The following is a 50499-nucleotide window of genomic DNA, read 5'->3' as shown; positions in this document are numbered from 1 at the left end:
ACCAGGCGCATTGCATCGAAATTCTTCTTCTCACATCAGCAACAAAAGCATTAAAACATTGAAATCAAGCAAATCCGTTCATAGGACAACCTTGCTACTCTCTTGACGAAGTCATAACCAAAGTCTACTTTTTAAAAGCTCGTCCAAGGAAATTGTGTACTTAAATTATCTGATATGAATTGATGTAGTTCTCATTTTTGGAAGTTTTGTCAAAAATATCCAGAAGTATATTTACTCAATCTTAATGTACTTTTTTTTCCTACAATTAGAATGATTTTTCCAACTAGGTTTGCTACCTAATTAGGTTTTAACAAAGCACCCATCTTGGGGTGGTTAGACCCTTGTGACGTGTCCTACTTTCATCCTTTAGACATTTAGTTTTGACATTATGCATGCTTCTCACATTTCTCCTTAGTTTATAGGTTCTACTCCCATATCGGGTTTTACCATAGCAAGATTTTGTGAGTTTCACTACCAATGCATCCTTTTGTTAATTTGAGACTCACATTCGCCCGTTGTGCCTACGACTTCATCAACTGAACTTACTTATCACTGAAGACCTAATGCGACAATTTATTTGAGTGTTTACACACTAAGGGAGAGTGTTGCTGTCCTAATTAGGTTAGGAATGTAATTGTGTAATCCTAATGAGATTCTATGATATCGTTCAGATAGTGTCATGATTTTGTTGTAATACCTAAAAGGTAAGCGATTTACAGGCACAATGGAGGTAAGATAATACATATCTCAGAATTCACCAAATTCTCTTTCTCTCCTTGCCAGCACCTGTTTCTCCCTCTCTATAAGTTCTCAGTTAAATAGGCTTACAACAACTAATAAGTAAATCAAAGAATGTGGTTCAAGATGATTAAGGGATGTGATAGAGAGGCAATTAATGCAAGAAAACTTGGAAAGTTCATTGTTGGGGGGTTTGGGCCGTGGTTTTGATTAGTCATTACTCTCTCTAGAAGATATACGAGTCAATGGATCCCATTGATAGATAGAGCCCAAGGACATTCTAGTCACCACAAGAAAACGAAATTTCCATCTACTCATCACAGCTTTCCCTCGAATCGCTTCTCTTGTAAGATCACCCAATTTCGATTCCAATCACCAGGCCAGACCACTTACAAGATCGCGGGATTTCATCGCACTCATAAGTCACGAACAAAGGCAGAGATGTCGAAGGTGGACGAACCGGTGATGGGAGTTCCAGTCTACACGGTGCAGAATCCGTACCAGGCCGGAATGATCCCGCCAAACGCCGTCTACGGCGACCCCAAGGGCGTCCCTCTCCACCAGACCTTTTACAGAGACACTCCCGCTCCCTTCAACTGCGCTTACTGTGGCGATACCGGACTCACCCAAATCAGGTAAATAACAAAATTTGATCCTTTTGGGCAATTGGGATTTTGGGTTTGATTTTGTTGTTCTTGATTATTCAAAGTTTGAAACTTGAGATATGTTTGATTGATATTTATTGGTGTTGAATGAATCGACAGATCAAAGCCGAGTATGGCATCTGTGGTGGCTTGTATGATGCCTATGATGCTTGGATGTTGCTTTCTTATGCCTTCCTGTGACTGCCTCTGGCATAAGTATCATTACTGTCCAAGTTGCCATGAGAAGGTAAGACGACTCTCTGTATTCAGGATACATTTGGGGATAATTCGGTAGCAATCACGTTTGCTAGACGTGCTTTTATTAGAAACATGTTAGATTTTTTACTCATAAGGACTTCTGCTTTTATTAGAAACACGTCGAAATTTTTATTGAATGTTCAAGTGCTTTCTGGAAAAGTTCAAGTGCTTTCTGGAAGAGTGCGGTGCTTCTTCTGAAAACACTTCTATGACCCATAAGCACTTTCAATTTTTCTACCAAACACGGTTGAAAACCCTCCTATGAGTGCTTTGTGCTGTGCACTCTCAAATTTTTTAAGTTGCTTCTTCTCATTTTTGCTTAGAAATTCGACATGGGTTGTATTGTAGGTTGCTGATTTTGAGAAGTCGGATATTTGCATTGTTGCGGATCCTCCACACTGGACAGAGCACAGCTTTGCACTGCCTGCATGATGATCTGTGTTTCACACTTTGTATGCGACTTCTTTGAACCCCGTATACCTTTAAAGATGTGTTAGTAGATAAATATAGTTTTAAGATGCTGCATTGAACTACCATTTGGCTATGGCATCTATATGGAGTTTGGAAAAATGGTGGCTTGGCTGCATAATAATGCAGTTTGACTGTAATTTTTAAATATGTGCAAGCTTTTAATAAAATGCTTTTGCTAATTTTGTACGTGCATGCTATTGTGTTGCAAATGTTTTTATGGGAGTTGTGAGTTGTTTGAGGGACATGCCTAGGTTCATCAATAAGGTTCCGAACCAGTCCTCTGAGGTCTAGTGTTTGGGATCTAGTTCTCGGCAGGGTTATGTTGCATTTCTTATTCAACCACGGCGGTGCTAATTTTTGAAATGGTTAGGAACAATAGGAATGTTTGAAAGTAGCATTCCTTGAAAAGCAATATTGTTTTTGGGATTTAGATTGCAATCATGATGAGCACTGGTTAGTTCACATTAGATGCAATTGGGATGCTGGATTATGTGAATCTTCCTGCCTCTTTCTGATGATTACAACTGCAGTATAAGCTATATTATCAAATTGTGCAGTACCTTGTGCCAAAATTTTCTCAATTATCAAAACAGATGTCTTGTTATGGCGTGAGATTGGAATGTGCATCAGTTGTGATTCAAGTTGCTATCATTGGAACATGCTTTTCATATGTTCATCGGAAAACCGCATGAGAAAAGGGATTGCACTTGCAGACTTGCAGTGTAGGTGCTTAAACCAAAGGAAATGTTTGTATTAGCTTAGGGTTTGGGCCTTGCTCCGGTATCTCAAATCTCAAATCGACAATGTCACGTGTGAAAGTAAGCCTAAAACGAAGAATGATGTGAAAGTTGAGAAGTTGGGTAGGACTAGAGAGTTTTGAGTCCCAGTTACTGAAAACCGTGGGAATTCTCTATCTTACTAATTTTCTTAACTTTTACACAAATGATATTGGAAGGGTACAAATCAAACTCAGGACTTGGAGTGCAAGAATGAATGATCTTACCTAATTGAGTTACAAGCACCTTGCATAAGTTCTTAATACTCAAAGCTTATTTTTATATTTATGGGAACTTTAACGAAAAGTTCACAGTACTGTTCACTTTAACGAAAAATCACATTTTTACACTAAAAAGTCAATCCTGGTACTATTTACTTTACATTTTATATTGTTCTTATTGTTAAAACTCAAAGTTTTCAAACTATTTTCATTAATTTTCTTTATATTTATCTCAAACCGAAAATTTTGAAATCGAAGAGTTCTTTGAGACCAGACGAACGCTAGCCCATGGGCGTTGTTGAAGGCCCTTGACATCTTATGATGGAGTTCTAATGGACTTTCATAAACTTCATGTGAATTTTTAGTCAATTTCTTCAAAATTGCAAGGGGAGAGACTGAGTTTGTTACAGCCTACAATACATCATGAAATCCTCTATATTCACCAAAACACGATTTTTTAAAATCTTTTAAAATCAAACTTTGATTGATACACATGATGAACTTGAATCCTTTAGTATTATGATTGTTTGCACCTTGAACTTGCATAAACTAGTTTGAGAGTTGAGCAAATTAAGTAGGTTTTCTGGTAGGGATTGGTTTTCTACAAGATAGGGATCCAAATTAAAATTCAATTTAATATAGGGATCCAAATTAAAATTCAATTCTAACTCTTCTTCTAAACCGTTTAGGATAATCTTGAGAATCAAATGCTCAAATCATTATGGAATTTAAACCAAATAAAATTTTAAGAATGTTAATCTAATTAAGTTTTTCATGTGCAAGTCATAATTGGAATGGTTTTACCGATTCGGTAATTAAAATTTTAATTGAAATGAGACCCTAAAATTTAGCCAAAAATTACAGCAGCCCTAGGAGGGTTGTGTCACACCTCAAACTTCAAATAACCATTTTAGGGCACATGGTATTCCGTTGCTCTCATACATTTTAAGACATTGAACACAATGGCATGTAGATATCACCACCCTTTCAAAACATTGAACACAATGTTTTCAAGTTTTTTTCTTTCCTTTGTATAGATAATTTAGACCTTTGATCATATTCAAATCCGTTCTTTCAAACTCCTCCAACCGAAGGAAACACGAAACACAACCGAAGTAGAACAAAATTCTGACGATTTCTCAAAAATTTAGTTTTATATACCACATCTAATCTATAATCTACGCAACATTGCAACATAAAGCATATATCGGATACCACATTGCTGCCGTTGACCAAAAGATCTCGAACATTAGGATCCATAAGTCACCACAAGCAAAACAAGAATTTAATTAAGCAAATTCCGTATGAAAAATACAAGGAAAGGTCGAGTTGCAGACTACAGCAACCCATGCTCTCATTCACGCGTGGCCTTAGGATTGCAACAAATCTATACGATTTGACTGACTATTACACTCAAAAAGTTAACCAATTAAAAGCATAAGGGTTCTCCTGCATTACTCGAGAAATTTTTTATTGTGACGGGAACACGAGTGATACAACATGTGTTTTTATGTAAGTGGTGGAAAATTTTATCTTTTAAGTTATTAACTTTTTAACACCCAAATCCCACAATTTGTATAATGACACATGATGTACCACCTAGTGTGCCGATCATACTGAAAAATCTGTCGCATTAGTCTTCGATAAATAAACAAAAATACTCATTAATTGTCACAACAAATATTAGGAAAACAATCAAATATGTACCTTCTTCTTCCTTGAGAGTTCTTTAAGAAGCTCTTATCCTGGTAGAAAATGGCGTGAGACCCATGGAAGAAGAGGCCCAGCATGAGAGAAAAGAACCTGTCTCGATAGCCAAGGAGACTGCCTGTATACCAGACAAGGATTCTTAAACCACTAGCAAACTAGCTAGCTAGCTTAGCTAACACTAGCTAAGCTAACCAAGCATATCTCTCACAGTACACATAAATTTTTCGGAGGCCTTTGGGAGGTTGCAGGCAAGTCATCCTTGGCTACAAAACACGGCTCTTCATCCTCATGTAGGACCTTTCTTCCCTCATCAGTTATGATATAATATAAGCATATATATCTATTCGTCTTGGTCCAATGCAAATGCTCCTGAGTGCTGAGCCCTCTATTTATAGCCAATCAGCGTCCTGCAGCAGATTCATATATCACTACATCTGTACGTAAAAGAAATAGTATTCTGCATGATTCAATCATCAAAGTTATATTGTCGTGGAATATATTCTCGTGGGGGAGGGGATTTACATGGCCCAACGTAGGCCGTCCATGTTCAATGATGGGTCTCGATATCTATCTATCCGTTGATAATTATGCACTTCCTACCCCCTAAAAATGCTCTCCCCATCAAGTCCATTCATTATCTCCAAAATAAAAAAGCACGGATCACATGTCACTCTGCCATTGCTCAGACTCCCCACTCTGCCTGCCTCTTGGCCCTTTCCAAAGGCTATCCGAGCACAGAAAATTGCTTTCATGTCATTTTGTGTCTGAAACACATTTAATACAAACGATATTTTATACTAAATGTTTTTAAACTATAATGAAGATGATTCAAATTTAAATATATTTTGGCAAAAAAAAAAAAAAGATTCAAATTTAAATATAAAAAAAAGAGTAATATGCTCTAACCAACTTGGTTATTTAATTTTATGCATGCATACTAAACTATTTCTTTTCCTTTTTAAATCTTTATTTTTTATAGTTGGAGCTTTTGAGTGAGAATGGATTTGACCTGTACTTTGAAGGGTTGGACTTAGGAGATGGACATTGAGATTTTTTTTTTGGGTCAACGATGGACATTGAGATTGTGAGGAACAAAATTTCCAAAAATATACGTGGTCCTTTTGGGTTTGTTAAGTTGATTAAAGTAGTAACATAAAATGCTGTTGGATTGAGTTATTTCTTCTTCCATTCTTTTTCTCATCCACTGGTCACGTTATTCCAAATTCCGACATTTAGTGTCAACCGAAAGCCACAGTACCAGATGTCCACCCCACGAGAAATCAACGAGTCCATGTCCTTGCACCAAAGCAAAGCATGAAAGGCACATCTCAGTAGCCCCTTAATCTTTTTAATTTGGGGGTTGCGTCCAAGGGGTATGTGTAATATTGTGATTGGCTGTGGTATGATAACTTCTTTTGACTTGTATACGTGTCACACTCACACATATATCACATATATATATGATACGAATTCTTCGAAGTTCTTCGGGATTTCAACGCTTAAAAGCTGAAACACTAGCTAAATATATATATATATATATATACACACACCAAGCTTCCTCCATAAAAGAAGAACCCTAAAATTCCATTTTATTTTTCTGAAAACAAGTTCGTCTTTTCATCTTTCTGGATGTCCTTTTTGCCATGGAATAAGAAGAAAAATACAGTGCCTGGAGCCTTGACGTGTCAAGCATATATCTTATTGACATTTACAGGCCAACTTAGGTATAAGCATCTTCTTGCCTTGTAAACTTGCTTGTATGGTCAATCAGGTCTTTTTATTCCCACCTTGGTTGCTTGCGGCCTATCAAGATTTGCTTTGTCGCCTACAGTCATGTCTTCAACAATTAGGGCGCGTTTACTAATCCGTAATCAAATTAAGAGGAATTGAATTGAGGAGGAATAGAAATGAGATGGAATCAGAATCAGATTCCTTTTGAAGTTGTTTACTAAAATTGTCAGGAATCGGAGTAGGAATGACATTGATCTACATAACTGTTTACTAATTCACATGAATCGGAATGAAAACTATTGTGATTACTAAAATACCCCTAGTTTAATTAATCAATTTTATATGCTAATTATTTTTAGTAAATCTTTTATTCTTTCAATTTTATTTTTTTTTTCAGATGAGAGAACAATTATTACTTTTTATTTTTTAGTAAAACTTTTATTATTTTATTTTTGGATTTTTTTAGTTGAAGTCCCGTGCTTATCTACTAACCCAGATAAGAGAACCCATTGTTGTCCTCATCCAAATTGGCATCATCTACAACCCACGGCTCATAGCCTCATCCCGGCGGAGAGATCACCTTCCTCGACGACGTGCGAGTGTCGGGGCCTGTGCCTCACCGTGGGACTCCACAAACCTGAGCGCCAATTCGGTTCTTGCTCGGGTCTCTCTCACCTGAACCCGCTCCTCTCCCTCGACCTCTCTGGTACCGCTCTCTTCTCCGTCATTTCCATTTCCTTTTGTTGCTGAATTTTCTGTTATTATTGGCAACTGGGTTCGGATTTTTTGAAGATTTGATTTTTGCTTTGGGTATGCTTTGCTATTTTTGGGTTGATTTTATTTTGCCGAATCCTATGGAGGAGGATTTTGAGATGGTAGAGCGAGAGGAGGTGGCGGATGAGTAGAGAACTACTGGAGAGGATGGCGAAGGACTGAAGGTGCAGGGCATTTTGGGAAGGAAAATTTGATTCCGGATGGAGCCTTCTCCCCGGAATCCAAATACTACCTCCTTCTAGGTAATCCAATTCCGACAATATCAGGAATTGAATTCCTGATTTTACGTGGAACCCGCAGAACTGTTCATTCCTCTTAGGTTGGTAAACAGAGCAATAATCAGGAATGGGGAATGATTCCCATTCCGCCATATCCTTTCCGCCTATGTAAACACGCCATTAAAGATCACCAAATTCACCCCCAACTAGATTTTCTTCACTCACAATTGAGTCTTCTCTACTTTCAGAACCTCGTGAGTACTAGGACATGATCACTGGACAAATCTTGTTCAATTTTGAAATTTGGACCAATATATATCTATATATGTTCTTCAATAACAATTATATTCCCCATAAGAATGATAAATTTTGGGCAAATCCCTTTGAATGCACCCAATTAATATAAGGTGGTCTGTGTCTCACAAGTAATCATACTGGTTTGAGATTTCTATGTGTTGTTTTTTTGGCCCTCCAGCGTTTCAAGACAGGCCCTTACCTATATATGACCATCGTCATTAGGATTTGTGTACCTCTCGTCGTTGCTTATTATTGAGTAAGGAGGAAAATCCTTGCTCTGGATGATAAATTATGATCAACTCTAAAAGGAAGACTTTTGATGCGATCCTTCATCACTAACACTCATTGATTAAAACCTTAATGGTTTTCAATTTTTGATCAAAGTTCTTTAACTTTGTACACCTCGGCATATTAATATTAATATATTTTCATGTCAAGAATAAAACTTGAGATTTTATGGTATTTAAAATCTCACTTCTAATGAGCTATAAAAGAAACGGCCAACTATGGAATTTTTTTCAAAATTTTGATTGAATAAAAAATCAATATAACAATATAATTCTTTTTGAAAATGTATATTAATAGATGTTAAGTACATGTACGCATATATATGTATCAATCAATTGGAAACAATGTTAAAAAAGTGCCAAAAGAATGTATCCAACATTGTTATGAATTTGACCAAAAGAAAACATTGTTATGAATGATAAAATAGTTGTCACATGTCAAAAGAATGTACCCGTACATTCACCATATATAATTATCTATGGGGTACGATTTCAACATTGTTCCAATAGTAAAATGTTTTAATATGTAACCCATAATTTTTTAAAAAAGAATGTACCCATATAATTAAATGAGCACAATGGTGCACGTAATTATAAATTAAAAAAATGTGGGTTCATTTTATACAAAAAATGGGAAAGTTTTATATTAAATTTTTTTATATAAACAACAATGGATACATTTTAGATTAAAAAATTAAATAGATTTACATTAAAAAATGGGTAAATTTTACATATAACAAGTGGTACATTTTTAAAGATACATGGGTACATTAAAAATAAATTATGGGCACAAATGAAATAGGAAAAAATTATGAGTACAAATAAAAATTTAAAAAATATGGGAACAAAAAAATTAATATATGGGTACAAATTAAAACTGTAAAGAAAAATTGTACAAATTAAAAAAAGGGTTGCAAATTAAAATTGGGTACAAACTAAAAATAGAAATATAAGATACAAAGTTTAGTCATAAATATAAATATACCAAATGTAACGTTTCTAACACTAAATGAATATATTACTACATGAATATATTTAGTAATAAAATTTAATTATCTTGACATGTAAAGACATTCATTAAAACGTAAAGACCTTGACCAAATGTTAAAAAGAAATAAGGTTTTAATTAATGGAGTTGGAAAAAAAAATTGATAGGAACCTAATTTCTCCACTCTAAAATATATAGACTGAAATACACCAGAAATATTGAGAAAGTCTCCATAATTGTATTAATAATGATATGAAAATTTTCAACCTAATTAAACACAATTCCAAACTTCTTGATACCAAAAAAGCAATCCTAACTCAGAAAGGTAACAATTAAAAAAGATAATCTAAAACACGCCAATTATTTACCAAATTCTAACTAAGAGTATACTATGGTATGAAAACTAATGCTCATTAACTTGATGATTTAGAAAAATCCAAAACAACCACTTTCGAAATATATCAGCACCAAATGACATATTAATCCATAAATCAAACTACTTTGATATTTATGGGTGTGTATAAATTGGTTTTGGATAGTGGCAGCGAGAATGAGAGAATAGAGCTTTTTGTTATCAAGGTTATTCACGATGCGTACAAAGTACTTCTCGTAAGGCGCAACCGAACCTTGGGCATAAGTGCACTCTTTCTAATGAAGATGGAGACTTTGATGGAGCATTTGTGCACTCTTTCTTTCTCCTTTTATAGTGAAAAAGATGTATAGCGAGTCTTTAATGAACACAACAAACAATGTTTACATGCAAATGACCATTCCTGCAAACAATACAAGTGCTTACGTATATACATGTTTGTCATAATTGAACTTAAATGTTCGATCTGATAACATAAGCACGTGTCGATATTTTACTTTCCATATAAACATTATATACATAAAAATGCCAGGGACTTTCATATAAAACTTTAAATGAACGAGTAAAATTGAACATCATCACAAAAAAAAAAAAATGTAATCAGTATTTTCTTCTTAAATTAAAAACGAAAAGATAATACTTAGCAAACAAAATGAACTTTTCCCTGGACGGTTGGACGGTGTGGCACTGCAACGTGGCTGCTTAAAGATAACGGGGCGGGAAATTCTAGGACGGTGGTGGACTGGAGGACGACCGCCAAAGACTGACTTAAGAGAAGGCTGCTGGAAATTCTAGGACGGCGGTGGATGCCTACCACCGCAGACTGACATAAGAGAAGGCCGCAAAGCCTCACTTCATCGTCATTCATGATTTGACCGGTACAATTGTAAAATCATTTACACTAACTGACAAAAAAACTTACATGTAACTAGTACGCTAAAGTGTTATCACTGCAAACATTTTATCCTTCGCGCCAACTGTTGACTATTCCGCATAGGTGAGGGGAAGTAGAGAGAGAGTTTAAATATAATGTATTTATTCTAATTAATATCGAGATTTTTTATAATAAAATTTTACATTTGACGAATTAATCAAATGATAATTATCAAGTTCGGAATAGTATTGGTGGAGTGAAACCCTTGGCCTGTCAACTTGTTAGGAAAACTCAACATAGTATTAGAGTCAAGTTTTTGGGCCGTGCAAGCCAAAATACTTGTCACCAAAAAATGTGGCCTTTGACTTGTCATCAAGAAGTGTGAGTTTGAAAACAAGTCTGGACGTATCGGTGTTATTAAAGTGGACTCTTGGTTCGTTGACCTACAAAATAAGAAAGGGATCCTCTCCTGATCCTTTCCACCAAGTCCACCAAGTTCACTCATCCATGCCATTTAAATTTGATCTCTAACACGATATTGTCAGCTTTGGACTCTGACCACGCCCTCACGGTTTTATTTCTGGGAACTCACACGAGAACTTCCTAGTGGGTCACCTATCATGGGATTACTCTCACACGAACTCGCTTAACTTCGGAGTTAAGATGGAACCCGAAGCCAATGAGCTCCTAAGAGACCTTATGCTAGGTAAAGATGAGAATATACATATAAGGCTTACAAGATCCACTCCCCTAGACGATGTGAAATGTTACATATGTTTTGCACACTTTGATAATTAGGGTTGACTAAATTTAAGGGTAATACTATTCCCACACTCCATTTTACTTCTCACACTCTTATTAATTTTTGTTCATTGATCTTCTTCCTTTCACATGATTAGACGTCAAAAAATTAAGATGAGTGTGTGAGAGGTAAAAAGAAGTGTGTGGATAGCACCACCCAAAGTTAATACTTAGTTAGCATCCCAAATCCGCATAGCATTTTATCTCATTGAATTTCATATAATTTCAAACACAGATGTTATTTATGCAGACGGTGAGGAATCAGGAAGGCCTTAGGTTTTGCTAGTTTATTTTTTAAATTTTTTTAAATTTTAGTTTTAAATTTTATGTAGACTTAACAACGTTGAATTAGAGCTAACTATTAATTTTGATGCGTCATGTTTTTAATTCATTGCATTATGAAAATGATTGAAATGTAGCTAAATGTACAAAATTAAATATAGAGACTCATGATTCCTAAAATACTTAGGGCCATTATATTTGAATCCAACTTTTTTAACTCAAAAACAATTTTGAAGTTTTAGGTCTTAAAAAGTTGTTTGGTAGGATCATTTTAAAAAACTGAACTCAAGACTAACTAAAAAATATAGTCTATTATCTAAAAACATAAAAAGTGGGTTTTTAAAGTTTTTAAACTTGAACTCAAGACTAACTCAAAAATGTCACTTGATTCAACCAAAATTGACATTTGCTAAATTTAGCATACAATCGATGTTCCCTTAATTTCTTCAATACCAAAGTAAGATGCCGAACATGCTCTGATTTAGACTTAGAGTATACCAGAATGTCATCAATAAAAACAATGACAAACCTGTCTATATATGGCTGGAATACTTGATTCATCAAATCCATGAAAGTTGCTGGTGCATTCATTAATCCGAATGGCATCATAAGAAACTCATAATGACCATAACGATTCCTGAAAGCAGTCTTAGGGACATCCTCACTGCTGATATTCAACTGGTAATAACCATACCTCAAATGAATCTTAGAAAACACACAGGCACCTCGAAGCTGATCAAATAAATCATCTATACACGGCAATGGATAACGGTTTTTAATTGTTACCCGATTCAATTGCCTATAATCAATACATAACCTCAAAGTTCCGTCTTTCTTCCTTACAAACAAAACTGGAGCTCCTTAAGGTGAAGTACTAGGTTGAATAAAACCTTTATCGACTAATTCCTGTAACTGGACTTTCAATTCCCTCAATTCAGCAGGAGCCATTCTATATGGAGTCAAATATATAGGATCCGTACCTGGAAGCAAATCAATAGTGAACTCCACATCTCGATATGGCGGCAATCCCGGTAAATCATCAGGGAATACATCAGGAAAATGCCTGACTACTCGAACATCCTCCACACTACTAGAAGCAACATCATTCATCACTACATGAGCTAAATATCCTTGCCAACCTTTTGATAACAACTTTTTTGCTCTTACAGCATAAACAACACCACGCCTCACCCCACTACGATCACCCACAAAAGTAATTTCAGGTAATCCAGGACGATGGAAAGTAACTGTTTTCTCATAACAATCAATATTGACACGATTATAATGCAACCAATATGTGCCTAAAATCACTTCAAAATCGACAATATCTAACGGAATAAGATTAGCTGGCATAACTACCTCCTCCACCATCACTGGACATCCTGGATATACAAAATCAACATAACATATTTCCCCTCTAGGCATAGCAAACTCTAAATCATACCTTAGAGGTGTGGGATGAGGTTGCATCACTTGAGCAAATGTATAAGAAATAACAAAATGCGTTGCACCACAATCAATTCAAACTCTAGCAAAGTGACCAAGAATGTTTAACATACCCATGATCAATTTCGGATGATTCTGAGCATCCTGCAGAGATATATTTTTAATACGTCCCTGGGCTTGTTGTCGTCCCCCACGACTTCTATTAACTTGATTACCTCGCCCCTACACACCTCACCCCTGACTCGGCTGACTATATTGCCTTGAAGATCCTGCATTACTGGAAGCAATCTCTACTTGCTGGGGTTGTCCTTCCTGATACCACTGAAATCCACCAGCTGGAATGGAAGGATACGGAGTATACCTTCCAAGATACTTAGAATACCCATTCTGGTAATACGGATCATGTGAATACTGATATGGTCATGGAGCATAAGGATCGGCATCACCCTGATAATGGTAAGCACTACTTCGACCCCTCTGACCATAACTACCAAACCTTGGAACTTGCTGGATTGGCGCTGGTGGTGGCATAGAAGGCTGCTGGGGCCTCTGCGGATTCTGGGGACAATTTATAGCTCCATGTCCCATCTGCCCACAAGTAAAACATCCACTACTACCTGAACTACACTCCCCAAAATGCCTATTATTACATATGCGGCACAAATGATCACTTCCTCTTCCAGAATCTCCTTGCCTAGCGCTTTCTTTGCTTCGATCTTCTGCTGGTACAATCTCACTGGAATTATTGATGGATCCATGGCTACTTCATCGAAGTTTCTTTGTGATTATGCCGGAAATTACACAACGACACTGAATCCAGAGTATGTCGCTTGGTTTGAGAATGATCAAAACATTCTCATTTTGATCAATTATACTCTCTATGAATCGCTGATTCCGTACACGGTTGGAGTCACATCTGCTCATGATCTTTGGTCCAAGCTTGAATTGCATCTTGTAGTTGCTTCTCAATCGCATATTCATGAACTTCGTTCTCGACTTCGCTATATTACAAAAGGTGATTCTCCTACTGCAATTGATCTTCAACTAATCAAAGAAATTACTGATGCTCTTGCAAATGTCGGTGCTCTGGTTGAGGATTCTGAGTTGATTTCTGTTGATGCACAAAACCGGAGGTCTTGAAACAACGTAAATCCGACCATGAATCTGCAGAAATGTAAATAACACAAGATGTATCGTGGTTCACCCCAAGGTTTGGGCTACGTCCACACTGATTGTATATTTCTCTGAGAGGTGAGGGAGAGAACCTCTGTAATGAAAGGAGATGTGAAAGGGGTGAGAAGGCTCCAAAAATGGCATCTCCTAATTGTGAAGGTGATGGGTCATTTTATAGAATAAGGACTCCTCACTTATTACATATTTGCCCTTTCCTTTACCACATAATTACATTTAAGTCCCTCGAGTATTTACATGAGGTCTAAATATGGTATAAACAGTAGTCCCCTAAGTCTTCAGTCAAGAGAGTTTTTTGGCTGGAGACTTGAAATTCAGTCCATGTGTGGGCCGAAGTAACTAGATGCTGTCTTGAACTGATGCTCGATATGAGGCATTGCTCAATCTGAAATGACGCTCAACTAGAAGTAGCACACGCTGCGAGGCTGCTCGGCTCGTGGCTTATGTTGCCTTAGTTGGCTCGGCTTGTGGCGTTTGAAGGTGAGGGAGTCCCTTTTATAGTATAAGGGATCGCTCCTCAATACATAAATATGGGCTAGAGTTGATGCTCGCGGCGAGACGGTTGCTTAGGAGGCGGCGATGCTCTCTAATGATGGTGAGGGAGTCCATTTTATAGAATAAGGACTCGCTCCTCAATACATAAGTGATGGGTTAGGAGTGATGCTCGCGGCGAGGCGGTTGCTCAGTTGGCGACGTTGCTATCTAATGAAGGTGAGAGAGTCCCTTTTATAAAATAAGGGCTCACTCCTCAATACATAAGTGATGGGCTAGAGTCCCCCAAGTATTTTTTATGAGGCCCAGTTGAGGCCCAATATATGGTACATAATATAGTCCCCCAAGTCTTCGGTCAATAGAGTCTGTTGGCTGGAGACTTCAAATTGAATCCATGTATGGGCCGAAGTGGCGGTTGTTCTGAGGCGGTATTTGTATACCCTGCACTGAAGCTTTGTAGATGAAGCTTTGCAAGTGAAGCTTTGAAGCTGGAGCTCTATAAATGAAGCTTTTGAAGCTAAAGCTTTTGTAAATGAAGCTTTTGAAGCTAGAGCTTTGTAAATGAAGCTTTTGAAGCTGATTAACATGAGTGATGCTCATGAATGTTTATGTTGATTGACATGAGTGATGCTCATGGATGTTGTCATGAGTGATGCTCATGAATGTTAACATGAGTGATGCTCATGAATGTTGACATGAATGATAGTCATGAATGTTTATGTATGATTGTCATGAGTGATGCTCATGAATGTTTATGTATGAATGACATGAGTAATACTCATGTATAATTTGGAGTACTGGGCGTACTTTTGATCACTTGGTTGGTGGCATGAAGAGGAGTATGTGTTTTAAAATATTCTTATTTTCGATAAATGAAAACCACGAACTATTGTGGGTTTTATCTATTTATAAATTTCTATCCATTTCAAGTTAAGCATGTTGGATTTGTTGAAATGCTTTTGGAATTATTATATATCGTGATATGTGGATTATTTGGACATGTTCATATAGCATGAGAACTTTAGTGTTGCATTAATCCGAGGGATAAATGTAAATTACACACGGGGACATTAGGGCTGAAAGGTCAATAAGGGTCACGTGGTGAGTTACAATTTATGAAGGATATAATGAATACGTGAAGGGATGATGTGATATGGCATTATGTGTATAATGATTTGATATTATTATCCTAGTTTATAGTATGATTAAAATGGCAAGCTTGACTGGCATATTATATATTCTACTCACTGAGCGACGGTGGTGGTTGCTCACTCCTCACCTATTATGTTACAGATGAGCTATTTGGCAAGACATGTGTTATTTGGCAAGACAGGTGTTAGAAGAGCTGAGGTTGTGATTGAGGAGAAGTTTAAGGATTTTAATTTATTACTTTTGTACACCTTGTAAGGATTATGGAGTTATTTTAATAAGAGGATTTCATTTTTCAACCCGTGTCGATTTCCTTTTATTTATTTTTACTTTTACTCGCGTTTCGGGTGCGGGGTCTTATTTTACTACCGACCCCGGGTTCGGGGCGTGACATCTCATACATCCGATGCGAACCCAATTAACCCCCATCTCTCAGATTCCCAGTCATCAAATTACAATTCTAACATTCACATAGCCATCGATTCGGTTTATAGCACATTCATTTTTCATAAGACTCGAATCTGCTGCTGAAACGCCATCGAATCAAGCTCGAAAACATCAAGGATTCAAACCCCTATAGATTGTGTAAGAGCTCCGTAGCTATATCTGTGAAATTCGAATCGAATAACACAGGCGAAAGCGGGTTAAACCAGCTGAAGTGCAAAAGCATATCAAATAATCATCACAATCTCAAACGACCATCAACGCGAACATCTCGATGCGATCTGCGTGAATCCGTAAGAATTAGACAGAGAGAATGACACATGCAGAGCAGACCTTCGATTATGAAAACTTTTAGGATGGTTAAAGAGAAGCATCTGTAATCTCATTTTTCTGATTGCCTTGTCCCCAGAACTGGAATATCTTCATATCGTTCCTCAACATTATTGTACTCCCACAGCTTATGAACTCCATAATATACAGCCTGCTCGCCGAGGAAGGCTCCAGTGATGACGAAGGTGACGTAGACAGAGTCATAGCGCATGATGACCCTGTATAGACCTTCGAATAGGCCTCCGCTGCTCATTCGAGCCGCTGAATCTATGGCGATCTGCGCGAATCTGTTTCCTTCTGCTTCTGTTCTGATCTAATCTGATCTGCGAGGTTAAAGATTTTGTTCACAACTCTCGCGCCGTCCTCAAAATGAGGGGCCAAAACTGAGGTGGGTTTCTTCATTTGATGCTGTTTGGAGGTCGAATCCGTCAAAATTTAAAGAGAAAAGAGACTGCCATTGGTTTGGTGAGGTAGGTTTAAAGGCTTGAGCTTGTGGGGAGTGTTGGGAGGCAAGGAGAGGCTCAGAATGTGCTGCAGGAGAGAGTATATAGGAAATGGTGGAGCTCGCGACTGATGAGGCGGTGGCAGCGTCGTTGAGTTGAATTTCACCTGAGAGTTTGGCTGTGTTAGTCTGTTTGCTGGGATGAGATATACAGGTCGAGATGGAAAGAGTGTACCTTCCATTGTTCTAGATAAATGGGATATCCGGGTTTTTGTTACAGTGGAGGAAATGAAGCTACATGGGTGTGGAGTTGAGGATGGGCCAGAGGAGATTGGATTTGGACTGGATGAGACATGAGAGCATTTCTACAGAGAGAAAGAGAGGGAGAGATATGGATCTTTTCTGTTTCTGGGTTTTTTGTGATTTTGCAGATTCACGGTGGATGTGAAAAATTGAGAAAGAACCGACATAACTTTTCGTGTCGATTCCTACAGACGGCGCCAAATGTTGATGCACAAAATCGGAGGTCTTGGAACAACGTAAATCCGACCATGAATCTGCAGAAATGTAAATAACACAAGATATATCGTGGTTCACCTCAAGGTTTGGGCTACATCCACACTGATTGTATATTTCTCTGAGAGGTGAGGGAGAGAACCTCTGTAATGAAAGGAGATGTGAGAGGGGTGAGAAGGCTCCAAAAATGGCCTATCCTAATTGTGAGGGTGATGGGTCCTTTTATAGAATAAGGATTCCTCACTTATTACATATTTGCCCTTTCCTTTACCACATAATTACATTTAAGTCCCTCGAGTATTTATATGAGGTCTAAATACGGTATAAACAATTTCAGTGACTTTTCATGGTCTTCCTCCTGAATTCGATTTATTCATCGATGCAATTTCGGCTTGGATCTACAACAATTGATGAGCTTCATGGATTGTTACCGAGCAAAGAAATTCAATTGGCAAATCGAAAGAAATCAGTATCTCCATCTTTTTTTCAGGCCTTTCATTCGGCCTTTGGATCATCTTCTGTTGGCATTCTTCCTATGCCATTGCCAAACCATAATCCTCAGGCATTTGTTGCTTAGAATTTCAACAATGTCAACTCGCACCAAGGGCGTGGAATGGATCGCAACTCTTCAAACCCTAGGTAGTTTCAATCTCGTGGAATGGATTGCAATTTCTCCACCTATGGATCCAACAATCAGCACCAGAATTACAATCGTCCACACAATCAACGCCAAACCTATAATCGTAGAGGCCACTATGGAAGAATGATTTATTGTCAACTCTGTCGTGAATATGATCACGAAGCAATTTAATGTCCTAATCGCATGAATCTTAATTTTGGCATCAAATCTTCTCAATCTGTTACGTGTGTCAGCGCCAAGTCTTCTCAATCTAGTCCTCCTACTTGGCTCCTTGATTCCGGCGCTAGTTCTCACATGACAAATTCATATGCCATATAATAGTCCAGAACAAGTTTATATTAGCGACGACAAAGGTTTGCCCATACTAAATTCTGGCTCTTCTACAATTCATACACATGTTTATATGTTTAATCTCAATAATGTATTGCATGTTCCTGATTTGAAACAAGATTTACTATCTGCCAATCAGTTTACTATTAATAATTGGTGCTCTATTCACCTTTATCCCTCGTATTTTACTGTGAAGAATCTTTCTTCAGAGATGATGCTTTTTAAAGGCTCTATGAGGGATGGCTTTTATCCTCTCACTGCATCTCTCCCTCTTACTGGAAATCAATATATGTTTATTGCATCCATCACTACATCTCAAGATGTTTGGCATAAACGCTTGGGACATCCCTCTGTCAAAGTGTTAAATAAGTTGACTTCAACATCTAACATTCTTGTATCTACTAGTATAACCAAGTCTTTCTGCTCTAATTGTGCTTTAGGCAAGAGTCCTAAACTCTATTTTGGGTCTGTAACTAGTACTTCTTGTAAACCCTTGGAGCTTTTGCATACAAATGCGTGGGGACCTTCACCAGTTCCTTCTGTCACATGATATAGGTACTATATCATCTTTGTGGATGATTTCACTAAGTACACTTGGTTATTTCCTCTCAAGTGTAAATCTGATTTGTTTACTACATTTGTGGAAAGAAAGGCTTTAGAAAAGATAAAACTTAGCTTGTATGGGGATATAATACCTATATCATGTGTGGGGACCTCAAAAGCAGGAATTTATAAACCTAATGCCCTTCTTTCCACTAAACATCCTTTACCATCATATGTCTCCCCATATTACTTACCTTGTACTTATCTTCAAGCTGTCAAGATACCACAGTGGATACAAGCTATGCAAGAAGAATTCAATGCACTTCTCTAAATTGGAACTTGGAAATTGGTTCATTCTCACCCATCTCAAAAAGTTATAGGCTGCAAATGGGTATTTCAGATCAAAAGAAAGGCCGATGGCTCTATAGATCATTATAAAGCTAGGTTGGTGGCCAAGAGGTTTCACTAACAAAAGGGTTTGGATTACACAGATGTTTTCAGCCCAATTGCAAAGCCTGTTACCATTAGGCTTCTTTTGACCATGGCAGTTCAACTTGATTGGTTTTTAAACCAACTTGATGGTAGTAATGCTTTTCTCCATGATAATCTTTTTTAAGATGTATTCATGAAGCAACCCTCTGGCTTTGAAGATCCAACTAAACCAACTCATGTGTGTCACTTACAAAAGTCTCTATATGGGTTGAAACAAGCTCTAAGAGCTTGGTATGACAAACTGGTGCTCTACATCCTCTGGGTTTCATTGGTTCTAAAAATGATCACTATCTGTTTATTAAAAAGGATTATGCATTAGTGTTTGTGTTGGTGTATTTTGATGACATATTAGTGATAGGGCCCTTTTCTCAAGCTTGTCAAGCTACCATTTCTCATCTTAGTTCCTTGTTTCCTATCAAGGATCTTGGCCCCTTGCACTACTTTCTTGGACTTGAGGTCAAGAGGTATTCCAAAGGGATTCTTCTGTCTCAAACAAAGTACATACTTGATTTGCTGCAAAAAGCCAAGATGGATGGTGCTAAGCCCTCTACCACACCTTTAAGCACCTTAAAATTGGATCACTCATCTTCATTAATCTCTGATCCTACTGAGTATAGAACTTTAGTTTGTGGTTTGCAATATTTGACCGGGATTAGGCCTGATCTTTCATTTGCAGTAAACCTTGAGTGTCAATTCATGCACAATCCAAGACAATCACACCTCCAAGCAGTCAAAAGAATTATGCGATATCTTAAAGGCTCTCTTGACTTAGGTCTTTGGTTTCCTAAATGTGCCAAATTTCTTAGTATTCATGCTTATTCTGATGCTGACTGGGCATGGTGTTCTATTGATCGAACAAGTACCAGTGGTTTCTGTATATACTTGGGTAATTCTCTCCTTAGTTGGAGTACTAAAAAGAAACCAACAATGGCTAGATCATCTACATAAACTGAGTACGGATCATTGGCAAATACAACTGCAGAAATCACCTGGATTTGTAAGTTATTATTTGATATTGGTTTGACTCTTCCAGCACCTCCAAAACTGTGGTGTGATAACATCTCTACAATTTCCTTAGCTAAAAATCCAGTCTTAAATGCAAGAACGAAGCATGTTGAAATTGACTATCACTATATCCGAGAGCAAGTTCTTTCCAAAGCCATATCAGTGCAGTTTATATGTTCTCAAGATCAAATTGCTGATGTCTGTACAAAATCTTTGCCAAAGCCCAGATTTCTCCTTCTCAGAAGTAAACTTTCTCTTCGGATACCTCAGTTCAGTTTGAGGGGGCATATTAAGGATCAAAATGTAAAACATAAAACTTAGCTTGTATTGTAATATGTTAGATTTGTTACAACTGTCAATAGTCAGTTAGATGGTTAGGATCTGTTGTTAGCACAAGTGTGTGCAGCAAGCTGAGTATATATATACACTATGTAAACTTATTATTTTTCAATTAATGGAAAATACTTTTACCATTAAACAATTTACTGCTAAACATTTTTGTGGTTAGGCACAATTTGATTTTCGTGTTTTAGATTTGATAAAAACAAGTACGTGTGTAATTCTCACAACTTTATTTATTTATTTTTTCTCAATCACTCTAACTATCAAATCTACGGTTACTCTTTTACAGAAGAGTGGAAGACTAATGGACGTATTATTTACTTATTAATTTGTGTGTGTTAGCTATTTTGCCCTCTATAATTACAACTCTAAAAAACAAGAGCTAAGATTTTGCGAGGCAAATACACATAGAGTTACATAAGTAAGGAGATGATGTGAAAATGTACAATATTATTAAGTACTCAATATGATGTGTAAATAAATAACATGCCACTAATAAAAAATAAGTACGTTAATCAACACTTAATTTATAATTCAATTATCAACAACCACATCGTTTGATTTACACAATTTAATTTTAAAATTGAACTCCTAAATATTACCCTTACATGTTTGGCGTCAGAATATCGTGCAAAAATATAGGAGAACATTGTTTTTTTTTTGTTTTTTTGTTTTTTGTTTTCAATAGGAGAACATAGTTAGCTCGTGAAAGTGTTGATGTTACTTAAGGGTACTTAGGTAACATAAGACAATCACAATGTGATGACAAAAAAATGCAGTGGGGGCATGTGATGACAACAAATGCAGTGGGGGCACGTGCCTCCACAGGTCCTTACGTAGCACACCCTTGATATTCTACGTACTGTGAAGGTTGGAGAAGTAAGCTAGGCACATAATGTTACATAGTAAATTGTAGCAATTGTCTATGAACTAAAAATTCATTATCATTGGTTCTTCAACTCATCAAAACATGTAGATATAGTTATTTTCGTCAACTCCATCAAAATTCTGTCAAAATCAGTTATATTGGAAGGACTATTGCTACAATTGGGTTAAAGTTGAGGGATTATTCCTCCAATTGGGTTAAAGTTGAAGGATCATTTCTCCAGTTGAATTAAAGTTGAGGGACCATTGATATAATTTTTCTTATTTGATTTTTCTTCTTTGCCCCTTGATTTAGCCTCACGTGCATGACACATGACTCATTTTGATGGAAGTTCTAATAGAATTGGCGAAAATGAGCATAGTTGCACGTTTTTGTTGAGTTGAAGGACCAATGGTAATGAATTTTTAGTTGAGAGACCATTGCTTCAATTGAGTTGAAGTTAAAGAACCATTGCTACAGTTTACATTAATGTTGAATTCACAATAATTGGATATCAAACTTATTATACAATAGTTGAACTTAAAACCTTATATTTGCAAGTGAGGAGACATTGTTAGTGATTATGGGTTGATAAGTTTAAGATTTTATTTTCTCTCGAAGTTTAAGAGTTCTTTTCGCTAAATTTCAAAACACAAGGATCAAAATGTTCAAATTTTATTAAGAGAAAAACTTACATAAAACAAGAATGTTAAAATAATAGTATATCAAACAAATCATTGAACATCATGTGAAATACTTATTTTATTGTATTGTTAAATGGCCCAAATTCCCGTCAAGAACTGTGGAGCAACCCACCTTCTACAGGTGGTGTGGATGAAGCTCTATCTCTGGGCAATTTGCTCATTGTTCAAGGTATTACACCTTTGATTTGGGACTTTTGTGCCATGATTTGGGGCTTCTCGCTTAAACTCTCCCATAATTTCGAATCAACCCTCCAACCACTTACATGCTTCACTGACATCTCCTTCAGATTTGGCAGATCTCATTTCAACACTAGTTCGCCGCTTTATTTGTGGTTCTCTTTGATTAAGGCAACTATATGTTGTCACCCTTACAAATGTCTGGGGTCTTTTTGACTTGGTGTTTCACCACTTGAATTTTTTCGTTTTAGCTTGGATTTGAGCATTTAGATGCCAATTGTGTGTTTGTTTTCAGTTGAGGACCGGAATTGTGACAATTGGAATGGGCATAGTTTCTTTTGATTTGCAGATTTGGCTCATTATCACTAGTTTTGAGACGAATAAGCTTGAGTTTTGCTTTTCTATAGAGGTTTTTTTTTTTTTTTTCGCTAGTCGTCGCCACCAATTATGCGGCCGAGGAGGCGGCATGTAAATTTTCATTTAGAATTTTTTGGTTTTTTGTGTGGTCTTAACTTTTACACTAAAACACATTCTAGTATAGATGAGAATATTTACTTGTACGTTGAATGCATAAATAAGGTCTCATTTGTACATGTCCCATTTATAATTATAAAGCAGTTGTTATTTGCTCACCTTCGTGACTCATCGGAGTCTTTATACTATGTTCTTTTCAACTTTGTTTTTAAAAATCCCATTGACCAAGAAAAAAAAATCAAGACGGTGCAAAATTTTATTACCAAAAGAGAAATTTAACAATAATTAACATGCCAATGTAGACGACAGCGCAGCAAAAAGGTCGACGATAGCGATGTTATCACTAGTTTATTCGAATGGGCTCCATTTTTACGATATTTTTTTTCCCCGAGACCTTTTAATAATAACAGAGCATGTCAGCAACTTGCCCAAAGATAGTAAAAGAGATTTGCTATTACTCATACTCTTACACTCCACTTCCTATTTCCATCCCTTTCCGTTTAAACAACAAATAAAATAGTAAAAAAATATCAGCATCGCGATCCGAAGCCTAAACGGACAAACAGACACTCCATTTAGTCATTTTTTGCTCTCACAATTCCTTCTGCTCCCTGAATTTTTTCTTCAAATTCTCATAAGGGTTTTGAAAATCTCTCTCAAAGTTTGAATCTTTGAATCTTTCTGCAAATTTTGGAATAGTTTGATACTGGTCGGTAGGAAATTAGGGATATAGAAATGGTGAGCCCCAAATCTGGAGGTGTAGAAGGGGTGTCCTGCGATTTCTGCAGCGACCAGCCGGCGGTTCTCTACTGCCGGGCAGACTCCGCCAAGCTCTGCTTGTTCTGCGACCAACTCGTCCACTCCGCTAACTTGCTCTCCCGGAAGCACGAGCGCTCTCTGATCTGTGATAATTGCGCCTCGGAGGCCGTCTCAGTCCGCTGCTCCACCGACAACCTCGTTCTCTGCCAGGAGTGCGATTGGGACGCCCACGGTAGCTGCTCTGTCTCCGCGGCGCACGATCGCACCCCTCTCGAGGGATTCTCAGGCTGCCCCTCGGCGCTCGAGCTCGCCTCTCTTTTGGGTCTGGATCTCCAGGACAAGACTCTGCCGGCTCGACCCGACCTGCAGTCCCAGAACTGGGATATGGGTTTGCCGTCCATGGATTCGTCTTGGAATGGGTTTGGACTGCAGGACTTGATGGTGCCCAATCGCAACCAGAACTGCGTCGTTTACCGGACTGGTGAAATGAAGAGACAGAATAGTGGGGGCATAGGCGGGAAACAAAAGCACGGGATACAGAAGCAGCTGCTGGAGTTGTTTAAGAGAGACTTGGATGGTGGAGGTGGAGGTGGCGGTGGCGGTGGAGGCGGTGGTGGTGAGAATTTGGTGCCAGGTACGCCGGCAAGGAATGGTTGGCAGGAGGAGAATGGGAGTGAGAATATGGAAGGGCATGCTTCAATTGATGTGAGGAATGAGAATGGAGGTGTTGACGGGGTTGTAGCTCCAGCTGCGGCTTCGCAGCCAGTGTTGCAGCAGCAAACACCCTTTACGACTCTGCTCATGATGCCGGAAGAGAACCGTGACGGTGACATGTTGTGGGATAGCAATCCCCATGGACACAACACTCAGGTATCATCCTGAATTTGCTTTTAGTTTGCTTGATGTCAATTGAACTTAATTCCTGAATTGAGCTTTAGTTAAAACACATCGATAACGAATCTACATAATTAATCGAGATTTCAATCTTATAAGACAATGGAAATAAGGTTTAACCGAGATTTCACCTCTGCATATTTAATCTGTGTTTGCGTTTCTCTTCTAGCTTATTGCACTCCTTCCTTTTATATTGAACAACTCTCACTCCAACTAGTTCCACTATCTGTCTACACCTAACTCTAGAACTTCATATAGTGGAATATGAGAGCAAAGAGCAAAGAAATTAGTTCCTTTCGTCGATGAGATTTCAGTTGTGAACTTGTTCCACTAGTGGTTCCCAATTTGTTTTTGTTTACTTCCTCTGCAAGTTTTCTTTTGGCTTTGATAGGACTGAATTCTTTTCCAGCATTAAGGGTTTTATATGCTATAGTATCTTGTTTTTAATTGTGAAGGCTTTGCATAACTAATGGATTGGCATTAATAGTAAGTTCCCCATTACAATAAGATATGTGTGCGACTATGATAGTCACGCTAACTTGCTACTGGCTTGCAGATATGGGATTTTAATTTAGGACGGTTGAGGGATCATGAAGAGTCAGGTCCATTGGAAGTCACATATGGTTCAAACGATTCAGGATTTATGATTAAGAATTTTAGCGAACTTGTGAAAGAAACATCATTGACTGATACAAAAATGTTCAGAGATATGTACCAGGTGAACTGCCCTATTGGACATGAGGACATAAAATTCAATGTAAGTCCTTTCTGTATTCATTTGTTTATTCACTGAGGCATTGTAAATACATCAATACCATACTGTCCTCATACGGAACCTTTTGTCATGTTCAAGTATTTCGTACTCCAATCAATCTCGACAGCTTTCTATATGTAGTGGTTGTGGTTGGAAAACGTTAGGAAATCAATACACTCTAGAACCCCTTGTATGTGATTTAAACCTCACTTTTGTTTTAGAGATGTATAAGTTCCATATGTGGTAATCCCTCTTGCTTTTTATGCAATCTAACTAGAAATCCAAAATCTTTATGTAGCAAGTAATGAACCAATGTTCTATTACTGAATGGCACAAAATGGTCAACATTGTAAACAAAAGTCTTTATGAGTGTTCAACTTTGCAAGTTGTTTTTTGATGATTGGAACTCGCATATTTTAGACATTGATATTGAAGCATTTATGCGTAACTTCTTGTATGTAAACTTTGGTTCTTTAATTGTGAGGGCTGCAGTTGAATTTTGACGGCCATCATCAGGGTCCAGCAACATCTGCAAGCAGCAACGTCCCTATTGGACGGCCATCATCAGGGTCGGTATTTGGCGAAGACAAATGTTGTGGTTCCTCTACCGACATCAATTTTATGGAACAATCATTTGTTATGAAGGGTGACAGTCTGAGAACAGTAGGAACAAAGGCGGACATGGAGTTGCTTGCACAAAACAGAGGCAACGCCATGCTTCGTTACAAAGAGAAGAAGAAAACCCGAAGGTACGTTTCCTTTTTATCTTCTTCTACTTTACCCGTTCCACCATCACCGTATAACAGGACTTGTGCCATTTTTGTGAACAGATATGAGAAGCACATAAGGTACGAGTCAAGGAAGGCAAGAGCTGATACCAGGATGCGAGTCAAGGGTCGATTTGTGAAGGCTACTACCGATGCTCCTGATGGTTAGATCCATGTCGACTTAGGCTTCTCCTAGCTCTTTGTTTGTAAATATTTGTTACTTTCGTCACAAGGCAAATGTATAATTATGCAGTCGGTTACTCCATGAGATCAAATACTATTTGTTTGTTCTGTCTATTTGTCTGCGACGTGCATGCCTGCGTATAAACAGCTCCGCTGCTCTCCCAGAACAAGAACAATAGGTGGAAAAGAATCAAAGCTATCCAATAAAACAATACTTTCTACAAAATCAACACTTTGATTCTTGCCAAGGAATCGAAAGAGAAGACAATCCAAGTTGTCATTCTAAAGACAAAGAAACTTCCATTGAACTAGTAAACACCCTCGGATTCTTTACCATATCTTACAGATTTTGGTCACAATTTCTCTATTTTCTTTTATTGGTTTACAGTTTATATCGACGGGGTGCCGGCTTCGACTCACAAGTCGAAAACTCACAATGTATTATTTCAGAATTATTTGATATTTCTTCGTTTTCTAAGACTTAAATGAAACGGGGACCTGAGGTTGTGGTGTCCAAAACATAATGTGAGTAAAGGACATCGCCACCTCGCAGTCTCGTTTCATGTACATCTGTAACGTCTCTCTCCTCGTTTTCTATGCAAATGAGCATTTTCCATCAGTAATTAGCTGCTCTCTTTTCTTTTTTTTTTCTTTTTTTTTTCGGTGTTTGCTATATACGATTTGCAGTTACCACAAAATGCAAAAAGAAAAAAGAAAAAAAGGAAAAGAGAAAAGAATACAGAATGCGTAAATAATGTATCTATGCATTTTAGTCACAGTTTCTCTGATTCTTTTACTGGTTTATGGTCTTATATATCATTATACATTAACTCATTAATAGGGATCTTCGATGCTAGTTGAAAAAGTTGAAAGAAATAACGACATGTGATGTGTGACGTGTTCCCTAGACTTTTGAGAGATGACTGTGGACTTTTCCTCCCGCCAACCTTAATTCCTGATGCATTCCAGTGGTCGCCAATTTAATAATCCCAACAACACCGGTGTCCTTAAGGGATCCCCATCTATATATACCAAATTATCAATGTCAATGTTGGTTTATCTAATGTATAAAATCCCAGTTCCTCTATAAAAGGAACAATTCAAGCTCTACTTTGATTATCGCTTAGATTCTATCATTTTGTATAACTGATGTGTTTTCCAGGTTGGCTTGGTTTTCTACTTGCGGTTGCAGTAGCTGTTGCATCAGTGGGTTGCAACTCGGAAGCTATGCTCTAATGTCTGGAAAATGAAGTTAGCCGACCCAAAAAATGTCCTCCAGGACTGGAATCCAACGTCGCCAAATCCATGCAGCTGGTACCGTGTTACAAGGGTGTAAGTGGTTTTATTGACATTGAACTCAACACCTTGCTATTGCTGCAAATTCCTTCCACTAATTAGCCTCCCTTGGAAGTTTTGGTAACAAGTAATCAAACAAATTACTACGTATATTATTACTACGAAGTTATTTTTTATTGATCTTAGTTTAAATTCTATAGCTGAGTCAGTTTGATCCGCTGCTTACTCTTTTCTTCTTTATTGGCATGTATTAAAGGGACTACAATTACAAGAATAATACAATATCATGAAGCTCTGAAATAAAAGAAGATGGCGAGTTAGAATACCAACATAAAACTTGGGATTCCGAAAGCCCAATAAACTTAAGCCTATGTTATTTAGAAAGGTCTTATTGGACTAGGTTTGAGTTCAAATTAGTTTAGAAAAGTCATATTGGAAGAGGTTTGGATGTTCTAGTTTACATACGATTAAAATTGAAATTGAATCCTAAATTACTCATTGATATTAAAACTAGGAGACAAATGTTGGTTTCCTACAAGGATTCTAATAGAAGAATCATAGGAATTATTTGTCTATATAAAGGTGGCATCTACTTATTATCCCACTCATTCTTGAACTAAAACTTATTGTTAGTTGATTGAAAAACTGATAGAGGAGTGAACGTCAGCTTTGGAAGATCATGGCTTCATAGCTTCTTCATCGGCTTCTAGGTCAAAATTTTAATCTTATATGTATTGTATGTGTAACCTTGATTATACATATCAGCAACTATATTGACAATAATATAATGGTCATTTTTCTGTTGCAGCTCCAAAATACATACATGTTTGACTATGTGAGTTTGAGTTGTGAATGCGGATCAATATAATTGTGATGGCTGGGACTGGTTGTGTTGTATGGTGTATTCTTAGTTTCTTTTAGTATAAAAATAAAAAGAAAAAAAATTAATTTTTCACTAAATGTGACGTAAGATGTGAACTTGATGAATAATAAAAATCGACCTTAATCTGTTTTGCTTTGTTTTATTTTCATTCTGAAATGTGAACTAAAGAGACCCCATTGACAACTAGCAAAGGTGACTTTGGATGATCAAGCAAGCATTATAATCTAAAGCAAATAAAGTACATAACTACAAATCAAATTTTGAGTAGGGAAGGTCAAAAGCAGCGGGAAACTGTTTGCCTTTTTCATTAGCATGTCACTCAGTCAAATATGAGGCATCATTCAAAACTATCATAAAGATACTTTTTGTTGTTCTTCTTCCTTCTCTTCAATTTAACTAATCAACTGGATCATGCATCATGATCATGACCCTCCACCTCAATCTCAAAAATCAAATCCCTACTGCCAAACGCGTATCTTTACTTCCAGGAGGATCCTCGATCCTCTTTGTGAGGATCTTGAGATCCTCCAATCACATCCGTTCATCGCACATCATACAGTCAGAAATCATTGTAAAATTTTTTTAATTTAAAATTGAATATAAACAGTACTTAACAAACACTTACCGCACGATGTACGATGAACGAATGCGAGTGGAGGATCTTCGGGATCCTCACAAAAAGAAACCGGTGAGGATCCTCTCTCTCTTCACTTTTGAATTGTGTTGATAAATTACAGACTTATTTGAATGACTACTACTATTTGAATCTTATTTACTGCTGATGACATTTTTAATATGTGAATTTCACATATATTAAATTTATTATTTGAATTATATTTATAAATGTGAGTCGCAAGATCAGTAAAACAAAATCCTATCTTTAATTCATGAGTCTCGCTTTTAGGTCACCGGGACAATGGGGGGAAACTTTATGACAATTCAAAACTCGTGAGGTAGTGATTATACACTCAATTGTCCATATATATAGAAAGCTTTTTCCGTTTGAAGAAGATTAAGTGGATGGCTTTTTTATAGTTTGTTACTTTGTTCCACCTTTCTCCAATTCTATGATGAAGTGAAAAAATAAAGTGGGGGAAGATTTGCGATTTAAGTGCTTTTGGGTTGGTCAAATCACTTCTTTTAAGGAGAAGGAAGTGACCATGCATGAATCATGTCTAATGTCTATAATACAAGAAGGTCTTTGCCTTGTCCCACTCTCACCCACCCATCTCTATATTACTCTATATGCATGTAATGAATGGAACCCTACAAAGCACACATGCACATGTTGTCGTGGATCAACCAAATGAAAAGTCATGGACTCATCATGAAGATAGAATAAGACCGAAAGTTATAATATGCTCCGAAGTATAGTATCCACTAGAATTTTAAGCTGTTGGTGTTTTCGATTATTGAATCTTTGATAAAAAAAATATATATAAAAAATCCAATGTTTATGAGAATTTTGATATGTACTACACTCCAAATCATACTAAAAAGTTCTAAGATAAGACTTCTTAATTTAAACTAGCAGATGGACCCCTATTAATATTATCACTAGCCATTCCATTAAAAGACGAGTTTCACATGCATGCCTACAACAATCACCAGACCTTTGTAATAATTCTTAGACGCAGAGTGGACCAGATACTCCATATATTATTACTAACTCCAAAACAACTTACTGCCGACTGTGTATTTGTGATCACATAAATGAACCGAAAACTTGGATTGTAAGTATATATGGGTTCTTTCTCCAACAGTGGATATTGGCTCAAAGCTCAATCATCAATATTGTCAATATTGTTAGAATAATTAGCAATTAGGGTTTCTCTACGGTCGACCTGTGTGTATAACCATTGTTGCAATTAGGGTTTCTCATTTTGTTTGGGTCACCAATTAGGGTTTCTATAGGGCCTTCCGTCTATGTATAAAGCAATGTTTTATGTGTTATGTCGACTTTTGCAAGATGATGTATTTTCACTATGTTGATGTCTTGCATGTGGCGATCATATCAATGCTTAGGATATCGCTTTTAATAATAAAAAAAATTATACTGATCTCTTGTCAACATGCATTATGCAGTTTTCTTCTTTCATTTCAATTAATAGAATATATAAGAATCACAATTTACAATCAGTTTTCTTAGTTTTTTGAAAGATAAAAAACTTACACATAGGATCCTCTACAGATTCTATTTCCAAACTTATCAAAAAGTAACTTAAAAATTATTAATATGAGAAAAATTAAAAAACCAAATACAAGACTGACTATAGTTATGTGTCAAGGGCAAAAGCATCAACGGCCATGTTGACTTCTCTAATTATGTGATTAATTGTGTAGTGGGGAATTTGCTCCAATATATAAATGTCAAATATCCTTGATAATGAATGAAATCTGCCATGGTATGTATCTCTTTCTTGATTGCAATGAATCAAAATTTTGCAAATCAGTTTTCATTGTACCTCTTTCTTTAAGTTGTTTACAGTCACATTATTCTTAACACCTTTTGCATACTTGAGAATCGAAACAGCTTCTCTAGAGTTGAAAATGAACCCAGGTCAAGAACTTTGCTTGGTGCAATTTGGTTGACTTTGGTAATGCTAATGGAACTATGTTCCTTTAAAAGCAGGCCTCTCAATGCCGAATCTGGGTATAAAATATGTATTGATATTCATCCAAATCTGCACTATATCTGCCTACTGTGTACAATAATAAATTAAGCATATAGTCTCTGTATAGAGGTATTCCCGACCACCACAGATTTCCAAGTTGCATTATTCCCCAATGCTTATATATATGCTCTTTATAATTGTCCCTATCTATGCTTTAACCTTGGGGAATAAAACAAAAACCAAAGTATCAGTTTGTAACAAGTCTCCTTCTGTTGCGGCATCAGTAATCTTACATGATAATGATACATCATCATCCTTCAATACTTACGCACTGCACTACTGTAAACAGTTTTTGTAACTTTATGGGGACGTCCCTGCAGTTGTGTTGTGTGAGTCCGTCCCTCAAGTGTTAAGTCTTGTGTTTGGTTCCGACAGAGGTTCAAAGATATGTCTGGATTCTCCCACCCATCTCTCTTTTCAAAGCTGCCATGCACGCAAACCTCTACCCTGTCCATTTTTATGGTCAGGTTTCACACATAAAAAAAAAATAGAAAATTAAATTGAACACATTGGGAGGGAATGGTCCGAATGGAACAAAATCATTTCGGGACACTCCCTTTTCTTATGCCACTTTCGTTTATTAGTGTTTTTTATACTACTTTGGTTTATTCAATTCAAATGTTAAAAATAAGTAGAACATGCAGGAAAAAATAGTTTGTAAAAATTAAATTAGATTTAACATACGTTTTTGGTTGTGCCATCACAATAAAGTCACCCATAAAATGAGGTACGTATCAAACTCATCATACCTTATGTCTGGATAAGTAGAACCCAAAAATTTCTTTGAGTAACTAAAAGCAACTGCCACTAGATCATCTATAGTATAAGCAATATTTTCAAAATTACATATATCCCTTTTTTGTTCGAAGAAACACTTGAATTAGAAAATTATACGACTTACAACACGTGATTATAGAAAATTAGAAATTAGGGATCAATTTCGATTGCAAATTGTGGCAAATGGAATGAGACAAAAGGTTAGCTCCAAAATAAAACATAAAAGGAAAAGTGAGATGGGCAGATTTGTCTTATTGAGAAAAAGATAGGGGTATCTAATGAACAATACGAGCAAGAATATAAATACTAACCTTCATGCACGCGCGTGATTTTTGAATGACTGCGTGCTATGCACGATTTACACGTTTTAAATGTATTTATATGGGTAAATTGACAAAAGAAAAGTCAAATATTTGAAGTAAATGAATAATATTAGATCATGCTAGAAGAAACCTCTCATAAACCAATTAAAGCAGCTGAATCCACATAATATAATCAATCTCTATTGAATTTATATTAAGAATAGAGAAAATAATATTTAATAAATAACTGATTGAATCACATTATTACTAACCTATTGGGAGGCTAAGCCCACCCCCTCTCCCTTAGTGTAGATAATATCGTTTGCTAAAAAAAAAATCATTTGACAACTAATTTAATTATATTATTATTCGCGTTCGAAATACCTTTATTATAACCGACATTACAAGCCTCTTAAGATATTCTGAACGTGTTTAAAAATAGAGAAAATAATATTTAATGAACAACTGATTAAATCACATTATTATTAGCCTATTGTGAGGTACTAATTATTAAAAAAAAATTGTACAAAAAAATTTAGTTATTAAAAAAACACTGTTAAAATGACGAAAATACTCATGCCACATTTGATGCATTATTTTGGGTTGCTTTTGAAGTTTTTTGTTTGAGAGGCATTTTTGTCCAATTCTTTTTGGGGTGTGCTATCCACACACCCCTTTTTACTTCTCACACACCCTTTGTTAATTTTTGTCCGTTGATCTTCTTCAATTCATCCAATCCGACGGTCGAAAACCCAAAAGGTGTGGGAGAAGTAAAAAAGGGTGTGTGGATATCACACCCCCTCTTTTTAATGAAGCTTGTGACACCAAAAAAGAAACACTGTTCATTAAGCCCTTGGCTTTATACATAAGGATATAGAATAAAAAAGAGAAAACCATACAAAGTCCCACGCCACTAAAGCTTTGGTAATTACATTTCCTTGCACAAAGAAGAGAGATTTTTCAATCTGACTCGAGTACGGTGATAAACATCATATTTTATTATATAATTAGAGGAACATTTGAAATTTTTTTTCTTCAATTGTACAATGACATGTGCCGAAACATAAAATGGTATACTACGTATCATTATACAATTAAAAAAAGTTTTTTTAAGTGTTTAATCTAATTATATAATAACATATAGCGTAACACCGGTATTTTAAACACATGAAAAATCTCACCTTCTTAATGAAAACTTTCTCCTTTTTATGGGCTCTATAAATTCCCCCACCAAATTTTGATTCCTTGCTTTGTGCTTTGGAGGAAGAAGTAAAAACTCACTCTCTCATAAATCAGAACCCTCTCTCTGAATCTTTTTAGGTCCAGTAAGCTCATCTTTTAAGTTTCAACCCCAACTCTCAAATAATAAGCTTCTCTGTCACAAATGGCGATCTGGGTTTTGCTGCTTCATCTTGTTGCTGCTGCCCTTGTTCTACTGTCACCCGCAACTGCAAACCTAGAAGGTAAACATGCAAAACAAGTTTAACTGTTTAAGTTTATTAGTTAATCACTTTCTTAAACACATGTTTTTAGACTATATATTATGTTAACTCCAATTAATTAATGTGTTAAAACCCTTGTAATGGAATGATCAGGAGATGCTTTGTATGCTTTGAGACAAGCTGTGAAGGATCCGAACAGTGTTCTGCAGAGCTGGGATCCGACCTTGGTTGATCCCTGCACTTGGTTTCATGTCACCTGCGACGGCGACAATCGGGTTACTCGACTGTAATTCATCTACTCCCTTTCTTTCTTATTTTTTCCTTCCAATTATTTGTAAAATTTGATTCAAGTTTTTCTTTATTTTTACTTTTTGGTAATTATAGTTTTGGCTTAGATATGTTGTGTACTTTTCTTGTATCTGCTTGTTAGATTCTCTAAAGATTTCTACTTGTTTTACATTAATGAGCTAGGTTGTTGCTTTTTCATCTTCTTTTTTTTTTCTTTTTTTTTTAATTATGTTGGTTTGAACGCAAATTAGCATGAACCTATTAAGCTTAATTTCTTGGTTATTTAAATTTTTTGCTTGGGTTGCAATTCTTGTTAGTATTTTAAGCTTAATCATGTATTTACTATACAGATGAAGTAATTAGTGCTTAAAATAATGTGTTGCAGAGACCTTGGAAATGCAAACCTGTCGGGCAATCTTGTACCCGAGTTGGGGAGGCTCGAGCGCCTTCAGTACCTGTGAGTCTCACAATTTTATTCGAAAATCGTTATTAGCACTAAAAAAAATCGCCATGCATTCTTCTAAAGTGTCGAGAGTAGCTCCCTTTCGTTTTTCTTACTTTTCTTGTTTCTTTGGAAGTGAGCCGCTGTAGTGTGGACCTGGTGAAGCTTTTATTGATTAATAAAAAAACTTCAATCGATATGAGGTGGAATTTAAGAGATTCTCTCTGGATCTCTTCCCAAGATCTTCGGATCAAGTAATTCAGATCTTTAAAATTTGATCTAACGACTAAAAATATAGATCCTTTTAAAAATTATAATAATTTTAACCATTTGATCAAATTTTAAGGATCCGAATCACTTAATCCGGGAGCATTGGTAGAAGAGATCAGGAAAGGATCTGTTTCCGAATAAATTATCAATGTCACCAACCCCACCAGCCAGACAGTCCATCACCGTCGGATTATGGACCATCATCATGCACCATTAATTTTGGAATTTAATGATATATTTCTAGATTTTCCTGTATTTTGTGATCAGTGAGAGCATTTAGTTTTAGTGACTGACAGAAAGTATTGGTTGGTGTGTGTCTGTTGTACGCATTATAGGGAATTGTACATGAACAACTTGATGGGATCTATACCAGAACAACTTGGAGGATTGAAGAGCCTTGTGAGCTTGGATCTCTACCACAATAACTTCTCTGGGTCCATCCCACCCTCCCTATCCAACCTCTCCAATCTTAAATTCTTGTAAGCAATAATTTATCTGAGACAACGGGTCAGTCGCCCATGCTCAAGTGTGCGTTTAGGTTATTTCAGCCATTGATCAACGGCTGGAATCTACCCACTCGTACATGGACGACTTTCTGTATCAAAAGATACCCTTTGCTTAGTAGCTCATGTAAGTAAGTTGCATGCAGGAGGCTGAATGATAACAGATTGACTGGAAGCATACCTAGAGAGCTTACCAAACTTCAAAGCCTCAAGATACTGTGAGTCATTTCTCTATGCAATATTCCCCACATTACCCTTTCATTACTTTCCTTTGTGAGGATCTGGGAATCTTTAAATCACATTCGTTCTTCGTACATCGTGCGGTAAAAAATCATTGTAAATTTTTTAATTTAAAATTGAATATAAATAGCACCTATTGAAAATTGACCGTACGATGCACGATGAACAAATGTGATTGAAAAATCTTCGGGGTTCTTACAAAGAATATCCGGCGAGGATCCTTTCTCCTTTCCTTCTCCTTCTAACCTCATTAGGGTTACATTAAATTAAATGACTTGTGCAGTGATGTATCCAACAACGATTTGTGTGGTACTTTCCCAACCACAGGCTCCTTCTCCAATTTCTCAGAAGAAAGGTGACTAACACAAAAACATTATTAATAAAAGTTAAAACCTTTATTTTTCTTTCTTTGTTTGGACTTTGGAGGCTGGATTCTTAGTGGGTTTTGTGTCTTTACTGTTTGTTTGGGTGCAGTTTCAAGAATAACCCAAGATTGGAAGGGCCAGAACTGATGGGATTTGTGAGATATGATAGTACCAGAGGAAGCTGCAAATGATGTGTGCCACCATCACTACTACTGCTACCCAAAAGGCAACAAAGGGTTGCCATTTACCAATTGGGAATCTCCACTTGTATTTAGATAATCCGTTAATCTATGGGAAGGGGTTTTTGTGTTTCACTAATCAATGTGATTACTACAACTTAATTACTACATCAAGAGAGTCTTCACACTAATTCAGCACAGATATTCTCCATTTGAGCCTGGTTACTTTTGTCGATGGGTATCTTTTACTCGTCGAAAAATGAAAGTGGGTGTTAAATCATGTTAGTCATGTCCGGAATTCTCACCCCTATTGTTAATCGTGTTAGTCTCGTCCGAAATTATCACCCCTATTGTTGCCAAAATACATAATCATTCTGAACCTACGATTATATAAAAGAATTCTCAATCTACGATTACATAAAAAAATGAGTAAACACTTGATTGCTGGGGATGAAGGACTTGGATTCTCTGCCCTCCCAATTCGGTGCCCTTCCCGTGCCCTCCTGTTTGTGTGGTCACGGTTAAGCCACGTCAATATTTTATATTACTATTTTTTTTGTCTTATTATTTTTATAAAAAACAATATAAAATGTTAGTATGGATTAACCGTGACCACACAAAACAGGAGGGCACCGAAATGGGAGGGCAGAGAATCCAAGTCCGGGGATGAATTACAAAATTCCTCAGATATATTTACATCTGTGCAAATAGATACTAAAACTGACAAATCAACAAATATCATCAATAAAGATACATTTACATCTGTGCACCTCTAGATGTGGAAGAGACCGCAATCTTTTGAACCTCCCCACAACAGTTTGTTGCCTAGTTAGAAACAAATGTCGCCGCCGGTGAATTTAATCAATCTCCGCCTGCATTCAACGAATATGTTTCGACTTAGAAACAAGTAATTCGGTGCCACAAGAACAGTAATTGAAGAACAAGGTGCATGATAAATTGATAAATATTTAGTCCCAGAAGTTGCTGTTCAGTCATGAAGTGCATAATAGCGTTAGTCTAATAGAACACCACCTTTGGTTAAAAAAAAAAAATAGAACACCACCTCAACTTCATATTTGGCGGCATAAAAAAGAAAGGGTATAAGAATGTTCAACTTACCTCTGAATTGAACAGCCCGCGTGACAATCTCAGAGCTGGGTGACAGTGGCTTAGCTGTGTTAGGTAAGGTTATTGGAGTCAAAGGAGGTGAATTGTCTGGCATTTCAGGAATGGGGGTAGGGGAAGCTTCCTGTGGTTCAGTTACATGGAACTCCCCCACTGTATGATCCCTTGTAGGTATAGAGTGACTACGAGCAAGGACCCGAGGAGGTTTTGGCAGAGGAGCTGCTTTGGGTGACACCACTGGTTTATTTGTTGCTGATTGCATTTGTCGTCTGGCCACCAAGGGAGCTGAATGACCAACTAAACCCACACGTCTTGGAGCCTTGGAGGCTACTGGTGGCCTAGGAAGCTCATGAAGTTCACTTATTTTAGGAGAGGACATAAAAGTAGGCGAAGTATTTGGAGACACTTTAGGTGAAGTTGACAGAGGTTGAGACCCTGGATTGGGCAAAATAGGTCCAGAAAACAATTGGTGCTGGACCGAGGGGGTAGGTTTGGAAGCCCATGGCTCACTTGTCAATGGACCTGAGAATGCTTGCCTTTTCATTTTTTTTAAGTCAGAGGCAACCAGTGGATCCTGCCCCAAAAACAGGACCTGACCTGGGAGAGGAGGGGGTAATCGATAAGGTGCTATAATATTGTTGCTCTCTTTGAGTACCGACGGCACATTTGTAAAATTGGTTCCAGCAACTCTCTTCTCTCCCATCTTTTCATTCCCTGGTTTCAAGGGTGATGAATGCCACAAATTCTGTGTTCGCTCACTTAAAGTTGTCTGTACAGTGTGGGGCACTGGCATACCTGATCCAGTAGAAATTGGACTCTTATCAATTGGTGTTGGTAGTACATATGAGTGGAACTTCTGTGAGAATGATGGCTGCCTCTGTCTCATTTTTTCAGCTCGATCTAAATTAGCTTCAGCAAAGAGCGGAGCTGATTGGCTGACTCCCCTGCGCTTAAATGAAAATGAATTCCTGTGGAGTCTGTCCTGGAAGTAGGTAAAACGATACAAGACATGTAAGCTACAACAAATTAGAAATGTGAAGCATTTTCAAGACAAATAAATAAACAAAAAGTCATCCACATCGGAATTTAGCATAGTAAAAAGTTTAACAGTTTCTACAACTGCATAATGGAAGTTTGACTGTTGTACATTTAGCATGTGATGGGCAGAGCTGAAAACATGCAAGAACCAAACCAGTCAACAACCATAGGTGATTACAGTATAGCCTTAAGTTATATTACCAAGACACTGTTGATTAGGTAAAAATACATGAACTTCTAAAACTAGTTATCCGCACAGAGATACCACTACAGGCATTTACCTTCATGCAATCAATCAAAAGGATATGATAGATAGATTAATTCCAATAATAGTCTTATTTTTTATGGGACCAACCCAATCCAACCATGCATTTTAAGTGCATTACAAAGTGCATGACACAAACCTGAAATATTTGAGAACAGATGAATTGATAACAGAGCAGATGTTTACCTTTAGAGCTTCCACATGTGCTACTTTGGGAAAGGTAATGTCCGCCTGATCCAACTGCATTACAGATAAGTTTCATGTCAAAATAACGTAATAATCATGACAAAATGTTTCAGCAACTTGAAGGTAAACATGACAACAAGGTCACCACGTCCACAACAATAACTACCAAAGTGGTTCGGGAATAAGATTTTTCTAGCTTACACCAATAGAAGCATTTGCCATGACAAAAGACCAAAACGAAAAATCAAACTCTGGTTATTCTTTATACTCTTTCCTTCCATATTCATCTGGATAATACACCATTATTTGCACAACAGATATATATGTCCATGTCTTGCTTATGAGTTGTATGCATGTGCCGCTGGTTCTACCAGCTCTATGTTTTATTCCATTTTAAATGCCTTTCAAGGGAACAAGTGCAGCTTAGCATAAGTAAATTCCACTGGAGTAATACCTCCATTGAGTTTCTTGAAGTAGAAACATCTTGATCCTGGTCATGTTTTTCAAAGTCAAAGCTCAATTCTCCATCATCATTCACACCCAAGCTATCATTGTCATCACTCTCATCATCATCGTTGTCACCATCCCCTTCATCATCTAGCCCATGGAACTCGTAATCAATATGCTTCTTCTCAGTTACCAATTTCACATGTGGCTCTACTGACTCAACAGACCTAAGTGCTTTCTTGAAGAAGGACAACTGTTTCAAGAGGAAAACAAAAGGAGTAAGAGCACTTTAACTAAGATGAACAACAATAAAAATGGGAGGAAACAAAAAATAAAAACCTGAGCAGCATGATGGCGAGCTGCCTGCGTGAGAAGACTACGAGATTGTCCTTGCTTCAGAGATTTCAACCGGAAAACAAATAATGTTGCCTCCTCATCATATTCATCACGAGCCAATTGTATTTGCTGCATAGAAAAGCTCTCTCCTTTCCCACCACCTCTTGACCTCCCTTTTTCTTTGTATCTCTTTATCATAAAATCATATACATCTCTGTAGATCATAAGCCATATGAGATGACATTCAACTAAAAACAGATATGCAAATATTGTTTGGAATACCTTTTTTCATCACATTGTAGTTTCATCTCCTGCATCAACATCAAAGAACAAACATCACTTTAACATTATGCAAATAATATGTGCACCCAGAAGCAATAACCCATGTAAAATTGTTAATTACATCATAGATTGGATACACTTGTGCAGAATTTGTGCACGAGAAATGCATACACAACACTTCCTATGAGCTTATTAAATGATCGAGTACAAGCACACACCTCAACTGTTTGAAGTTCATTCAGAAGAGATTCTGATGGAACTGCAATTGTCTGGAATATATGAGAGCGCTGCAGTATGCACAACAATGAAAAGTTTAGTAAAGCAAACTCAATGAAAGGTTTCATAAACTTTTTTTTACAAAAAACAATAAAGCCTCACATAGCTATCAACGAGTTTATGGAGTTCATATTGCAGTTTCCCTAGCTTCAGTAGAACTGAACCTGCAAGAGAATTGACAAGTAAAAAACGGGTTTGTTACTTTTTCTCAAATTTGATAGACCAGACAAACGTTGTGGGTGACCAGGATGCCAGAGGGGAGAAACAAAGTCCAACGGTTTGCTTACTACTTGAAGATAACTCAGAAATATCCGCATAGGGAACTTTTGATCTTACCACTTTCTTCATCATCATTTAGTGCAGTTTTCTGAAGAAGACAAGAACCCATTTCTCGCAGCGACTCCGAAAACTCTATAAACAAATTGGAAATGTATAAGAATACTATTCTTCAAATCAGCATTCTAATGATCAAATTTAGAAACCCAATTAGAGGAATGCAGAAACAAATATTATCAGCTAAAATTAATAAATGTTGTTTCATATAGAATACAGTTGATGAGCATTATAAAAGTGTACAAGTCATACAAATAAGTGTACAAGTCATACAAATAAGTTAAGAAAAATGATAATTTTATACCAACAAAAAACAAACCAAAGAAAAAAACAGAAATGGAAATACCATAAGCGCTATTAGCTGTGGCGGCAGCTGCAGAAAGTAAGCTATCATAGCAGTCCCTCATATCGTGCATATCCTGCAATCAAAAACCCAATTTTCAGATTAGGTCAACCCTCAGATCCACCACCGATTCTCAAACCTAACTAACCAACTCCGCCCTGCTTCCAAACCCTAGAATTCCAAATTTGATGAAATTTGGGGGGGTTACGCATCGAGCGTCGTAAAGTCAGAAGCTTTGGTTTTGGGTCGTCGTAATATCCGAGCAAGGAACGAAGAGGGGGACGGCGGCGTACCTTGGAAGCCTGGGCGAGCTCGTCCAATTGCGGCAGCGGCCGGAGATCCCCCCAGTCCTTGGCATCGTGCTTGTGAAGTGCGAAACCTCGCAGCTTTCTGAGAGAGGTTTTCATTTGCCCTTCCTCTTGAATTCACGGAATTAAAATTACCCCACAAGTCTCCCCAAAGCTCTGAGCTTTTCCTGCAAATGCGCGAATTCAATTCAACAGCCGATGGGAAGAAGAAGAAGAAGTTTAATACGAATGAAGGCTAAAATGTTAAGCCGGCAAATTAATAATAAAGTGGAAAATGTTTAATAAGTGCTTTATTACATCATCATCACGATTGTAATTGGGTTATGATTAATTAATTAATGTGAAAATTAGAATAATTTGTTGGTCAATTAAGGAAATTAGGACCAACGGAAAGATGAAGAAGAAGAAGAGAAGTTGGTCTATTTCTCTTGGGGTGGCGGTAAATTAACTGCTAATCCGAAAATTAAGCGAGGTTGACCATCTTTCCGTTGACTCGTCTTCTTCTACAGAAGAATAATTAAACTGGTATGAAATTATGGTGAGCGGGATTGAATCCTACCGCGTCAGTGCGTCAGCATTCGCGTTCGCTTTCGCTTTCGTTTTCTTCTTTTTTAGTTGAGACATGATTTGCACTTTTGGCACTACTCTACAATTTTACGATCATCATCAAATACCTATCCGTATTTCAATTGTTACGCCAACGTTCAATTATTAATCCATGATGTTATATGAACTTAACTTATGAATTGGACTGGTTGTGAAACTGTCATTTAGTCTCAATTTATCCTTTAAATTTTTTATTTTATGTTATTTTATTTGTTATAACTATCATTTTTAACTAATTTGGTCTTACTTCACCTCATTCCGTTTAAGAAACCTCAAATTCAAGGGTGTTTTGGATATTTCACTTTTTACACACCTATTTATCTCCAGTGTGACAACCTGATCCTAATTTTCTATTTAATTTCTCCTCGAGTGTGTAAATTGACATTTATACCCTTGTTGGCAAAGTGACGTGGATGTGATTATGCAACTTTAAATTATTTTCCTCACTATCGTAATTAAATTTTACTCGTAGTTACGATCGCATTAGCACAAATTAGACTCGAATCAGATTTGTAACAAAAAAGTTACGTTACATTAAAGTACGTTAGCAATGGGTAGAGTTGTACATGCGTGCGTTAATTATTTAGTACTGGAAATTACTGTTTCAGATAGGGTACGTTAGATTTCATCTGATTACGATTGTACAAACCCTATCTGTTTTCTTCTTTAAAATTGGACCTGTGCCTTTAAATCCCTCCCCACCAATCAAACTCTCCCCTCATTTTCCACACGCAATCAGACACCATCACTTCAAACCTCTTCTCAACCAATCAGAGAAGCTATCATTCTCTATCTCATCTTCTTCCTCTTTCTCTCACATGTACCTCCATCTTCTCTGCAACTACAAGGACCTTCATCAAACACTCACAAATCGAACTTAAAAATACCACCATCGTGATCCTCCCATCCTCACGAACCCCATAATACAAATCGATCTTTAAGTGGTTGAGTTTTGGCTCACTAACTTGGAAGCTCCGACTCAGAAGAGTTTGCTCCAACGTGATCCCAGCCGAGTTACGATATTTTGAAGGTTGTGGAAGCATCTACACAACTCCCTGGAGTCCCTAGGCTAAGTTTGAAGTGAAGACAACGTCGAGAAGCACGGTTTCAAGGAGTCGAGTTTTAAGCCAAGACTTGCGAGGCTTTTTCAGGCCATTTTTCGTCCATTTTTAGGCTTTTGAAAGGTATAGACTTGTTCTACTCCTCAAGATCTCTATTTCCATATAAACTTTGTTGAAAATGGTTAAGAAATAAGCGAGTTATGAAGGTTTGAAAATCTTCCAATTTCCAACGAAACCAGACGGCGGCACCAGCAATGGTGAGACTCATCGGAGAAAACGAGGAATATTCCGTCAAAGTTGACGGAATATTCTAACGACGTCAGGTAACGCCGTTACTATTTAATGAAATATTCAATTAATTATGACAGAATATTCCTATTGTCCGTCAGACTTCTTTCAGTCCCTGGCCTGTGCGTGGGCGCGCGTGAGGGCGCGTCCGGCCACCGGCCGGCGAGTGCTTGACATATTCGGGTCCATGATGTCGAGTATAGTGTTTTCATATATTTAAACCTTTCATTTGAGCAAAATATGAGGAGCTTTCCTAGCTTTTAGTGAAGGTGTTAATTAACTAATTATTATTAGTTGTTTCACATATAGGGGAGACTTACCTTGAGAACGTACGAGGACAAGCGAGGCTAGGGGGCTACGATCCATCTACGTATCAGTGAATGAGCCTTTTGTTTTCAAATATATATATATATATATATATATATATATATATATATATATGCTTTTAAATTGATTTATGCATATTATGCCATGATTTATTAAATTTTTAAAATGATGTTATGTGGTTGAGATTTATATATTGTCATGGCATATTCATATACATTTTACCTGCTCATCAATGTTGTTGTAAAATGCTAAAATAATCCTACAAGATGCGCATGTAAGTTCAAGTAAGTTCATATATTGATTAGAATTATTGCATCATTATGGCATGCTTATATTCATGTAGTCTACTCATCATTGCTGCACCCTGGTGTTAGTGCTCACCCCGGGCCAGGGCCAGTCCTTCACGTGTATGTTCACCTCTGCACTGCACGCTAGCCTTGGATCCAAGTAGGTGCTAGTCATGTCGTACAGGTCGTATTAGGCGACTCTGACTCGTAGGTGACCGCGATTATCGCCAGTCTTCATGTGATCGTAGCATTATAGTGTATATTAATACACCCTGTCATGTCATACAAGTCACACTAGGCGACTTCGACTTGTGTGCTAGCATAGATTGATAAGCATGCCAATCGTACAGATCACATTAGGCGAATATGACTTATGTGCTAGTATATATCAATTGAACACCTGATTTTATTTATATTACTGTTGAGATATTGTGGTGTGGCATACTACTTGATTTACTGTTGATTTATATTTGATTTCATACCTATACGTAGTATGATTTTCTGTAAACTATACATGTTTTACAGCGAGGGGTTAGTATGTTCGGAAAATAACTATGTTTTATAAACCTTTATTTTTATGCCCACTCACCCTTCTGTTTTTCGCCCCTCTAAGTCCTATATAGCTAACCTACCTTGTGGTGTGCGAGGATCAGCAGCGATTATGACATATTCCTGTTTAAATGTAGGGGACTTTTCCCGGTTGTGTACTAAGTACTTATTTAGTTTCGTCTGCACTGCTTATTTTATCTATGCTCTGAACAGTTGTAGTTTATGGGTTCTACCCGCTACTGCACACTCACTTTATTAGTTTAAATATGTTCTAACTTCGGTTTTAATTTATTCACACTTTTACATCATTCACACTTTGGTTACGTCACCTTCAGGGCGACAGCCACCATGCCTTGACTCCGGTTGGGGTGTGTCATCTAGCATGCCTACTAAAACAATCTTAATTTCAATTTTAATAAGTCTAATTCAACCCATGAGTTTTGGGCATTTTTTTGATAAATTATTCAATTAATAGACAAAATTTGGAAAAAAAATCATTTTAAAACTATTAAGACATTTAAAATTATAGTGAAGAAAATATATTATTACGGTGCTTCTAAGAAACACTAAAATGACAACCATTTAACCGAACATTGATATTGTTTTTTTACTTGGATGATTTTTCGTAAAAATGATTATTTAGGAAAGACTTAAAAATAAAAGGTTCATATCATTGAAATTCAAGTGGACCTGACAAAGTCTCTATTTTTTAGAAAATAGGAATCACTCACCTCAAGCAACCTGGTCTAAGTAATAATATTATTATGTTATTAGTATTATAGTATAGTAGTATGAGATCTGATTTTCACATAACCATTTTAACCCCAATTCCAACAAAATTAACTTTTAAATTTTATTTCACTTGATTGTAATTGATTCTTATTCAATCCACATAAAAAAAATTAGGGACGAAGCAAAATAAGGTGTATAGCCCAAGGGTGTCCTAAAGTGGCGAAAATATTCAATCAACATTGTATAGCTCAAAAATAAAACTATTCTTTATTTATGATCATCAGATTGAATGAATCAAATGGAAACAACAAACATATTAAAAGAGTGTGTAGAATAGAAAAATGATGTGTGTTTATCATTTTCTTAGCTAGTAGTATCTATCTCCATTTGTAGGTGAGAGATTTCAGATTTGACCCACATTGATGGCGAGTTCGATAACTAATTATTATTAGGGAGTTTTAACGAAAAATCCGCGGTACTATTCACTTTAACGAAAAATTACATTTTCACACTAAAAAGTCAAACATGGTACTGTTCACTTTATCCTTTATTTTGTCATTATCGCTAAAACTCAAAGTTTTCAAGTTTTTTTTCATTAGTTTTATTTTATTATTAATGACCAATTATCTGACTTAAACTTAAAAGCATCAACCCTTAACATAGATTATCATTGTACTAAAAATATTATTATTTAATACATAAATACAAATGTTAGACAACACGAGCATAAAACCTTCTCGATTTGAAACCAAGGATATATATATTTTGGGAGTTGCCAAGAAAAACATCAAATTTATTTGTACTACCTTTGCTTGGAACACCTATTGAGGGTAAAATTGCGTGTGCGTTTGAAAAAATAGCGGCGTCAAAGGTGGTGAGGGCGAGCCCGTGAGCGAGTTGAGTACCAAAAGCCAAAGGGAAAGGAATCGGTGGTGGAATTTGGGAAATACAGCAAAGACCTTGCTTGGGTCAAATATATATGCGCGTTTCTTAAGGGGCAGGTCTCAAGTCTCTCTATTATCTCATCATTCCATGCATGCTTTTGACAACGTGTTGTGGTATTGTGGATGCCATGCACCTTCATATGAAACATCAAAATCAATCATTTTGTGTTTTGCTTTTGGTTACGTAGTGTTAAGGAGATAAATCATCCACATATAACCATTGGCGGATCCAAGATTTGAACATTAGGGGCCTCAGCATTAAAGATCTAAGTTTTTTAAAAGAAACAGAGTGCGAAGTGCATAAAAAAATTTCAGTTTATTCACTGAAACATTTCGTCGAACACTTGTTGGGCTTGTTGCCGTCAACCAAACTATGTTGCACACATGTCAACAGATATCAACATATACCGAAGCACTTTGAGGAGTGTTATCGAGTGTTCTCGATGCAACCTGCTGAGTGATGTCGAGATATGTCTAGATGGTGAGCACAAAAATGATCTATACTAAACATTGTAAGGGTTCTCAAAAGACCTTCAAATGTATATTTTTCAAATCCTAGGTGGTCCTGTGACCACCTTTGTCCCATTGTACATCCCCCACTGCATATAACTACATACGTGCGAAAATCATATTTTTTTTCTTCATTTATAAATGACAGGTCTCAAGTCCGATTGTCATGAATAACAAGTTCATACCTACTTTTAGTGACAGCTCAAATCCTCACATCCAGTGGCGAAGCCACGTGAAGGCGAGGAGTGGCGCCTCGCCGGAAAACACAGCCCCAGCGCAGGTTCAGCCCCTCCCCTCCCCAGGGCCAACCTAGGCCCAATGCAGGCAGGGCGACCGTCCATGGCCCAAAATAATTGGGGGCATCAAAATTATTAGGGTGGTACATTTATATATGTTTTCATAAGAGTATACATTTATAAAATTTGGTTTAATGACAAAGAAATTTAACTAGAAATGATGGTTTTATTGTTTGAAATTAATAAGGAGGTCTTGGGTTCAAATCACCATGTGTGCTTATTTACTTTTCAATTTTTACGAATTTTTGTTTAGTTGTTAATTTATTTTTAATTAGTAGCTAGTAGCTATGTGAGTTGTTATTTTTAAAACATTTATTCCAATTCAAGTCTAATCTTCAACAAACAATAATGCATTGACCAAATTTTTAGACTAAATTTGCAAATCATATGATGTGTCATAAAAAAGTTTAATTTAGTACCCATATATTACTTATACATATCAATTAAAGACTAAAAAACATCATTATTTTTTTAGTCCCATATTGACAAGGTTAGTAAATAAAAAAAAACATCTCACGATTCATACAAAAACACTTTAAAAGTTCAGATGGAAAACAAAACTTATATCTATCTACTTGTAAACCTAGAGTTTTTTTGTTTCCTTTTCACGATACAAAATAAATTAGTTTTTCGGTGTTTCTAAATGATTTAGTTTGAAGTGTTTTTCTAAGTATAATTTTATCGATGCCTTACGTGTGAAAACAAATAATTTTCTTATATTAAATGATGGCACATTTTGTGATGTCGCCCCGGGCCTCAAAAATCTTTAGACCGGCCCTGCCCCTCCTAGAAAACACAGCCCCTCTATCCAGGGGCGAAGTTACATAGGCGCAAGGAAAGGCGGTCCTCTCGCCGGAAATGATGCCCAGCAGCAACTTGCTGCCCCCTTTAGATCGTCGGAAAACCTGCAAACCATCCCCTTTCCTTCATGCTGCTGCGCTGCGGATGTCTATTCTTTTGGACCTGGGTTTATGAAAAAGAAACCTTAAGCAGAACGACATCGTTTCGGCGTACTAAAAAAAATAGTGAGAAGCTAAAAATGGCGCTGTGTGATCATTGAAAGTTGAAAAGATAAGGAGACCACCTTCCATTCATCTGTGTCCCCTTCCATTCCAGCTTCAAGCCTTCAAGCCTTAGCCAGCAGCTTCCACCTTCCATTCCAAGGAGCCTCGAAGCCTAGAAGCCAACATCTTCCAAGCCAACTTCCATAGCCACTTTTAATGTAAATATCTAATTTTTTTTATAAATTTAATTATCCCTAATTGATAGTTTAATATAAAATTTTGTTTAATTGATATGAATTGTATGGTTATTGACGAATGAATTGTTGATTATTGATGAAATTAACTGTTGATTATTGATTAATTGAATTGTTGATTCTTGAATAAATTAATTGTTAATTATTAATAAAATTATATAATTATTAATATTAATTAGCTGAATTGTTGGTCGAATTAGTTATTACTTGTAGTAGACTCTATCTAGGATTAAGTGACTTTTTCCTTTCATTATACATTTAGGTAATGGAATGATACTATAAGTTATGGGGAAGTACAATCGATGTTTTATCACCCGTTAGTTTGATAATTTTGAGTGATTGAAGTACAATATAGCAAAAGATGTAGCATTTTGCCGTTATTGCTACTTTTCAAATGTGATTTTGATAAAGCGAGAAATGATGGAAGTGATGGCTTCACTGAGAAACGGTTTACTAATTGGAGGTAAGGATTCGAAAATTTTCGCCCCTTCACCCAACAATTTCTAGCCTTGCCACTGCTCACATCGTTATCATTCTATCAAAATTCACTAGTTGGTGTGTGCTTACCAGGCTACATCTCCCCTTCGACGAAAATCATCTACATACCACTATGATTGATCGTTTTCCACACTGTTTTGATTGTAATTTTGGGTCCAATTTACAAATTATCATCACACGCTTTATCGACAAACGATAACTACCCCTAACGAAATTCATGCAGTCTTGCAAATCAGCTGGAAATAATGCTATTAGGTTCAGAAAGTCGTCGTCGAAAATTCACATTCGAATATATTTAATCAAATTCGTATTAATTTAACGACGTATAAAAGTACATTATTTGTATAAACAACGTATATAAGTAAATAAACATAAATTATATGATAATATTTTATTAATAAAGAGTTGATTGGAACTTATTGCGGCATGTAACTATCATGTTCCGTGCATGCGGGTTTATATATGTGTCTGTGGAGGAGAAGTTTGTCAACCAGCCAGTCCACCGCCGCCGCGGTCAGCTGTTCCATCCCAAGACCTCAAAAACATAGTTAGAATTTGGGAATACACGCGCTTTTTCGAGTCTCACACACACCTATAAGGGTAGGATTTGGATACACAGCTTGACACATGTTTTTTGTGGGGTCATTTTGTTATGTATTTCAACAATCTAACCAATCTTTATATGTTGCCTCAAAGAGTATGTCTAACAAAAATCAATCAATCTGAAGCAAAATATGACCATTTGATTAAATTTAGTGTTTCTTTGTAGAATCATATTCGTTTATTTTCTTCACTACTAATGAATGTCTTAATGGTTTTGGATTTGGTAGATTTTTTCCAAGAATGATCTACAAATAATGTACTAAAATATAAACATTTCAGATCGTTGAAATACATTATAAAATTAGTGCCAAATGTCTATTAAAAGCGTGTCAATATATAAACTATAAATAGGAGTAGGTTACATCACTACCCTTTTTCATTAAATACATACATTCCTATTTAATTCAGTGGGATATTGTACGGTACCAGTACCAAACCTGACACACCCCAACTGAGATCAAGGCATGCTGGCCGTCACGTGAGAGTGACGTAGCCATGTACACAGTGCAAAAGCGATAAAGATAAGAAATATACGAATAATTAAAAATCAAATTACTAGAGTGCACTACTAAACAGAAAGTGATAGGAGTTAGTTACAACAGTGAACACTCCTATTAGAGCATAAAGTCTAAGTGCAGTCCAGTAGGACATGTACTAGTTATACAGTACCAGAAATGTCCTACTATTATTTAGATAAGTCAGAACTGCTGACGTCCTCAAGCCACCAACAGCAAGCTTACTTAAAACCTGGAGAAGCGCAAAACAGAAAACGTGAGTGGGCAAAAACAAATATTTTACAAAATCATTTCATTTATCAAAATACTAACCCCTCGCTGTAAAACATGTATAATTTTTCCCAGAATCAGAATATAAGCATATACATATGTTTGTACCATACTTGACTAATCCCGAAACTACTGAGCACCGGTCAACGTTATACCGTCAAGGACTTAGAAGAGTTTCCCTACAATCAGGAGGCCAATCACAGCGCGACACATGTCGACATCAGAAGCCAATCATAGCGCAACACGTGTCAACATCATAAGCTAATCACAATACGACACGTGTCAATGTCAGAATGAAACTAGAAACTCTCTTCTATAAATAAAGATCATTCTCTCACAATATTTCCTAATGTTATTTGTACTAAATCATTCACTAGTACTCATTAAAGGAGAGCTTGAACCTATGTACTTGTGGAAACCCTTCACAATTAATGAGAACTCCTCTACTCCGTGGACGTAGCCAATCTGGGTGAACCACGTACATCTTGTGTTTGCTTCCCTATCCCTATCCCTTTACATACTTATCCACACTAGTGACCGGAGCAATCTAGCGAAGGTCACAAACTTAACACTTTCTGTTGTACCAAGGTCCTCACTGATTTTGTGCATCAACATTTGGCGCCGTTTGTGGAAACGACACTTATTCCCACTCTATTCAGCTTTGTCAAGCTGGTTTCCACCATTCGTACACTTTCTTTTAACCAGGCATCCCTCTTCAACATGGGGAGCGAAGGAAACCACAACACACAGAATGACACCCCTCTTACACCTAGTG

At 36.8% G+C, this 50499-nt stretch overlaps 5 protein-coding genes and 1 long non-coding RNA gene across 9 annotated transcripts; 4 read left to right on the top strand and 2 right to left on the bottom strand.

Annotated features, from left to right (window-relative positions):
* The first annotated feature begins 847 nt into the window (after nt 1-847).
* Nucleotides 848-2290, top strand: LOC114822108 (GSH-induced LITAF domain protein-like). The gene is made up of 3 exons (XM_029096190.2): nt 848-1373; nt 1503-1629; nt 1989-2290. Exons 1-3 carry the CDS (start codon nt 1180-1182, stop codon nt 2070-2072), a joined length of 405 nt encoding a protein of 134 aa, XP_028952023.1. The 5' UTR covers nt 848-1179; the 3' UTR covers nt 2073-2290.
* Nucleotides 2291-16544: 14254 nt separating this feature from the next.
* On the bottom strand, nt 16545-17176 carry LOC114822236 (cytochrome b-c1 complex subunit 9, mitochondrial-like). Its single transcript, XM_029096547.1, has 2 exons — nt 17102-17176; nt 16545-16805 (listed from the first exon to the last, which is right to left on the bottom strand). The coding sequence occupies exons 1-2, from the start codon at nt 17174-17176 to the stop codon at nt 16545-16547; spliced, it is 336 nt and encodes a 111-aa protein (XP_028952380.1).
* A 6272-nt stretch (nt 17177-23448) lies between these two features.
* On the top strand, nt 23449-26493 carry LOC114822056 (zinc finger protein CONSTANS-LIKE 14-like). The gene is made up of 4 exons (XM_029096011.2): nt 23449-24651; nt 25232-25432; nt 25922-26178; nt 26260-26493. Exons 1-4 carry the CDS (start codon nt 23758-23760, stop codon nt 26363-26365), a joined length of 1458 nt encoding a protein of 485 aa, XP_028951844.1. The 5' UTR covers nt 23449-23757; the 3' UTR covers nt 26366-26493.
* A 6763-nt stretch (nt 26494-33256) lies between these two features.
* Nucleotides 33257-36232, top strand: LOC114821942 (leucine-rich repeat protein 1-like). Its single transcript, XM_029095467.2, has 7 exons — nt 33257-33775; nt 33908-34040; nt 34428-34499; nt 35090-35233; nt 35404-35475; nt 35781-35852; nt 35972-36232. The coding sequence occupies exons 1-7, from the start codon at nt 33697-33699 to the stop codon at nt 36051-36053; spliced, it is 654 nt and encodes a 217-aa protein (XP_028951300.1). The 5' UTR covers nt 33257-33696; the 3' UTR covers nt 36054-36232.
* Nucleotides 36233-36413: 181 nt separating this feature from the next.
* On the bottom strand, nt 36414-41505 carry LOC103414085 (uncharacterized protein At2g33490-like). 4 transcript variants are annotated; one of them, XR_011577239.1, is made up of 12 exons: nt 40966-41505; nt 40676-40748; nt 40333-40407; nt 40099-40160; nt 39939-40007; nt 39721-39749; nt 39442-39652; nt 39110-39355; nt 38656-38709; nt 37161-38148; nt 36717-36913; nt 36414-36509 (listed from the first exon to the last, which is right to left on the bottom strand). XR_011577239.1 is itself a non-coding variant. In XM_029095466.2 (11 exons), exons 1-11 carry the CDS (start codon nt 41077-41079, stop codon nt 36903-36905), a joined length of 1932 nt encoding a protein of 643 aa, XP_028951299.1. In that variant the 5' UTR covers nt 41080-41505; the 3' UTR covers nt 36709-36902. The 4 variants fall into 4 exon arrangements, 2 of the variants coding, with proteins under 2 accessions (XP_028951299.1, XP_028951298.1); XR_011577238.1 differs by having other exon boundaries at nt 36414-36499; XM_029095466.2 differs by lacking the exon at nt 36414-36509 and having other exon boundaries at nt 36709-36913.
* A 783-nt stretch (nt 41506-42288) lies between these two features.
* Nucleotides 42289-44406, top strand: LOC114822117 (uncharacterized). Its single transcript, XR_011577467.1, has 2 exons — nt 42289-42970; nt 43245-44406. It is a non-coding gene; the product is annotated as an uncharacterized lncRNA (long non-coding RNA).
* Nucleotides 44407-50499: the final 6093 nt, after the last annotated feature.

Source organism: Malus domestica, chromosome 16, assembly GCF_042453785.1.
Source record: "Malus domestica chromosome 16, GDT2T_hap1".
NCBI classification, from domain to species: Eukaryota; Viridiplantae; Streptophyta; class Magnoliopsida; order Rosales; family Rosaceae; genus Malus; species Malus domestica.
This window is presented reverse-complemented; position numbering and strand designations above follow the sequence as displayed.

Coding starts and splice junctions, on each gene's coding strand:
- LOC114822108 (XM_029096190.2), top strand. CDS start 1,180: ATGTCGAAGGTGGACGAACCGGTGATGGGAGTTCCAGTCTACACGGTG. Junction 1,374..1,502: donor ACCGGACTCACCCAAATCAG/GTAAATAACAAA, acceptor ATGAATCGACAG/ATCAAAGCCGAGTATGGCAT. Junction 1,630..1,988: donor GTCCAAGTTGCCATGAGAAG/GTAAGACGACTC, acceptor GTTGTATTGTAG/GTTGCTGATTTTGAGAAGTC.
- LOC114822236 (XM_029096547.1), bottom strand. CDS start 17,176: ATGGAAGGTACACTCTTTCCATCTCGACCTGTATATCTCATCCCAGCA. Junction 16,806..17,101: donor TAACACAGCCAAACTCTCAG/GTGAAATTCAAC, acceptor AGATCAGATTAG/ATCAGAACAGAAGCAGAAGG.
- LOC114822056 (XM_029096011.2), top strand. CDS start 23,758: ATGGTGAGCCCCAAATCTGGAGGTGTAGAAGGGGTGTCCTGCGATTTC. Junction 25,433..25,921: donor ATGAGGACATAAAATTCAAT/GTAAGTCCTTTC, acceptor TGAGGGCTGCAG/TTGAATTTTGACGGCCATCA. Junction 26,179..26,259: donor GAGAAGAAGAAAACCCGAAG/GTACGTTTCCTT, acceptor TTTTGTGAACAG/ATATGAGAAGCACATAAGGT.
- LOC114821942 (XM_029095467.2), top strand. CDS start 33,697: ATGGCGATCTGGGTTTTGCTGCTTCATCTTGTTGCTGCTGCCCTTGTT. Junction 33,776..33,907: donor CGCAACTGCAAACCTAGAAG/GTAAACATGCAA, acceptor TGGAATGATCAG/GAGATGCTTTGTATGCTTTG. Junction 35,476..35,780: donor CTTCAAAGCCTCAAGATACT/GTGAGTCATTTC, acceptor TGACTTGTGCAG/TGATGTATCCAACAACGATT.
- LOC103414085 (XM_029095465.2), bottom strand. CDS start 41,079: ATGAAAACCTCTCTCAGAAAGCTGCGAGGTTTCGCACTTCACAAGCAC. Junction 40,161..40,332: donor AAATGATGATGAAGAAAGTG/GTAAGATCAAAA, acceptor ATTCTCTTGCAG/GTTCAGTTCTACTGAAGCTA. Junction 38,710..39,109: donor CTTCAAGAAACTCAATGGAG/GTATTACTCCAG, acceptor TCTGTAATGCAG/TTGGATCAGGCGGACATTAC.